The following is a 62424-nucleotide window of genomic DNA, read 5'->3' on the forward strand; positions in this document are numbered from 1 at the left end:
ATTCACAAATGTAGATATTTTAAGACCAAACCTTGTTTGATCCATTTAATAATTGGAGAAATGAGCTAAAGCTCTTAAGTCCTTGAGTCTTGTTAAAGAAAAGAAAGCCCTTAAACTGTTTTCTTTACTTGAAAGATAGGATTTTAATATGAGATGGCCCTTGTGAGTTTTATTTTTTTTTTATTTTAGTTTGTACAATAATTAAATTCTCAGTGTATATTTTGTAAAAAAAAAAGTTTAAAAACATTTCAAACACATTCAATCAACTTACAAATAAATGGTTTAAAAACATTTCAAACACATTTAACCAACTTACAAATTTAATAATTTAAAAGTTTAAAAACATTTCAAACTTTTTTCTGTTTTGTACATGGTGCAGCATCCTCTGCTGGTGGTGAAGAGCATCTCTGAATGCACAACACCGGATCCTGCACCGTGGGAGTGACAGGGGCAGGGTAACGGCCCGGGCAGGCGGGGGAGAGGTTTGTCCGTCAAGACTCCTCTCCCTGGACCCCCCTCGGCAGGAGGGTCCCCCCTTATGATCCAGGTCCTGGTCCAGGTTTCTACCCCCCTTATGATCCAGGTCCTGGTCCAGGTTTCTTCCCTCCTAAAGGGTTGTTAGGCCTGAATTACCAAAATAACCTTAACAAAAATAAATCTCCTCTTACACTTATAAGGTGAGCATGAATCAATCTTTTTTATGATGTAAAATTGTATGTATTTATTTACTTTTATTTATTTATTTATTTAATTTTAGTTTTTTAATTTCTGGAAAAGAAAAAAGTCAAATCATACATGAGAGAAACTATTCAGTTTGTGGCTAAATATTTGTACTTGTATGAAACTGAAGATGCATAATGCAAACCTGACATTTACTTTTAGTTCAGTTTGTGGAAAATGGTTGGCCTGGCTTTCTCTTTAAAACTTAAACAGTTATAAAGCATTACAAACTGGAACAATAGGACAAACGCACAGCATTGTTTTGTATTATGTGTCTTTCAAATAAAAGACAATTTTTTCCAGTCATATGTTCCTCATTCAAGGTTGTTAAAAAATACTGCTATAATATAGTATCGTTATCGTGACCTCAATATCGTGTATCGTACCGTATCGTGATATTAGTGTATCGTTACACCTCTAGCTTGTAATGAGAAGATAAATCTTGTTTAATTTCTTTTTTTTTTTTTACATTTATCGTATTTTGAATATTCTCTTTTTGGGGGGACCTGGAGGGAGGGCGGTGGCCATTAGTGCGAGGGCCCGATCAACGCTGCTTGCAGCTTTAATTCTTCATCTTCTTATTATTCTTCCGAGAAATGAATTGCCTTTTTGGAGGCCTTAACATGCTCGAAAACTCGAAAACCAAATATTGCACGCGCTTCAGGAGTCGCGAAAAATGACGTATTTTATGGGTGACAGGCATGGGTCAACCAGAATGGGCTCCATAGCGCCACCTATTCAGCAATGACATTTATGTGTCTATTGTATCAGACAAAGCTCTACAAAAAAGTCTCTTGGACCCATGCTCTAAGTTACACAGGAAGTCCAGCATTTTGAACAGAAAATGTCATTTTTCATGAATTCTTATCATTTCTAGGCCTCGTATTTTAACAAACTCCTCCTAGAGATTTTATCGGATTGGCTCACAACTTGGTTTGTACAATCTAGACACGTGGTTGACGCTAAATTGCGAAGCTTTTAAGTTTTTACCAGAGGGCGTGATCGTAGTCATCCGGCGAAGTTTGGGGTCATTTTTAAGGCTCGCCATGAAACATCAATTGGCTGTAATTCAGCAATACATGATTTGATGTGGTTGAAAACGTATGTGCATGATTGTAGGCTGAGCCTGAAGACATCTATGGTGGAATATTCAGGATCGGTTGTAGCGCCACCTGTTGGCACCAGGAATTGTCATGTCTTCTAGTATGCAACTGTGCTCCAAGCAAAATGAGCGGATGGATCTCAAACCTGGTTACATAATAGGTAAGACATTGACGATGACTGACAGTGAAAACTGTAACTTTTTATCAAAGGGCGTCGCCGTTAGAGGTAGTCAAATTTCGGTGTCTCGCCATGAACATTGAACGTTGTTCTAAATTGCACATACTTTGTCCAATTTGATCCAAAATCTGTACATTTAATCAGGCTTCCATTCTGAACAAGTGAATATGACAATCTTGGATGAACCCTATAGCGCCACCTTTTGGTCAGGTATACATTTTTCATCAAATTATGTGCTGTTATTGCTGTTTCGTTCATCCAATCACAATGAATCCACACATGTTATTATCATAAGTGTCCTTATTGACTGCGTCGCGTATCGTGGTCATAACTTGAATGAAATTGCCATTCTTGTGTCACTCTGAATTTCTGGTAAAATAATCATTAAAGGGACTTCCGCTTCCGCCGACATGGAGTGAGCAGCAGGTAAAGGCAGCTCCATTGAACCTTGATTAAAAAAACACCTTCTGGACCAGTCGAAGAATAATACCTTTGAGAAAACTACTCTATAAACCCCCGAAACACTGAAAGTCGACATGAATAAGAACACCGGCTCAAGATACACGCAGAAAACTTTACAAACTCCACCGGCCTCTTCACCGGCCGAAATGACAAGATAGCGGGCCCCAAGGAAGAAGATTTACCGATCTCCGTGAGGACTCTGCGAAACGAACTACAAACTTATCGTGACGGTATGATGAAAGACATTAAAACGCAAATTACTGACATGCACCAGGAGATACGTAAAGATATTTCTACCCTTCGGGACGAAGCCAAAGCTGACATTAATATGCTGCGCACCGAGTTATCACTGAAGATCGACACGCTGCATAAAACTCACACAGAGACCGCAAACACACAGAAAGAGATGGAAAAGTCCCTCTGTGATGCTTCTGACAGGATAATGCAGCTAGAGAAAACAGCAGAAACTCTCTCAAACGACTACAAGAAGCTGCAGGATAAGCGTATGGACCTTGAAAACAGGAGCCGCAGACAGAACCTGCGCATAATCGGGATCTCTGAAGGCATCGAAGCGGGGAATCCAAGCCGTTTCATGGCGGAATTTTTCACTGGGGTGCTCGGCGAGGAAAACTTCGACTCTCCCATCATCGTAGACCGGGCCCACAGAACCCTTGCTCCGAAGCCGCGGAAAGGAGATCGCCCGCGAGCCTTGGTGGTTCGCCTCCACTACTACTCGGACCAAGAGAAAATCTTGAAGCTATCCAGAAACAAAGGCCGTCTGACGTATGGGGGATCCCCGGTGCACATCTTCCCGGATATGAGCCCCGAGGTCGGCCGGCTGCGTGCCTCATTCAACCAGGTAAAGGTGAGGCTGCGCACCGCGGGGGTCCCTTACAGCCTATTCTACCCGGCTAGACTGGTGATAACAACGGACGGATCCAGGCACTCATTCACTGATCCACAGGAGGCTGAAAACTTCCTAAACTCCAACAACCCGACGGCGACTGAAGACTGAGGTGATTAAGCTCCCAAATATTCTGAATTGGGGGAGACATGGGTCAGGTGAAACGCATGCTTCCTCAGGGAATGTGAAGTCAAAGACTGGTTTCTTGGAACTGATAAAACTTTAACAGGTTTGTAAAAAAAAGAAAAGAAAAAAAAAGATTGTACGTCGGCTATACACATAATATGATTTGATTATTTTTATTTTTATTTTTTCCCTCTACCACCACCAAATCCTACTTTTGAATGGTCAATTAAGGTAAATATTTATTTACTCATTCATCTTATTTACTTATTTTTCTATTTATTTTACGCTACAAATAATTTTGGGAGAAGGGAGTTGAGTTTCATTTTGAACTGTTACTTTAAAATGCAAAATGCAAGGTCTAAATTTTAAGTTATCAGTTTCAAGAAGGATCAATGTGGTCCAGAAGGAATAATATAAGAAGTTAAAAGGAGTTTAGTGGTAAGTCAAATGTCCTTTTTCTTATGGAAGTTTAAGTGGACAGAACTTGTTTTTTTTTCTAGGTTATCTCTCTGTCTGTTGCTCAGGTGAAGATAGAGAGGTTCAGGTTTTGTTTCAAGGGGTTTTCGTTTTGTTTTGTCACATTTTCTTATTTTAAGTGGGGGTCATGTGGAAAACACAATACAATGGGTTTGTCTGTAATTACTCTGAAGGAAAGGTCATGGCAGGAAAACATGGTCAATCTGTAAAAACAGTATCTCAGAATTTGATCAAATTTATTTCATGGAATTGTAGGGACTTAATGGTGTCATCAAACGTAATAATATATTAGCCCACCTTAAAAGATTAGGAACACATATTGGTTTCCTACAAGAAACACATTTAAAGAATCAAGATCACAAAAGATTGAATTGCAAATGGATAGGGCAGTCATTTCATTCTAATTTCAATGTGAAAAGTAGAGGCACAGCAATATTGATTAAAAAAACTATACCATTTATAGCGACAAAAACGATTTCGGATCCCCATGGTAGATTTGTCATTGTAACAGGGACTCTTTACAATAATCCAATTACACTGGCAAATATATATGCTCCTAATGTGGATGATGAACAATTTATCAAATCTTTTTTTCGCAATATTACCAAATTTAGACTCCCACCAGCTCATAATTGGTGGAGACTTCAATTTAACGTTAGATCCTAACTTCGACAGATCATCATGTAAATCAAAAAACATCTCCAAATCAGCTAAATATATTCAGACATTCATTTAAACATACAAATTAACAGACCCATGGAGAACTTTATACCCTAACAGTCGACAATATTCATATTTCTCTCCGGTCCACCATTCTTATTCAAGAATAGAATTAGAAAGTGTGACTATGAAGCAATAGTACTGTCTGACCATAGCCCGGTTACCCTACTATTAACTTAGTAGCAAATGCCAAAATCCTGGCGATTCAATTATAATTTACTCTCTGACAAGAAGGCAATGGAGGAAATTAAAAGCCAAGTAGATCTGTACTTGTCTATAAATGATAATGCAGAAACTTCAAGATCCACGTTATGGGAAGCACTAAAGGCGTATATTCGAGGACATATAATTTCATGGTCTAGTCTGGTAATGAAAACAACAAAAACAAAAGGAAGCTAAAATAATTGAGGAAATAAAAAACATTGACAACCAATATTCAACTCGCACCTCTACAGATTTACATAAAAGAAAGCTAGCACTCCAAACAGAACTCAGTTTACTTTATACCAAAGAGACAACTGAACGTATGATTAAAACAAAACATAAATATTATGAACATGGAGAAAAAGCTGGCAGGATATTGGCACATCAAATAAAAGAACAAGCGGCATCAAGATCAATTACTGAAATACGTACCGATACGGGACAAAATACTATAAATCCGAAAGAAATTAATGATACCTTTAAAACCTTTTACACCAAACTATATACATCAGAATCTAAGGGTGATCAATTATTAATAGACAATTTTCTAGAAAACATTAGTATCCCCAAATTAGTGCAGATGATAAAGAACAATTGGATAGACTCATAACAAAAGAAGAGATAGAACAGGCAATTCATAAAATGCAAAATTCCAAAACTCCTGGCCTTGACGGCTATACCTCTGAGTTTTATAAAGCTTTTAAGGGTCAAATTTCACCAATATTATTAGCAGGTTTCAATGAAGCATTAGCTAAAGGCTGTTTGCCACCTACTTTTTATCAGGCAAGTATTTCTTTAATTCATAAACAAAATAAAGACCCTCTAGAACCAGGATGATATAGGCCCATAAGCTTGCTGAATGTAGATTATAAAATATTGGCTAAGATTCTTGCACTACGCTTAGAAACAACTTTGCCAACAGTAATCTCTCATGACCAGACAGGATTCATAAAAAAACGACAATTATTCTTTAACATTAGGAGATTGATAAATATCATTTATACACAAACTACAGATTCTAAAACCTCAGAAATATTGCTTTCTTTAGATGCAGAAAAGGCCTTTGACAGGGTCGAATGAGACTACCTCTTTTCGACCCTGTCAAGATTTGGATTCGGCCCTCAGTTTATCGCTTTGATAAAGTTACTTTATGCTCAGCCACATGCCTCAGTACGGACAAACAATGTGTGTTCTGACTTCTTTCCTCTAGGCCGCTCTACTAGGCAGGGCTGCCCCTTATCACCGTTACTGTTTGCGCTCGCCATAGAGCCTCTGGCCATTTCTTTACGAACAGCAAAGGAATATTCAGGAGTGAGAAGAGCAGGAACAGAGCACAAAGTATCTTTATATGCAGATGATTTATTACTGTACATCGAAGACCCTGAAAAATCGATACCATCTATCATTACACTCCTCGAAAAGTTTGGATTGGTGTCAGGTTATAAACTGAATTTGTCAAAGAGCATATTGTTTCCCATTAATTCAGAAGAAAAAACTGAATTTACACAATTTCAGCTCTTACCCATTTGCAACTTCTAATCATTTTAAATATCTTGGGATCAATATTAGTCAGGAATTTTCACATCTTTTTAAACATAATTTTTTGAAACTCTACGAAGAAACAGAAAATAATCTCAAAAGGTGGGCTAAGAACACAGTCTCATTAGCAGGACGCATAAATGTTATTAGAATGAATATTTTACCTAAATTTTTATTTTTATTTCAGTGTATCCCTATCCTAATAAATAAATCATTTTTTTTAAGAAACTAGAATCTTTAGTGTCCAATTACATTTGGAATGGAAAAACTCCCAGAATTAGAAAAGTGTTCTTACAAAGATCAAAAAGGCTAGGAGGAATGGGAATGCCATGCTTTCGGTTGTACTACTGGTCATGTAATTTAAGATCTATGTCTTTTTGGTGCCAACCACAGGGGGCTGATTGGTCAAGGATGGAAAATCATAGCTGTCACCCCTCGTCATTACAGGCAATGGTCTACTCACCTCTACCTATCTCTAACTTGAAAGTCGGAAATGTAGTAGTTTCACATTCATTAAAAATTTGGTCTCAGATTAGAAGACATTTTGGGTTAAAGGAAGGCTCTGTTCTGACTCCGCTGATTAATAATCATACACTCAGACCACTTCTCATTGATTCAACATTTATTCAATGGTACCACAGCGGGATACACACCTTAAAAGATTTATATATTCAAAAAATGTTTCCTTCATTTCAACAGCTGCAGGAGAAATTTAATTTACATAATAGAGACTTTTTCAAATATTTGCAAATCCGTAGCTTTGTTAAAAAAAACATTTCCATCCTTCCCCCATGAGCCCCCTGAATCCATCATGGAAACACTGCTCCATTCTGATCTCTTGAGAAAAGGATCAATATCCAAAATACACGACGCTCAGTTTCAAATAGACTGTACGGCTACACTGGATCATCTAAAGGAAGCCTGGCAGGAGGATCTAGGTGTGGAAATCTCAGACAACCAATGTAGAAAAAGCCCAAGACAATGTGCACTCCTCATCTGTATGCATAAGACATGGACTTCTGCAATTTAAAATACTACACAGACTGCATCTGTCCAAACTGAAGCTTTCTAAGATGTTTTCTTCAGTGAGTCCATCCTGCGACAGGTGTGGACAAGGTCCAGCTTCTCTAGCACATATGTTCTGGAAATGCCCACAAATTGTTGATTATTGGAATAGGATATTCCAAGCTCTATCTGAGGTCTTACAAAAACAGATTCTACCTGACCCATTGTTAGCATTGTTTGGAGTGAAAGCTATCACTGTACAACTCTCATCTAACCATAACAACATTACTCGGTTTGTAACATTATTAGCAAGACGATTGATACTGCTTAATTGGAAACAGAAAAACCCCCAACTCATGCAGCCTTGTTGAACAATGTAATGCAATACTTGGAGCTAGAAAAAATAAAATACTCATTAAGAGAGAAGGAACACATGTTTTACTCTATATGGCAACCTTTTATGGATTATTTTAACAAGAAAGACCCATGTAGGAGAAAATGAATGTAAAAACGGATGTAACATGACACCCCCTTTTTTTTTCTTTTTTTTTTTCTTTTTTTTGTTTGAATGCCTTTGTTTCTATTGTATCAAAATATTTATGTATGAAAGCATGCAGTTTTTATTTTTTTATTTTCTGTATGTTTTGAAAAATGCAAAACCCCAATAAAAAGAAGTTTAAAAAAAAAATCACTGGTTTTGTCTTAGGACAATTACATTTCAGATACAGGTACCTTTCGACAGGACTAAAAACTCATACGCTGGTACATATTGGTTTTGGAGAAGTTTGTCACTCACTCTTTTCAAAATATGAACTCATATCTACATAAATTATAGCTTTGTCATGCCATGTCCAATTAACTTCAAACTTTGTAAAGATATTGTTTACTGTGATATAAAAATATGTTGATTTGAGCAATATATGTGCAACAAGCGATTTATAATACATTTTTTGAGTTGTACATTGGATCTGAAGCTGTCCGCGGGCCGCGTGCGCGTGCCCCCGTGGGAGCTCCATGGAGGCGCGCAGCTCGCAGCGCAGCTCCCTCTCGCGTGTTATTGTTGCAGCAACGTGTGGAGTCACGAGTCACATATGTATTGTGTTTAATGTGTGTTGGACTGTATTTAATGAGTTTTTGGGGATTTAAGATCATTACATCCAAAGACGCGGTGTGATCTGGTGTAGCAAGGGGGCAGAGCCGGGTGAAATAAACCAATCCTGATTTTGAGACCACCATATTTCCCAGCCGCTTTGCAATTATTTTATTTTATTATATTATTATATTATTGAGCTTTCATCCGCGATCCGATCGGGAGCGCGCGGCCACGCACAGTGCCGAGAGCCGGCTGAGTCTCACACTGTACGACCCGATGCTCTGATGTGACCCGTCTGCTCACACTATATGTTCATAATCCTCACGTCTGCTCACACTATACGTTCATAATCCTCACGTCGAAGTTCTGTTACTGGAACTGCAACGTCAAAAAGAAGTGGAAGAGGAAGAAGTCAGAATCAGCAAAAGCAAACGCGCTGCCTTAAGCCTGAATTACGGTTCCGCGTTAAATGGACACGTACCCTACACCGTAAGCTCTGTGTTGGTGTAACGCGGAACCATAAATCAGCCTTACGCCGTAGGCTCTGCGTTGGTGTAACGCGGAACCATAAATCAGGGCTCCAGACTGCGACCAAATGCTCGCATTTTGCGACCAAAATTTGAGTATGTGCGACTGAATTTCATGTCCACTCGCACACGTGCGACCAGTAAATTTGCCAGTGTTTTTTTTTTTTTTTTTTTTTACACGTTAAATGTGGAAGGAGTGCCTCAATGAACCCCCATATTTGCACGCCAATGAGTGTGAAAGGGAATGAGTTGGGGGATCTATTTATTTATTTATTTATTTATTTTTTTCGTTTAATTTCACCAGCTCAAAGCAGGTATTACGCCCGGACCATATTTAATGCGACACAACTCGCTGCCGCCGCGGCGCGCACATAAAGTTAGAAGAAAGAGGCGGCGGGTATGTTCGGTTTTAGTAACATCATGCTCAGGCCATGAGTCTGCAATGGCCCAGACGGGAGACACATGTAGCTCAGTGCTTAACTTTTATTTTTAATCCACTCTATATTCTTCTGGTTGTTCTCCGATATGTCCCCCCTCTAAAGCCTGATTTATGGTTCCGCCTTAAATCGACGCAGAGCTCTGCGTTGTTGTAACGCGGAACCATAAATCAGCCTTCACCTGGTACATACATACAGTAGGTTTCTCTAAACATCTGTCCCCGCTACAGTTTTAACTAAAAGAAAATGTGCTCCAATACAGCAGGTCTCATCATTTTATTTTGAACACTGCTTAAAATTTGCTTGACACAAATGAAAGTTAAATTTTAACACGTGGGAAAAACACCTAACCTTTTAAGTGATGTGTGTTATCAGGTGTAATGGCATTTTTAGGTTAGAAATAAGAATATTTCTTGGTAAGATCCTTAGTTATTTGAGTGAAGGCAGTGAATTTGGTCAACTGGTGTAAGTTCAGGGTTTTAGTAAAGACACAAGTTGGGAAATGTTATTGGCCAGTACCCCCAATATTTGTACATTTGTTAAGTACTGTGTTTAACAGTTACATTCATGGCTGAAAGGTTACTAAGCACTTTGTTACCAAGCACTTTTTTATCATGTGAATGTATGTTTTTTTTATATATGATGACAGCAATGGTGCTCAGTTTACTTTATGTTGCGGCATCTTTAAAAATGCACAATAAAATGTAACACTGCATTTGAAACAGCACATTGTGGTAATTCATTAATCTATTATGAAATACGTATTACTAATACACTGAAATGTAGTAGAAATGTAAACATTTGGTTAGCGTGTCGATAAACGATGTGCGCTCCTAAAATTTCTGATTGTGCCCCTAAAAATTTTCAGTTAGGGGCTACTGTGCTCCCAGTGAAAAAAGTTAGTCTGGAGCCCTGCCATAAATCAGCCTTTAGCAATTTGTGCCATTCTGTATGGCGATAAATGAAAAAAGATTAGACAACGTCGTGATTGGACAAGGAATTGTCTGGACAGGACGTGGGAAATGCGGTCTTTTTTTTCTGCTATTAAAACATGATTTGTAATGTGAATTTGCAACACTTTAAACCAGGGTTTGTCAACTGGTGGTCCGCGGCCCTCTGGTGGTCCGTGGCGGTATTGCAGCTGGTCCGTGAAATTGTAAATGGAAAACAATAATTTAAAAAATATATATTTATTTAGACTCAATTTATTTTCCATTTACTATTCATTTTTGTGAATAATTTACCCATTCAAATGATGTCAAATGAGTGAGAGTGAACTTTGTAATATTATAAGCCCTCTTGGCTTCCTATTGTTCATTTTTCATTGACTGTTTTTTGTTGTTTTTTTTATAGCAAAGGGTGCAAATAAAAATATACACTGATGCTAGTAAATAGCCTATATAGGCCCATACTTTTATTTAAAATCAAGGTGTAAAATAAAACAAGTGGCTTCTTGGTTATAATGGTGGTCCCTGGGACAAAACCAGTTGAAAACCTCTGCTTTAAACTACAAATAATAGTTTTTGATGTGACATCAGAGATTGTGCATGCTCTCTGCGAAAGGATGAGTCCAATCGGGTCGTAGCTGCTTCAACTATGCGTTGCCTTTTCGAGGAGCGACCAGGATTTCAAAGGATTTTCTTGCGAGCAGGTATTAATCTCTCGTCGTTACCCCACGTATACTGCACGAGGCACGACCAACGGTTGGGTTGAAATCTGGCCCGATCCAAAGTCGCATGAGAGGGAAAATTGGTTCAAAACGAGCAGACAATCGCACAGTGTCTGCCCGGCTTTAAGCAGAACCGCAGCCAGTTCTCGAGTTGTAAAAAACAATCAGGGGGGATGGTGGATTTTATCATACGGGGACAGATAATTTGTGCTGATTACAAATAATATAATATATTACAAATAATAGCAGTGACCAAAACACCTGCAGAAATACTGCAGGAATGACATAGCAGCAGTTAAATGCAGCCTTCTGTAAGCTTTAAATATCCACTGGGCTTACATCAAATACATCAAAACACAACAATAAAAAACTGTTTTCTGGGGTCCGTTTCACAAAGCAGGTTCAACAAACTCTGAGTCTAATCCTGAACTCTTAGTTGATCTACTCTGAGATCGGAAACTCTTGAGTTTTCGTTTCCAGAACAGCAGATTTGAGTTAATTTACTCAACTCTAAGTAGTTTCACCTGGAGTTAAGCGCGTGCGCCACAACTATCAAAAGCCAGTATCTATAGCGGCCTGATACAACGATTCACCATGGCGACAACAAAAGATCCACATACTTCACGCCGTGTCCTTTTTCACCCGAATGGAATTAGAGATCTTAATGCGCGCATACGGCGAATTTGAACATGTTTTTCGAAAAAAGAGTAACACCGCAGCAGCACAGAATAATATAACATTAATTTAACAGATCTCCACATCATTCACCTGCTATCCTGTGGAACCCCTTGATGGCTTGGACAGGTTTATGTAGGCTTGCCACCCGTCCCTTGAAATACGGAATTGTCTGTAATTGGGAATTAAAAGTTGTGTTCCATATTGAACCAATACAGACACATATTATGCCAGGGGTCTCCAACTCCGGTCCTGGAGAGCACCTATCCAGCATGTTTTAGATCTTTCCTGCTTCAGAACACCATGATACAAGGAGCTGTGTCAGCAACAGAACTGTCCGGACCTTGATGACAAGTTAATGACGACCATTGATTAGAATCAGGTGTGTTCATGCAGGGAGACACCTAAAACATGCTGGATAGGTGGATCCAGGACCGGAGTTGGAGACCCCTGTATTATGCTCTTATTTATTCATGTAATAATATACAGGTGGAGGTCGGAACATTTGAATATATTACAAAACTTCATTCGTAGTAAATTCAACTTAAGGTGAAACAAATATTATTTCCCACTACATGCAAAGTGAGATATTTCAAGCCTTAATTTGTTATAATTTTGATGATTAGCCTATGGCTCACAGTTTATGAAAACCCCAAATAAAAAATCTCAAATTATGAAATCATTAAACAATTCAATCATCAAAATTATAACAAATAAAGGATTAACATATATTGCTTTGCCTGTAATGAGACTATGTACTGTAATGTACATGTATTACGCGGTCTGATAACCATCTCCCGACAAATACTTAATTCTCTGCACATTAATTCTGCACCTTCATCAATTGTGTCTTCATCAAAAGGACATGCCATGTTCGTGACAATGGACTTCTAATATATATACTGACTCTGTTTTTAATGACAGACGGCAGAACTTCACCAAAACTCGCCTGCTGACTGAATGAATGAGGAAATCAAATGTACGTGTGTCTCTGAAAGAGGCGGAGACGCAGAGAAACTCCAGGTTCATTCATATAAACCTGGTCCCGACCAGGTTAGGTTCAGAGAGTCTGTTACTACGGTAACTGACCAGGTTAGGTTCAGAGAGTCTGTTACTACGGTAACTGACCAGGTTAGGTTCAGAGAGTCTGTTACTATGGTAACTGACCAGGTTAGATTCAGAGCGTCTGTTACTACGGTAACTGACCAGGTTAGATTCAGAGCGTCTGTTACTACGGTAACTGACCGAGAGCTTAAGTTACCTCTCTTTGTGAAACAGGCTAGAGTTACTCCTCTTTCTCTGGTTTGAGTTACCTCCCTTTGTGAAACGGAAAACTCAGAGTTTTCCTCATTTCAGGGTTAACAGACTCAGAGTTTTCACTAAACCTGCTTTGTGAAACGGACCCCTGGTTATCCTCATAAACCTTGGGTGGTGTATACTGGTATTTATCCATACCTTCTAGCAGTTGTGCCAAATACATACACTCCTGTATGGTTGTGGCTAAAGCCATAAACTCTGCCTCACAGGTAGAAAGGGCAACAGTTGGCTGCTTTTTGGTTTTCCACGATATCAAAGGACCGTCCTCTTTTAAGCTTATACAGTAACCGGACGAGCTTCGTCTGTCAGTTATGTGAGCAGCCCAGTCTGCATCACGTATGCTTGTAGTCCTAGTTTGTAATCATCACATGTATTCCTGTAACACAATTCTTTGTCAACTGTGCCTTTCAGATATCTTAGCACCTGCTTTACAGTAGTCCACCTTTCTTCTGTTGGCTCAGAGAAATACTGTGACAGTTTGCTTACCACAAAAGTCAGATCTGGTCTTGTACATGTAGTTAAATAGATCAGGCTGCCTAAAGCTTCTCTGTATCTTCTGGCATCACTATTCTTTTCTGCATCATCAATGTAGTTCAGTTTGTGTTCGCAAGGCGTTGCTTTAGGTTTACAGTCTTGCATATTAAACCTTTCAAGTATTTTTTCGACATATTTCTTTTGTGACATCTTTACACATTTATTACTCTGTTCAAAATCGATCCCAAGAAAATGTTTCAGTTTCCGTAAGTCCTTCTTCTTGAACCTGGCTGTTAACATTTCTTTCACAACTTTCAATGCATTCTCATCACTCGCAGCAATAATTACATCATCAACCCATATTATCATGACCACTTTCTCATTTCCTGTTTGTCCTGTGTAAACACAATGATCGGCAGGGTTCTGCACAAAGTTGTTTTCACTCAGATAGTCATGTAGGGTCTTGACATTACACCAACTTCTCAGTTGTATTAGGTTCCACTTCATATCCCTCTGGCTGTTTGAGATAAATCTCACAGTCTATTGGTGCGTGTAGATACGCAGCTTTGACATCCATCTGATGGAGAATCAGGTTTTCCTGTGCTGCTTTCTGCATTAACACTCTGATACTAGTCAGATTAGCAGTAGGTGAAAATGTTTCACCATAGCCCACGGCCTCTTTTTGACTGTATCCTTTTGCGACATATCTCGCTTTGTACCTGTTAGAACCATCAACATTATTTTTAAGAGCATACACCCATCTACCCCCCACTGCTTTCTTACCCTCAGGCAAGTTGGTTAAGGTAAATGTGTTATTTTCTCTTAATGAGTGCATCTCTTCATCCATAGCATTAACCCATTATTTTGAGTCAGGTGAGGTTACAGCATCTGTAAATGTCAGCGGTGCATCACACAGTATTCTGTAACAGTAATCAATGTTGACGAGTACCTGATCATCACTCTCATTGTCTAACACTAAATCAGTCAGATAACCTGGCTTCTTTCTCACTCTGGAAGGAAACCTCTTATGCTCATGGTTAGTGTGATTGTGTTTGGTTGTAGCTGCCTGTGACCGTCCCCGACTTTGTCCTAGACTCACGTCAGTATTTTGGCTGGTGTTAACACCCCTTGGCACCTCAAAATCACAATCTTCAGGTGACATGTCTGCCTGTGTCTCCTGCTCAACATTGTCTTTGGTCACAAACTTAACTAGTCTGTGCTTCTGCACTTTTCCACTGTCAGGATAGTAAACCATGTAGGCTGGACTATTCTTGTCATACCCGACCAAGATACCCTTTTCACATCTTGAGTCAAGTTTTCTTTTGTCCTGTTTATAGGCATAACACTCCGACCCAAATGTTTGCATCCTGGAGAGGTTAGGCCTTCGTCCTGTCAGTAGGAAGTACGGTGTCTGCTTTGTGCGGTTGTTAAAACACCTGTTCCTTACTACAGCTGCTGTCTGCACTGCATAAGTCCATAACTCTTTTGACAACTCGCTCTCTATTAGCATACACCGCGCCATGTCAAAAAGTGTAGGCCAGTTTCGTTCAGCCGTACCGTTCTGGTGTGGTGAGTGTGGCGCTGAACTTTCGTGTCTGATCCAATTCTTACTCAATAGTGCCTGGTAAGTTTTTCCCATAAACTCTGCACCGTTGTCAGATCTAATGCATCTTATCTTCCCATACGGTGCTGTATCAGCAAGAAACTTCTTTGTTGCCTGCACTGTATCACTCTTTTGTTTTAGGAAATATACAAACACTGCACTGGAAAAATCATCAGTGAATGATATTGCAAACCTATAGCCGTCTCTAGACTCTGGGTCTACTGGCCCAGCTATATCTGTGTACCAGCTTTAAAGCTGCTTTAGCTCTTAAATCAGGATCCCTGTTCCTTGTCTGTGTAAACTTCTCTTGAGTGCATACGTTACAAAAGGGGGCAGGTTTGTTTGGCTTACCCTTGATAGTCATACCCTCGACAACACCTTGTAATTTCTGAACATCATCGTAGTTACAATGCCCTAGGATCTCATGCCATTGCTGTATGTCATAGCAACACTTACATTTGTCATCACATTCATCATTTTCAGTTGGCAAGTAATACAGTCCGTTATGCATGTGAATGTTGAATTTCGTACCGTCTCTGTGTATAAGGACATCTTGTTACAGCCATGGCTGTACCTCCCTCTTCCCCTGTGTTTCCCTGTGTTCTCCCCTCCCTTGTGTTTCCTTGTGTCACTCCCTGTTTTGTTTTGTGTGGTCATCTGCCACTCACACTCAGCTCCTGGATTCCTCCACACCTGTCTGCCATCAGCTCATCTGCTCCCTCAGTCTCCACACCTGCCTGCCATCAACTCATCACCACTGCAGTATATCTACACTGGCTTTTCCACCACTCCTCGCCAGATTGTTGTCAAACCTCCGTGGTGCGCACTTCAGGCCGATCCTAGTGAAACCCTTAGTTGAAATTCTTGCTGTTCTTTGAGCTTGTTTACTGACTGCTTTTTTCTGCTGTTCCCCAGGACCATTATCATCTGCCAGCTCCAACCAGCCTGTTCTCCCAGCCACCCTCCAGCTCCAAGCTACCCCTGGCTTCCACTCAGCCCTCCATCGTCCTCTCCTCCCCACGCCAGCCATTCCCCGTTCCAGCAACCACCTCTGCCCTAACCGGACCCCCTTTTTCCCCTTCCCTTAAATAAATTCATTCTTCACTCCACCACTGTCTCGCTCTTGGGTTCCCTCTTGTGAGTCTGTCACACATCTCTTCCCTTTCTGAAGATCACGGTTGCTCCACTGGCAGTAGCTGCTTTCACAGAAAACATGTCCTGATGGAATATGAATATGATGGAATGAACAAGGCTTTTCTCAGCGTGGTAGTGTGGTGCTGCCCTCTGCTGTCAATCAAGCGCACCTCTGCATCTCCTCGTCACTCTGCCACTCGTCTGCATCTCGTGCCATCAGCTAACTCCACAAAGTGTGTTTGGGGCTGGAAGTCATCATCAAAGTCTCTGAACTTTGAAATATCCGTGACGATATGCGAAGTTGCTCCAGCATCCACCATTAGGCCCTTTCCGTCAATACTGCGCCCTCGCCGGACTGCCCCACCTCCATTGCTTGCCCGGAATGTGTACTCGGTGTTGCTCACCTCCTCGGAAACCTTTTTCACGTCGGCTTTCCTCTGTCTCCGTCTGCACGTTGCATCCCGGTGTGTGGTGCTTTTACACAGGCTACACCACTGTTTGCGTCGACATTCTCTGGCTTTACTGCCCCTTTGGCCACATCTAAAACACACCGTCAGCGCTGTCCGCTCCAGGACCAGAACTTGCTGAAGCGGGTAAAACTGGCTGCACCCGCGCTTTCATGACGTTGTCGTCGGATGTTGCTGCGCGCATTTCCTCAGTGTCTTCATAGCATCGGAGCCTCGTTTTGAAATCAGCAAAAGACATCTCTGTTTCACTTTGAGTGACATGAATAGGGAACGGTTTGAATGACTCTGGCAGTCCTTTCAATATCATTGCTACTAGCAGTCCGTCACTTAATGTTTCATCAGCGTTTCTCAAAGCTGTGATGATTGTCTCTGCACGGATAACGTACTCAATCACGTTCTCACTGCTTGACTTTTGAAGTGAAGTCAGTTCTGTGTACAGGCTGATAACACGCGGCTTACCTTTGCCAGCGTAATAGTCTCTCAGAATTTTCAGTGCTTTCCGTCCTTCGTCTGCAGCATCTCGCATAACCAGCGACAAACTTTTATCATCCAGGAACTGTATTAGCTCCGCATAGGCCTCAGCATTTTTCTCTTCATCTTGAGCTTCTTCTTCGTCGTCAACGGCTGGCTCCTCTAAAATTGTGTCTTTAAGCTTTAACAACCGAAGATGGCCCAAAAATTTAGTCTCCCACAGTTCATAATTTTTCTCATATCCGTCGAAGATTAGTCGTGACCAGCGGCCACTCGGCTCAGTAACTCGTTGACTCATGGTGCTACCATTAGCATGCTAATTCTCACCAGAAATGCTGTACGTCGCAACTTTTCTCTGCGGTAACTTGCTGCACGCTTCTGGGTGAGACTGGGCCAGGACCTGTTGTCAGAGTGGGAAAGCTCAGCGGCTCTGCGTGAACACCCAGGGATAAACCGAATATAAGACTTGTTGAACAATGACGGAGGCATCAGTCTTACTCGGGGCTGGACTCTCTGGAAGCTTTATTGAGACAAACCCATTAATAAAACCTCCACATCACATGTCAACTCCCAGACATCTGATTGGCTGTCATCACGTAACATTAACATTTGTCTCTGTATTAATAAACTAAACATTATGTACAATTGAGGGCACATTTATTCATATATATTAACAGTGTAAGTTAGGTTTTTAATAGTATGTTAGGTTTTTGTTAGTTATCTTAGCGTGCTTGCTAGGTAAATAAAATTAATTTAAGTGTTATGACAACGTTATATGTCGGGAGTTCGTTGTCTTTACATGAAATAACTACTTTTCATTGCTGTGTTTGACAGAGAATTTGTCCGGGAGCTGAAATAAATAGGAGATGGAGAGAGAGCGACTCGACAGAGAGGAGAATAACTTTGTTAATAATAAAATAAAATAAAATTCAATTGACTGATACGTTAATTTTAATACATTTATTAAAAGTGACGGCTCTGATGCACAGACAGTGCAGGAGCGCTGCTTCTGGGGCTCCAGTATCAATAATCTAATAATCTATAATATATATATATATATATATATATATATATATATATATATATATAAATCGTGGCCTTCGCCGTCGATTTAATGCAGAACCATAAATCAGCCTTGACAGGTGAAGAGAGACGTTGCAGTAGCAGCGTCACGAGAGGTCAGATGATGATCCGCTTATCATTATCTGCAGGAATTTTACACGTCGTTTCCCAAAGAGTCTGACGGTAGGAAACTAATCTTTCTGTGCAAATTATGTCCACCTGCGCTGAGAAAACAAGTGAACGTCTGCCTCGTTAACTTCAAATTTGAAACGTCATGTGGAGTTGAAGCATCCGTCCAGTGGGAGAAAATATCTGCAAGTCCTTAACAATCAAAAAAGTTCCCAGAAAGACCAAGAGGTCTGATCTCCCAGTAACAGGTAGACAAATTGATAATGCACTAAAATGTTGGAGATTTACAGCCTCTGAATAAAGTTGAAACGCCACTAGGACAATACATGATTGTATAGACCAGGGGCCTCATGTACAAAGGGTGCGTACGCACCAAAACATGGCGTACGCCCTTTTCCACGCAAACGTTCAGATGAATCAAGAGTGAAATGAGCGTGGAAATGTGCGGTGCCCGACGCCAACTTCATGGCTGGCGTACGCACGTTTCCACAGCTATTGGTCCGTTGGCGACACTTAGTGGTGATGCTGGGAAACTGTTAATAATGTGAAAACAATTAGCCCTCAGAGTGATGTGCACATCAGAGACACACTGATGAACAATTAACACATTCAACTGTCTGCAATTACACGAGTGGATATAAAAGCAAAGTGGTGCAGAAATACCGTTAACAACAATGGCAGCTTTGGCAGTGTTAGAAGATATCGCAAATGACGCAGTAAGAAGAGAAAGAATATTTAGCCTAATGTAATCGGAGCTATCGACTGCACACACATTGCTATAAAAGCACCATCACTGGATGAATATGTGTACGTTAACAGGAAGCATTTTCATTCCATTAATGTACAGATTATATGATTAATTTATGATATTTGTGAAGTTATTTCTTGGAAAAAGGGGCAGATCAGATAAAATTCTTCTTCTTTCTGCTTGCTTTAAATTCACGAGTTAAGAACATTTGTATTGAATTATTTTATTTTTTTGAATGAAATAAAGAATATTAAAAAAAAATAAAAAAATATTTCCCAGGTGTCAAACTGAATCCCAGAAGGGCCGGTGTCCTGCATGTTTTAGATGTTTCACTGCTTTAACACACCTGATTCTAGTTAATGATCATCACCAGCTTGTCATCAAAGTCTGGATAGTTCTGTTGATGACACAGCTCCTTAGGAGTACCAGACTCCTCCCTGTCCACGCCTCCATTTAAATATGCAAATGTATTTAAATAGGCCCTCGAGGGCCGGTTTCCCTGTTTCATTGCACCATGATACAAGGAGCTGTGTCATCAACAGAACTATCCAGACTTTGATGACAAGCTGGTGACGATCATTAATTAGAATCAGGTGTGTTAAAGCAGTGAAACATTAAAACAGGGGTCACCAACCCTGGTCCTCGAGGGCCGGTGTCCTGCAGGTTTTAGATGTTTCCCTGCTTCATTGCACCATGATACAAGTGACTGTGTCATCAACAGAATTGTGCAGCCCTGGATGACAAGCTGATAACGATGATTAATTAGAATCAGGTGTGTTAAAGCAGGGAAACATCTAAAACATGCAGGACACCGATCCTTCTGGGATTCAGTTTGACACCTTTGACATATTTTTTTTTTTTTTTTTTTAATATTCTTTATTTCCTTAAAAAAAATAAAATAATTCAATACAAATACAAATGTTCTTAACTCTGAATGAAAAGCAAGCAGAAAGAAGAAGAATTTTATCTGATCTGCCCCTTTTTCCAAGAAATAACTTCACAAATAACATAAATTAATCATATAATCTGTACATTAATGGAATGAAAATGCTTCCTGTTAACGTACACATATTCATCCAGTGATGGTGCTTTTATAGCAATGTGTGTGCAGTCGATAGCTCCGATTACATTAGGAAAACCGGCTAAATATTCTTTCTCTTCTTACTGCGCCATTAGTGATATCTTCTAACACTGCCAAAGCTGCCATTGTTAACGGTATTTCTGCACCACTTTGCTTTTATATCCACTCGTGTAATTGCAGACAGTTGAATGTGTTAATTGTTCATCAGTGTGTCTCTGATGTGCACATCACTCTGAGGGCTAATTGTTTTCACATTATTAACAGTTTCCCAGCATCACCACTAAGTGTCGCCAACGGACCAATAGCTGTGGAAACGTGCGTACGCCAGCCATGAAGTTGGCGTCGGGCACCGCACATTTCCACGCTCATTTCACTCTTGATTCATCTGAACGTTTGCGTGGAAAAAGGCGTACGCCATGTTTTGGTGCGTACGCACCCTTTGTACATGAGGCCCCTGGTCTATACAATCATGTATTGTCCTAGTGGCGTTTCAACTTTATTCAGAGGCTGTAAATCTCCAACATTTTAGTGCATTATCAATTTGTCTACCTGTTACTGGGAGATCAGACCTCTTGGTCTTTCTGGGAACTTTTTTGATTGTTAAGGACTTGCAGATATTTTCTCCCACTGGACTGATGCTTCAACTCCACATGACGTTTCAAATTTGAAGTTAACGAGGCAGACGTTCACTTGTTTTCTCAGCGCAGGTGGACATAATTTGCACAGAAAGGTTAGTTTCCTACCGTCAGACTCTTTGGGAAACGACGTGTAAAACTCCTGCAGATAATGATAAACTGATCATCATCTGACCTCTCGCTGACGCTGCGTCTGCAATGTCTCTCTTCACCTGTCAAGGCTGATTTATGGTTCTGCATTAAATCGACGGCGAAGGCCACGATTTATATATATATATATATGTGTATATATATATATATATATATATATATATAAAAAGGGCGTACGCCATGTTTTTGTGCGTACGCACCCTTTGTACATGAGGCCCCAGGGTTGGAGACCACTAGTATACGGTGAACACTTTTTTTTTTTTTTTCATAATAATTCATGATCAGTTACCATTGTGTCTGCCGTAAAAGTGTAACTGTGTAACTAATTTCTTGTTATCATTTAAAATTTAAAATAAAAAAATATAAAAACGAACTTCCCAGATTTTTTTACACAATATTATTTGTACGCACATCTGAACTTATAAAAAATCAGGCCCACCCAAATTTTTGCAGGCCCACCCATTAGCTACATTCTGGCTCCGCCACTGCACAGGAGGTAGAATTTTAACGGCCTTCTCTGCTGTGTGTCCAGTAACAGACCAGGGGCCTCATTTATAAAGCTCGCTTGCGCACAAAACAGGGCTTGAAAGATGTGCAAGCCACCTTCTATGCAAAGGTTGGGATTTAAAAAAAACGGAAAAATGTGCGTATCTTTACGCCAACCCTGACCCTCGCGCACAAACATTTTGAAGATATGTGGAACTGGCGACGCAGGCGGTGAGGTGGTGAAATGAAGCCAGATTCATGTAGTACTGTTAATGTCATCACATATCAGACTTATAATATAATAGCGCTGATCGTTCCCTCTGTGTGTGAAGCTCAGCGTCAGTCAGGACTCTGGTGCTGGTGCTGGTGCTGGTACTGGTGCTGGTGCTGGTACTGGTACTGCTGCTGCTGCAGCCGCGGTGCAGGACACGCCGGGAACCTCCTCGTCACCCACCGGGACAACCGTAGAGTGACTGAGGACAGAACACTCTACGGAGCCCCTAAAGCAGGGGTCACCAATCCTGGTCCTCGAGGGCCGGTGTCCTGCATGTTTTAGATGTTTCTCTGCTACACCTGATTCTAATGATTCTGATTCTCTGCGTTGGTGTAACGCGGAACCATAAATCAGCCTTAAAGCTTTCACGCGCGCACGTAAAACTCATCATTTTTCTTCTTCCAGCTCTCGACGAAGGTGGACGCTTTTTCTGCTCTCTCCCTTATCTGTCTGCCCTGCTACTGCTTTGTTTGTCTCGTCTTCAGAGTCTCTTCTTTTTCACTCCTCCGAAACTCTACAATCATGGAATTGATTAACTGGTCTCTCAGCACAATTGACCAAATGTTTGCGACCAGAAGTCAGGGGGTAAGGGAGCCCTCTTGCCCCGATGGGACATTTTTTGCTGGATATACAATGGATTCCTACAAATACTGGAAGCCTTTGTGTCTCAAGATTCTGACTGTGGAGGACGTTGAAGATGCTTCATAATATTGATGAACCAGAGACTGAAGGCAGACGGAAAATTACTGGGCTGCCTGTTTTCAATATAATTGTTGATTCTATAATCTGGCCTTGACAGAGCGGTCTTGGCCGACCGCTCCGGTCACAATCTTTCTGGTGGAATGTGAACAAGGTGACTCTGCCCCCACTACTACTGGTTTTTATTTTGTTAATAAAGTTTGATATACGGTACTTTTCTTCGTTTTTTTTTTTGCATTTGCTGTAGGATTTTGTAGCATTTCCTGTAGCAGCTCCATCAGGTAGATACGTAACTCAACCCCAGCCACTATAGTACGGTATTTTACCAGATATTTAGTGCGCCATATAATGCGGTGCGTCTTTTTTTTTAGAGTCAGAGACATCAAACCATGGGTGTTTTTGTTCATTATTTATTGAACAATAATTTTTGGACAATATTCACAAAAGGTGCAGCGTTGTGGATAATTTAAGGTTGGGCAGAGGAGGCTGACGGTGCAGGTGTTGGTGGTGTGCAGCTCTTTGTGGGGGCTGGAGCTTTGGGGACCTACGGGGGGAACTACGGGGCCCTACGGGGCCTGAGTGGTGCCCAGCCCCACGGCGTTGGCGTAGGCGGCCAGCAGGCTGACGGCCTGCCGGGTCTCCAGGGTGAGCCGGGCCTCCGTCAGCCAGTCCTGCACCACCCGCCGGGCCTCCCCGCTCAGCTGGTTCACCAGCTTGGCGGCCAGCTCCAGGTCTCCGTGCTCCAGGCAGTAGCCGGCGTAGGCCAGCAGCCTGAAGGGGTCCAGGTCCTCTCCGCTGAGCTGGGCGGGGGGCGGGCGCTGGGGCTCGTCCAGCAGCAGCGCCGCCTGCACGTAGGACAGGAAGTACTGGTACAGGGAGTTGTGGGACTCGTCGATCAGGGCCACGCGGCGCACCAGCGAGCGCAGCGAGTTGAAGTGAGCGCGCAGCGTGGCCTCGGTGTACACGCCGCGCTGCAGGGACTCTTCCGGGAGAGCCGACGCCAGCGCTGCTGCAAACTCGTTGTCGTGGCAACTGTCCCGCACGGCCTGAGCGGCGCCCTGCAGGGGCAGCGTGGGGGAGTCGATGGCCGCCGTCTTCAGGGCGTAGCTCAGAGCCTCCACCGACAGCCACAGCTGGTGGGCCTTACGGGCCTCGTCCTCCGCCACCAGGTGACCTGCAGACACCAGACACACTTCAGAATTAAAAACACAAGAAACACATCCCAGCATCGTCCAGATCAGGGCTCGTTCTTACTGTCGACGGCCTCCTCCATGCCCTTCAGCCGGGCGTAGGCCGTGTTCATGTCCAGGGTGAAGTTATCCAGCTGCTCCTGGCCCAGCTGACGGTACCGGGTCTCCTGCTCCAGCATCTTACTGCTCAGCACCTGCAACAACACGCTGCTCAGCAAACTTTTTTTTTTGACCAAAAATGAGACATTTTAACTAGAAATAAGACAAATATTCCTGGTAAGATTTGGAGTTTTTGCAGTGTGCTCAGAGCTGCTGAGATCTGGCTGGTCATGAAGACCCTGGCCCTCCGTGTCCCAGTGTGTCCCAGTGTGTCCCAGTGTGTCCCAGTGTGTCCCAGTGCGTCCCAGTGTGTCCCAGTGTGTCCCAGTGTGTCCCAGTGTGTCCCAGTGCGTCCCAGTATGTCCCAGTATGTCCCAGTGTGTCCCAGTGTGTCCCAGTGCGTCCCAGTATGTCCCAGTGTGTCCCAGTGCGTCCCAGTGTGTCCCAGTATGACCCAGTGTGTCCCAGTGTGTCCCAGTGCGTCCCAGTATGTCCCAGTGTGTCCCAGTGTGTCCCAGTGTGTCCCAGTGTGTCCCAGTGTGTCCCAGTGTGTCCCAGTATGTCCCAGTGTGTCCCAGTGCGTCCCAGTATGTCCCAGTGCGTCCCAGTGTGTCCCAGTGTGTCCCAGTGTGTCCCAGTGTGTCCCAGTATGTCCCAGTGCGTCCCAGTATGTCCCAGTGCGTCCCAGTGCGTCCCAGTGTGTCCCAGTGTGTCCCAGTGTGTCCCAGTGTGTCCCAGTGTGTCCCAGTGCGTCCCAGTGCGTCCCAGTGCGTCCCAGTGCGTCCCAGTGTGTCCCAGTGTGTCCCAGTGTGTCCCAGTGCGTCCCAGTGCGTCCCAGTGCGTCCCAGTGTGTCCCAGTGCGTCCAAGTGTGTCCCAGTGCGTCCCAGTGCGTCCCAGTGTGTCCCAGTGTGTCCCAGTGTGTCCCAGTGTGTCCCAGTGTGTCCCAGTGTGTCCCAGTGTGTCCCAGTGTGTCCCAGTGTGTCCCAGTATGTCCCAGTGTGTCCCAGTGTGTCCCAGTGTGTCCCAGTGTGTCCCAGTATGTCCCAGTGTGTCCCAGTGTGTCCCAGTGTGTCCCAGTGTGTCCCAGTGTGTCCCAGTATGTCCCAGTGTGTCCCAGTGTGTCCCAGTGTGTCCCAGTGTGTCCCAGTATGTCCCAGTGTGTCCCAGTGTGTCCCAGTGTGTCCCAGTGTGTCCCAGTGTGTCCCAGTGCGTCCCAGTGTGTCCCAGTGTGTCCCAGTGTGTCCCAGTGTGTCCCAGTGTGTCCCAGTGTGTCCCAGTGTGTCCCAGTGAGGACCTCTGTGGTTACAGACCTGCTCAGACTCAGCCCGGAGCTCCCCCTCCTGGACCTTCAGGACCTCCCTGACGTGGTCGGTGTGGGCGGCGGCCTGTCGGCGGAGCTGAGTCCTCATCTCGGCCTCCATCACCTCCCTCAGCTCAGCCAGCTGCAGACGCACACACGCTAGTGTTTAGATCAGGAACAACCGACCCCTCAGAGCTGGTGGTTACTGTGAGACAGATGTCCCTAGGGCCAGTCCCAACACACCCCCTACTTTCTACCACTAGCCCTGAAAATGAGTAGGTCCTTGTAATGTTCCCTAGGGACTGGGACACCACTTGCTCCGTCACTGCATGGTTTACGTTCGGGTACGTAAGCGACTGCGTAGTTACGTTTGCACAAACGTCACACCATATCAGGAAGCCCAGAGCTAAAAGCTGTTTTAATTTCAGCTGTAGCGCTGTTAATATGCCACTTTATTAAGTTTTAATATTTTTTCAGGCCTAAAAGTAACCTTTAAGATCCCCAACCTGGGCTCAGTTTATCCAAATAACACCTGTAAAGAAATTTGCTCCGATGTTTTTGGGATGAGAAGAGCCGCCGGCTCGGGAGCTGATTTATGGTTCCTCGTTACACCAACGCAGAACCTACGCCGTAGGCTCTGCGTTGATTTAACGCGGAACCATAAATCAGCCTTTATTCTGGCGAGATCTGAAAAAACGGGCAAACGAGTGATTATGTACATTCACAGAGTGAATATTATGAAAGTAAAATATATATTTCTCACTAGAAATGTAATCAAAACACATTTTTATGCAGAAACTAACTCAAAATATTTATTTTATTCACTAAAAAATAAGAAATGTCCGCCATGTTTTTTTGTTTGATTCAGTCCGCAAATGACGACGAAAAGCATTCTGGGAAATGTTTCTGGCCCTAGATCTACTAGTCAGCATCTGAAATCCCTCACTGTGAAGGGCTAGATTCATACACCCTAACCCTCGTTTTCCCCACTAGCCCTACATGCAAAGAGGAATTGGGACACCACTACCCTCACGGGAACACACAAAATGTATGGGTAGTGCTGAAAAGTACGACTAGAGGGGGATTGGGACTGGGCCCTAGAATCCTCTGGTCCCCAGAGGCTCGGGGTCGACTCAACGCCTGACAGGTGTCCAGGTCCTGGAACTGTCCTGCTAAACCTGAGTGGCTCCAGAATCAGATCTAACCCAGAAGTGGGTGAGATGAGTACAGTGAGTGTACCTTCCTCTCCCTGTCCAGCCGGGCCTCCTCCTTCACGTGCTGCAGGGCCGTGTTGACGGCGTTGTTCAGGGTCTTCTTGTCCTCGATCTTCTGCTGCTCCAGGGCCGTGTCGATGTGGACCTGCTCCCGGACTCTCTGCTCCGCCAGCTCCCGGTTCAGCTGGTCGATGCGGCGGTGGGCGTGGGCGATCAGGGCGTTCAGGTCGTCTGGGGACAGCTTCCCAGCTCAAACACAGAACACACCCCGTTACTTTTGGTTGATGATTCACACATATCCTGGCTTCTATGGAAACACAGCGTTCCCCCCTGCAGCCAGACGTTCATGACGGCCCTCCGCCTGCAGGAGGGACCACACCCACGGGTGCTGGACAGAACGGGTGGAACGATACACTAATCTCACGATGAGAGAAAGATTCAGCACAGTTGTGTGCTGAATCTTTCTCAGTTGTATGGGGGGATACAGGACATTTGTGTGGGGGATACAGGACATTTGTGCAGATGTGTGTTATTTTAGGTATTTGGTGAGGGTGTAAACTTACTGAGACCTTTCCAGTTGGCCTGGATCTCCGGGGTCAGGCTGCTCACCTCCCTCTGGAACTGCTGCTTGGCTTCATTCACCAGCTCGCTGTACTGGGACACGATCTTCGCTTCGGACTCTGCTGACTGGACCTAGAGGACGTACAGGGTCCAGGACAAAGTCAGCTGTCAGTAATCATGCAGGCTGCTATGTGGTGATCTGATGTGTAACTTGTGTCTTCCTGTGTGTTGAACATGAGCCTCTTCAGCTGGAACTGTCAGTATCTGAGCTGTGCAAATATGAAACTGGGCCTAATTTGCCTGTGGATCTCAGAGAGCAGATTTGCTGCTCCACGGAGAAAACTGTACCGCTCAAACGTGAACAACACTAGTGAGTATCCTTTAAACTAAATGTCAGTATGACCCACACCGACTTTGCTCCAGATATTTTGTATATGGGTCAATGATGTGACAAAGTTTGACTGATGTCCATTTTATGAAATATCATGTGGCGCGACCATTAAAAAAACTATCATTTTTGTATAATACTGATCGAGATGTTAACGAAATTGATTTATTTTAATATGAATCATTTTGAACCTTTTTTTAAGGCTAGTGCCAATTCATCTTGACAAAAAACTCTGAAATCACTTAATTTAAAATTTTTATATGAATTTATGTGTACACAACATTCTTAATGTTTGAACTACTGCAATAGATTTTAAAATTGACCTGTTGAAAATCCTTATTCGTCATTGACCCATATATTTATGACAGTACCATCATAAAAACATTAAAACTGGAGACATGGGTAGAATCCTTCAGATACATGAATTGTCGGCCTTTTCTCTGCATGTGAAGCTCCTGTGAGTGTGGAATGTACTAGAAAAACACCCGCCCCCGCCACTGTTCTAAATGAAAGTTAAGCTCACACCGTCACGAGTACTAAAGTATTGAGAAACTCCTAATATTCACCAGATTTCTTCAGATTCTCCTGTTTACTTTTCAAGGCTGGCAGCTTTGGTTTTCATCAACAGAAAGTCAAGAATCAAGCAGGACCGGTGTCCTGTGAGGGGCTCTGACCTTGGCCGCGACCTTGTCCAAGTCCACCACCATCTTGTGGAGATTCTCCTCTGCTGCTAGGATGACGGGCCGAGCGGCGGCGATCTTCAGACCCTTGGAGCTGTGGATCTGGGAGCGGAGACCGTCCAAGGCCTTGCTGCAGACGAGCACAGGGAAGGACAGGGACATGAGCGGCCACATGAGCACATACGTGACAGTATCGGGACAGAGTCAGACACCCTCGGCCCTGAAAAGATCAGGAAAATGAGGCAAACCCGAGCTCAGGACAAGCACGCCTCCTTAGGAGTTACAGTAGGAGCCCTGGGCTGCCATTGGTCGCCCAAGCCCACTTGTCTATCTTATTTTATGTATTGTATTCAATGCATTCATTGGAAACACACGACATCCATACATGGTTGTGGAGGAATAGACGGTCTGCATTGACGTCACTTCCCCACTATTCCACGCCCCCTTACTCGCACTGAGTGGCAAAAATGTCTTCAACTAGTGGAAAAGACGGGATAACAGCTGATTATGGGCTTAAATTAAAAGGCAGTTGGACTTGACAGTGACCCGTACCGTTACCCCAAGAACCAGTGGTCCATGGACATTATGATTAATCTGTATTTCCTCCAAATATAAAATCCAAACTCGGAAAATCTTTACATAATATGTCACCTTAGATATTACTTGATGCAATTATATTTTTTTTTACCAGTAATGGTGTCTTTTTTATAGAAGGTAGAAACTGAAATAGCTGAGGTGTTTGGTCTGTCAGCCATCTTGGTTTCACTACTTTCTCTCTCCAAAATGACCAGCCAATGGGATTTCCTGTATGGGATGATGCAATAGCTTCCACTACAGTGGACTATGTGCAGCAGTGACCAACATTGCAGGCATGTATAGAGAAAAAACACTTAAACAGCTGTACACTGTACTGACCTCCACGCATGAGAGGGTTAATTCAACTTAATTGGTGTAGTTTAGTAGCATTTAGTATTCTTTTAGAGCCGTCAGGTGATGTTTCGCGGGTGCGGCAACTTCAAACCTACTGACCGGACCGTTACCTCTCCCAGCGATCATCAGTTCTGCTGCTAAATAACAGCCATGAAACAGAGCTCCCTGATCAATTATTTCAAAAAACCTGGACTTGATTTCCAGCAGGACACAAGTCCCACAAGTGAGGAGGATGTTTGTCCACCAACCAGCAGGAACACAGACTGGTGAGCTACACACTCCCTGGTGATGATGCAGCTGACGTTACCGTGCCAGACGACCCCAACACGGCTCCTCGGGGATCAGACCTTTCCACAGTGGACGAGCCTCATGCCAGCCCAAACTGCAAGCTTTCCCAGCCACGCAAGTTCTCAGTGGAAAGAGGAGGAATTTTTCTGATAAATGCTATGCCTGATACAGTTGGCTAGAGTACAGCATTAAACTGGATGCTGTTTTTTGCCAGTCCTGTCGCCACTTTAGCACAGACATCAAGGGGGACAGATTCAGAAAAACAGGAAGAGACTGGGGCATCTAGGTCAGTTTTGTGCCAAGCATGAAGCAAGTAATGCTCATGCTTCTGCTGTGGCCCGACACAAAGGTTACATGGAAATAAAAAGAGTTGGAAACTGTGACATCATACATCATGTTACAAAAGACAAACACGAGCGTTTCATTGACTCTATTGAAAGAAACCGGGCGCACGTGAAAGTTGTCAGATATTTTGCTGTTTTGTGCAAAACAAGGCATTGCACTGCGTGGTCACAAGGAGGACGCAGAAAGCCTGAACAGAGGACATTTTTTAGAATTGTTCAAATTGATTTGTGACTGTGACCCTGAAATAAAAAAACGCTTTGATGAGCTTCCAAATAACGCAAAAATGATGAGCCCTGACATTCAGAACGACCTCCTTGAAACTGCAGCATCACTACTCCGGCAAAAAATCAAAGCGGAGCTGCATGCACAGACACGTACTACCATTTTAGCTGACGAATATAAGGAGCTCTCAAAGAAAGAGCTGGTTGCTGCTTAAGGTACGTGTGTAACGGTAACCTGAGAGAGAGAGCTGTCGGATTTGTCGCCACAGATGACATGACTTCCTCTGGCATCACTAAAAAGATCTTGGAAGTATTAGAACCGCTGCAGCTGATCCTGAACTGTGTGTGGGTTTCAGTTTTGACGGAGCAGCAGTTATGTCCGTTGAGAAAGCCGGGGTGCAGGTGCAGCTCAAAAAAACTTTTCCTCATGCCGTGTATGTACACTGCCACTCCCAGCGCCTGAATCTGGTTCTTTCAACAGCTTCAAAAGTGTCTCCCACTGTGGCCGCTTTTTTTGATGTTGTGAATTCACTGCATCATTTCATGACCGGAGCCAACAGACACGCACGATTTCTACAAATCCAAGACGAGCTTCATCCCGACGGACCCGCCTGGAGCTCGTGCTCCACAGATATTAGAGTTCAAAATCAGAGTCTGTGAGCCGAGTTTTGACATTGTATGATGTCATATTAGAAACACTGAGTGAGTTTGCGGACGGCTCAGGTCAGAGTTTCTCCTGCAACAAGTACAGACCAAAAGATTCATATTTCTTCTTGTTGCATTTTCTAAGTGATTTTGAGACAAAAAGCCTACAGTCCCGTCTGTGTCAATGACTGACTGCATCCACATGACTGAGGGCCTCAAAGAAACTTTTGCTACTTTCAGGAATAACTCAGACAGGGAATTTGAGAAAATAATCAGACTAACTGATGACATCATGAAGAAAAATGATGTGCAGAACTGGGATGTAGCAGGCGCACGAAACAGAAAGCTGCCTGCAAAGTTTGCTGACTGGCCCGTGGCCTCTACAGTGGGCAGGTGTGCACCCATCAGTTCTGATTCCAGTCCTTGTGGATTATGATCCTTGACAGACAGCTGATGGAATTGAACAACCGTTTTCAGAGTGACTCCTATGGAATCATGAAGGCTGCTGCCTCCCTGCTGCCTCCCTGCTGCCTCCCTGCGGCCTCCCTGCGGCCTCCCTGCGGCCTCCCTGCGGCCTCCCTGCGGCCTCCCTGCGGCCTCCCTGCGGCCTCCCTGCGGCCTCCCTGCGGCCTCCCTGCGGCCTCCCTGCGGCCTCCCTGCGGCCTCCCTGCTGCCTCCCTGCTGCCTCCCTGCTGCCTCCCTGCTGCCTCCCTGCTGCCTCCCTGCTGCCTCCCTGCTGCCTCCCTGCGGCCTCCCTGCGGCCTCCCTGCTGCCTCCCTGCTGCCTCCCTGCTGCCTCCCTGCTGCCTCCCTGCTGCCTCCCTGCTGCCTCCCTGCTGCCTCCCTGCGGCCTCCCTGCGGCCTCCCTGCTGCCTCCCTGCTGCCTCCCTGCTGCCTCCCTGCTGCCTCCCTGCTGCCTGTATCACACGCGTTTTGCCAGCTGGACATATTGGATGCGCCGAGCAGGCATTAAGACTTGATTTAGAGGACCCTGAAGGGACTGTTTTCAGCCAACTAATCAAACGGAAGGTGGGTGCCGGACATGACTTCCCGTCCATTATTGAAGTCCTAGACTCCTGCGACAGAGAAGTTTTCCCCAAGATGAACCGTTTGCTTCGTATCCTGATAACATTGCCTGTTACCAGTTGCTCTGTAAAGCCTTTTTTCCGCTGTCAACAGGATCAGCTCACAGAGACTGAATAACCTCTCGTTGCTCATGTGTGAAAAAGAGCTGCAGAGAAACTGGACTCGGATTAAATTATAAATGCATTCAAGGCCAAGCCACGTCGTCTTGCCCTTTAAATTGACAGAGTGTTATATTTCTCTATGTTCGCTTCATTGGCACGCAATGTTTGTGTGGTTATGTTTTTGTAATGTTTTTTTTGGACACGCATAAAGTATGGTTATTTTATTACTTATGTAAGATTTAAAGATGAAGTTAATTTAGTCAGAAAATATATTTACAATGTTTATGTAGTTAATTAGTTATGCATTTGTTGTTTATTATTTACATGTTTACAGTTTCAGATGTTTATACCAGCACAACAGTTAAAACAGTTATTTTGACTGTGTTTATTTGTGTTTATTTGGCAGGACGTTTCCTCGGTCTAGGTCATTCCTGGCTCCTGATTGGTTGGGTTAGTCACATGGGGTCAGAAAGAAGGAAGTTGTTGGTTGTCATGGTGATTTCTGATGCCGGAGCTTCAGTAAAAATTCTGCTGGAAAACTCTTATCGAACCCTCACGTTACACTTATTATTATATTGTACTTATATTATTGATTTTATCTGAGAGCACGTTATACTGTTAGTATGTTGAATATAAATAAAACCACATTAATAACATGATGACGTGATGGAGCTCTTCCTCTCAGCAGACTACAAGGAAATGGAAATAAAGTCCCGTTAACATTCAGCATGTGTGTGTTTCTTACTTTGCTTTCAGCAGAGCCGTCCTGGCGTCGTTAGCGGCGGTGGTTCTGTCGGCCAGAGCGGCTTCAAGATCCTTCCACTGGGCCGACGTCTCCTCAGACGGACCCTGGGTCGGTACAAACCAGGATCAACAAACTGTTATGCTGCACGCTTCAGAAGCTGCTCAGGAAACTGCTGATAACAGAACCCAGAGACCATTCTGTTCATCAAAGTATTTTATAGCCATACTCCCTTCAAAAAGGGTCAAAAACACATTTGGCACATTTTGGCACAATATACAGGACTGTCTCAGAAAATTAGAATATTGTGATAAAGTTATTTATTTTCTGTAATGCAAAAATGTCATACATTCTGGATTTATTACAAATCAACTGAAATATTACAAGCCTTTTATTATTTTAATATTGCTGATCATGGCTTACAGCTTAAGAAAACTCAAATATCCTATCTCAAAAAATTAGAATATTCTGGGAATCTTAATCTTAAACTGTAAACCATAATCAGCAATATTAAAATAATAAAAGGCTTGTAATATTTCAGTTGATTTGTAATGAATCCAGAATGTATGACATTTGTTTGTTTTTTTTTTTAAATTGCATTACAGAAAAATACGGTAAGGAACTTTATCAAAATATTCCAATTGTCTGAGACAGTCCTGTAGGTATCCAAGTGCCCAAATAGAGTCTGCCTGGTTCTCTCCACAGCTACTTTAAGCTATTCTCATGTAACTTGGTACAGTCGTAGTGAAGGAGTTGCTGAATCCAGGCAGTGGTGTCTTTATAATTATGTTCATTGCTATCATGGTGTTTTCCACTGTGCAAACTAAAACTAATTAGATGAGAATAAAAGTTTCATTTTATTTTCTTTGGTTTATCACAATTTGCTCAGGGATGTGAACATTCACAATTCTTCTGACACTGGTTGATAAAAATGGAGGCTTGATCATAAGATTTTGTTGTCAAGACTCAACAGCGTGTTTGTATCAGAGGAATACCGTATTGGCCCGAATATAAGACGGTGTTTTTTGCATTGAAATAAGCGCTAGATATCTTTAAAGCAAATGCCGAACTTAACTCCCCAGGCCAAAGCGAATCCCTGTCACGAAGAATAAAAATAAAAATAGCAGTAGCATGAAGAAGAAAAAATAAAAAATAGCGGTAAGAAACAAAAGAGAAGAAAATAACAGAAGAGATAACAGAAAATGGAGAAACGTAGTTTCTCTAATCTGGAGAAAAGTGGGTGAAGATCGGCAGGGGAACCGGCAGCTGAGGAGAAGTTATGATGCAAACTTCAAGATGATGATTTGAATGAGGCAAAATAACAGGCTTTTTGTTTTGAATATATTGTTATAATCATTTGTTTCAGATGTACTGTAATTATTTTCTGTATAAAAATTTAATTTGGTGTTTAAAAAGTTTTTTCAAACTTGAGTCTTGAAAAGAGAGGGTCGTCTTATAATCAGGGTCGTCTTATATTCGGGCCAATACGGTATATAGTTTTTTTAGGGTAGAGTAGCTAGATAGCCAGAAGCATACTTATGAATACTGCAGAACATACATTTTCACATTTATAGTCACAATCTTTCCAGCATGCGTTACCTCTGCCTCCATGGCCTCCTTCAGTTTCTGGGTGTGGTGGCTGATGGCCTGCAGGGCGGCTTCCTGAGCTCCAATCGCCTCCAACGCTGCCTTAGCAGAGTCTGACAGGGAATCCTCCAGGCTGGTGGAGACCGCTGAAACACCAGAACCAGAACATCAGAGACCTGCAGAGACCTGCAGACTCAGACCAGAACCAGAGACCTGCAGACTCAGTATGGGTGCTGGAGAACAAAGAGGGTTAACTTCTTCGTACCGCTGGGAACGCCTGTGCTCCTATTTGCACAGTTTTTAAAATGTCTGTAGAATTGCAACCAAATAAGATAATCAGTGCGTCCGAAATGCCAGACTAAGGCCCAATCCCAATTCAACTTCACTCGCCCTTCTTTTCTTCCCTAACCCCTAAAAAAGAAGGGGGGGATTTTAGGGCACTTGAGATCTAGGGCACTTGGACCAGGTGCCTGTCCCATTTCTCCTACTCCCCCTCGTTTTCATCCCTACCCTGATCAGGAAGCTGAGAGTAAAAAGCTGTTTTAATTTCAGCTGTAGCGCTGTTAATATGGCACTTTATTAAGTTTTAATATTTTTTCAGGCATAAAGGTAACCTTAAGATCCGCAACCGGGGCTCAGTTTATCCAAATAACGCCTGTTAAGAAATTTGACCCGATGTTTTGCCTACGGCAAAAGCATTCTGGGAAATTTTCATACCCCCTCGCTCGCCAAGTGAGCATCTGAAATCCCTCGATCCGTAGGGGCTATTCTCAGCCCCTAGCCCTCGTTATGCCCCCTCCCCCTTGGTGAAAAGAGGAATTGGGAAACAACTACCTTCACGGAAACGCGCAAAAGTTAGGGTTAGTGAAGAAAACGAGGGCGAGGGGTTCAATTGGGACGCAGCCTAAACAGTATATACTCAAAAAGTATACTTAAGTTCGGCACACTTTTGAGTAAATATCAGTAGTATGCATTAACTCGGACGTACTACTCAGAGCCACACGGCACTTCCTGCCGTTGGGAGGGGGAGTTGTTACCATGGTAACTACTCCTGTCACAGCAGCAGTAGCAGCTGTTACCATGGTAACAGCAGCAGTAGCAGCACCGCTCCCCTCTTTCCCCTTTTATCCTGGCCTCATTCTCTTCTTCACTTCTCTCATTCGTAAACTTTGTAAATACGTCTACCCACACAATAATGTGATACATGATGAACTCACCTGGTTCATATCTTATGGAAACCAAAGGGAAATCACACCTAATTCCTCACATTTAATTGTAGCGTGATGGTGCTTCTGCTGCTGCAGCAGCTTTGCTCGGTACTGCTAACATTATCCTCCATTTTTGTTATCTGTGCGCAGCACTTAGCAGCCAAACACCGCTGCATTGCATTGTGGGAAGTTTCTGCTTAGCTAGTGTCGATCAATCCACACTAATACATTTCTCCAGAATGAGTATGGATAGTACATACTATTGTGTACGTTCTAATGTTTCGGACGCAGTAAAAAATCTCACACTGTTTTTGACAGTGCTGCTCATTAGGGTGGAAGGATGGGATTACTGACACAGCTAATGTGGCTAACTCAGGGGAGCTAGCAGAGCCTTTATGACCAGTCGTCTTCCTGCCGACTTCACTCCCGATGTTGCTCCTCTTGTGGTCACGTTCAGCTTCATACATCCTCCCGTTGAGAGCCTGAAGTGTGACGCCGTTTTCTTATGCCTGCTTCCACCTGCCTGCGGTCCCCCACTCCCCTCTGGTCATCCCGCTGCTGCTTCCACCTGCCTGCTGTGTGCTGTTGACGTCCCCGACCCCCCCAGTCTGGCCTTCGGCAGGAGGGTCCCCCCTTATGATCCAGGTCCTGGTTTCTTCCTCCTAAAGGAGAGTTTTTCTTGCCACTGTTTATGTAATAATTGCCCGGGGGTTTATGTTCATATTCTGGTTCTGGAAAGATCCTGGAGACAACTTTTGTTGTATTAGATGCTATACAAATAAAATTGAATTGGAATTGAATTTATGCGTCGCTACTAGAAATGAGCGATCGATCGACAACACAATATTGACGTCTCTCTCCCTCCCTCCCTCCCTGCCTCCCTCCCTCCCTCCCATGCTTTATTGCACTTTTTAGCCATGTTATGAGTTAGTATGGGCTTCTGACATGCAGATTATTAAAGTTAAAGTAAAGTATGGATGTGCAGCACATAAAAATGGCTCGAGAGCACATGTGAAGATATGCTTAGACTTCTGCTGTATCAGAAAGAGTCTCTCGTCACATACAGTATGTAACATATCTTGCTGAAATGGCACTGTTTTTCTTCTGCTTTCCTCAAGGAAACACTGTAGCTTCAACACCAAGTAGAAGAAGGGATAGAGACTGGCGGCTATTGCAGCCACCGTCCAAAGAGAAGCGTTACAGAGCCAGAAACCCGTCAGGAAGAGGAGCTGGTGGGTAAACGTCTCAGGCAGCAGGAGCCTGAGAGAACATGAATGTGTGTGTTGTCAAACGCGTACATGCTAGAGCTTCCTGCTCGCTCTGGTCCTGTTGGGCCAGCCGAGCAGCCACCTCTTCTCCTGGACGCTCTTTCAGCGGCGCTGCTGCTCCAGCCGCCGACTCCGTGGTAACAGGATGGTCGTGGCATTCGTGGCATTCTTCTGGGGAAGAAATACAGGCATTTACATAAAAGAAACGTTTTGGGGTTTTTCCTTGTAGGAGGGACCCCAGAAAACACCTTAACCCCGAGCACACAGACACACTTCTTCCTTTGCATTTGTGTGCAGTTTAAACATTTCTGTAAAAAAACGAAGACGTGGTTGTTTCTTTCCCAACCCTATCCTTCATCGTGGGACGGGGGCGAGCCCGGAGAACACCAACCACTGCCGGGTTCAGCAGCAACGATGCATCCAGGCACTGGTGGGGAAATCATTCAGATGCTCAGTTAGCACAAGCTAACTGAGCTAACTGAGCCTGCTCTTATCTAAATGTTGTAGCAGGAGAGACCACGTCTCTCCAGTGTTAGCGTCGCTCCATTGGCTACCCTTAAAATTCAGAATCCAATTTAAAATTGTATTACTTGCGTATAAAGCCCAAAACAGCTTAGCTCCGCATTATTTACAAGACCTGATAGTGCCTTATGTTCCTGGCAGAGCTCTCCGTTCTCGGAGTGCAGGTTTACTCGTAGTTCCTAGAGTATCCAAATGTAGATTTGGAGGGTGGGCGTTCTGCTATCAGGCACCATTACTATGGAACCAACTTCCAATCTGGGTTAAGGAGGCTGACACCACCTCCACCTTTAAAACTAAACTTAAAACCTTTCTGTTTAGTAAACCTCTAGTTAGTGTTTAGTACATTTCTAGTTAGTGTAAACTCTAGTGTGTTAGAGTCAGTAGTCATAGTTGCAGCTATAGAACAAGACTATAATAGTTAGTCTCAAATATAGCTTGGTGGTAGATATGCTGCTATAGGCTTATGCTGTAGGGGGGCCCCGACATGATCCACTGGGCAGTGCCTCTCACCCTTCTTCTCCTCTCCTCTTCCCTTTTTATTTATTATAAGTATCTCATTACAATCATTGTTGTCCATCGGTCCTTTAGTTTCTTGTGCTGGCCCCCTTTTTCCTCTTCTGTGCATGTTTGCAGGCCGGAGCTTCGGGAGCTGCCCCCCCGCCCCTTATGATCCAGGTTTCTTCCTCCTAAAGGGGAGTTTTTCTTGCAACTGTTTGGCTTAAGGTTTTTCTCCCACTAGGGGAGTTTTTACCTGCCATTGTTTATGTTTTGTTTATGTAATAATTGCTCTAGGATCATGTTCTGGTCTCTGGAAAGATCCTAGAGACAACTTCTGTTGTAATAGACGCTATATAAATAAATTGAATTGAATCGTCTTCAAGTCCTTCCAGACAAACCCACAACCAGTCACGGTGGTTTCTTAGTAAAATTAACAAGACAATAAAATATATTCTCTTTACAATATGCACGACAAATGCAAATGGATCCAAAACTTAAGGATGGCTCTACATTTGAAGAAGAGTTATGTGAGTCGGTAACTCCTCTGGTGGACCCGCTACATCACGACCAAAACAGGAGACAGTCGGGACTCTGTTTGGAAAAAACAAAAACAAAAAAGGCCTGGAACCTGGAAATGTTATTTTGGGAATGATCAGAAAAACCTCCTCAGGTATAGAGCTAGAACAGTCTCAAAAGTGACAAATGCACACGCCGATCCACAAACGCACAGAACAATTCACACGTGCGTAGGACAAGATACATAAATGTATTTTTGATGCACACACAAATATAACCTGATTTACAAACGTTTTTTTTTGTCTGTGAGCTGCGCTGGATTTGTGTGTGACTTTTGAGACTCCCCTGACGTGACTCCATCCACAAATAAGTTTTTTTTAACACAGAAGGATCTGCAACCAATCAGATGTCTTCCTTTGTTTCAGCCAATCATAAGAGCGCACCCCACATGGGGGACAATTTACTCTAAACTAATCAGATTAAAGGGGCGGATACACCTGCTGTTTGAGCCTTAGTTCGGTCCGTTCGCTTAGAAAAGTGATTCAATATTTCGAGTTGGTGGAATAAAGATAAATGAACAAGACAGCAACACGGATGGAGAGGAGATCACTGCTCTGCTTTTCTTGTGATCTCGGTAAAGAAAACAGTGCGATTGGAGATGGTTTGTCAGGCCGTTCAACCAGAGCCGTCGGGAGACTGGAGAGCTCTTAGTAATGCCTGGACCAGCACCTTGGACCTGGACCTGGACCGGCACCCCTCGCGGCCAGAGAGAGAACCTTCCGTGTTTAAAAAAAACGCATTTGTGGATTGGAGCAATCAGGGGAGTCTAAAAAGTCACACACAAATTCAGCGCAGCTCACAGACAAAAAAACTTTTGTAAATCAGGTTATATTTGTGTGTGTATCAGAAATACATTTGTGAATCTTGTCCTGTGCATTTATGAATCGATCTGTGCATTAGTCAATTTTGAGACTGTTCTAGCTCCGTACTCAGGTGATCACTTAAAGGGGACCTATTATGGAAAACATGTTTTTTCTTGCTTTAACATATATAAAGTGGTCTCCCCTCAGCCTGCCAACTCAGAGAAGGAGGAAAGCAACCAAATTCTGCAGTGTCTGTACAGCCGCCCGGATGAGCCGTCCAGTGTGATGTGGATCTACGAGCCAATAAGATTCTGCTCCTGTCGTCCCGCATAGATAATGAGGTTAGAGAATGGGAAGATAAAGACATGGCTCAGAGGCTGAATTTCTAATTTATTTAGCAAAAACAATCAAAAGCTTGTTTTTAAGACATTCAAGGCCTGTTTAAAATAGGTATCAGTTGCCATAATAGGTCCCCTTTAATGTTGGGAGTTTTAGCTAAATCTGTCTGTTTCCATCGGTAATATGTCCTATTCCAGCTAAATCTCTACATCTTATTGCCAGTGGCTCTGTCAGGTTGAGAGTTCAGAAAGTTCAGGTTTCTAAATCCCTGAGAGCTGAGAGGATGAATGAGAGCATGAATGAGAGCATGAATGAGTGATTTCAGGTTTACCTTTGACCTCCGTGTCACATGGAGCTGGGACTGACGGGACCTCGCTGATGGCTGAGATGATCTGGGTGGCCTCGGCTGAGGCTTCTGCTCAGGAAATGATTGGATGTGGACAGAAAAACTGCTATTAAAACTTTACATTTTAAATAACAACAAAATTACTGGCCAAGACTGGTCTATTGTGTAAATGTATTCATTGCTGGCCAATCATAGGTATTATCTATGCTTTCTTCTGGCTATGTATTTTGGTGTTTAAAGGGCTTATTCAAAGTAGTGAAAAAAGTATGATGTGAAGGTCAAATATAAGACGTTTAATTCAAAGCTAGCAGGATAATAACTGTTCCAATCCACAAACCTTTAATAAAAAAAAAAAAAATCCAAAACATTCCAGAAATTGTCGAAGTAGTAATGCTTTTAATACTTTGCAACGTCTTTATTTCTTCTCACAACACTTAAAAGGTGTTTTGGCATGATAGCAAGTACAGAGTTTCAGACTTTGGTATTTTGTCCCATTCTTCCTTGTACTAAGCTGCCCATTCATTCCAATACAGATTTGGAACATAAATCAAAAGTGTCATCTGCATATAAAATGATATTTGTATCAAACACCAGATCAAGTTGAGTGCCAGCATGCAGAACTAAAGGTCTTCATAAAGAGCCCTGTGGTACTAGTCAGCATAATCAGGTGTTTCCATGGTAATGGAAATCGCAGAAGCCTCTATGTCCAGAGACGTCAAGGTTAACATAAGGCTTCTCTTTTCTACTACTAAAGACTTAAGCGTCGCTAGTAAATGTATCTCTGTATTGCAGTGTTGACATGTATGACAGTTTCTATGGTAACCCTTAAACATGAAATATCTTGGGTTGACACTTGATAATTACAGTTTTCCATATACAGGACTTTTCTCAGAAAATTAGAATATTGTGATTTTCTGTAATGCAATTACAAAAACAAAAATGTAATTCATTCTGGATTCATTACAAATCAACTGAAATATTGCAAGGCTTTTATTATTTTAATATTGCTGATCATGGCTTACAGCTTAAGAAAACTCAAATATCCATCCATCCATCCATCCATCCATCCATCCATCCATCCATCTATCCATCATCTCTACCCGCTTTATCCTAGCAGGGTCACGGGGGTCTGCAGGAGCCTATCCCAGCTATTTTCAGGAGAGAGGCCGGGGTTACTCAAATATCCTATCTCAAAAAATTAGAATATTCTGGGAATCTTAATCTTAAGCTGTAAACCATAATCAGCAATATTAAAATAAAAGGCTTGCAATATTTCAGTAGATTTTTTTTAATTGCATTACAGAAAATAAAGAACTTTATCACAATATTCTAATTTTCTGACAGTCCTGTATTCTCTCTGTTTTTTCTGATGAGGGAAGTACACTGAACAAGACAAAAAAAAAGGTTCCCTTCCCTTGGTGTGGATTTGGAGCATCACAAAAGGAAAAACCCCCCTCTTGACTCAACTCTGTGCTAATTCACGTCTTTCATTTAGCCTAAAACATAGAGCTCAACCAACTGTGCGATTTGTTACCAATCAGTTTACTTTTTTCATTTCAGCCTAACAGCTGACGAGACCAAAGGGCAACAGACACAGGCGGGCCTTGACGTTACAGCCAGTCTAGACGGCATCTTTTTTAGAGAAGTTCTAACATCAGAGAAGTTGCTGTATGTGCTGAAAGGTTTAGAGCAGGGGTGTCCAAAGTGGGTCCTTGAGGGCCGGTGTCCTGCAGGTGGAGATGTTTCCCTGATAAAAGTTGCTGTGTCATCAACAGAGTTGTCCAGACCTTGATGACAAGCTACTGATAAGCATTAACTAGAAAATTTCAGGAAATTTTGATATGGGCATGCCCTACCGCCCATTCGTCCCCTCTTGCTGCTTTGGTTTGGGGCTGTAGTGGTTGATGTTTGGGGTGTTTCTATGTCAGTTTGAGGTAATTACGGTTGCATTTCATTCATTCCTGTGCTCCCCGGAGGGGGTGTGGTTTAGGGTTGTTAAAAAACCTTTGGGGATGGGGCCATTTGGCATGGATTTCGACGTAAAATTTCCTTAAATCACAGCTTCATGAAATTTGAGTATGTTGAAGTCCACAGCGTGCCGAGCAGGGGAACATTTATACGATATCTCTACGATAACCTGTTGCCTAGCAACAAGCGTCCAAAGTCAAATGGAAATTAAAAGAGAAATTAATGGTAAATATCGCAAAAACTGTAATAATTGGCATAATGAGGTTGTAGGGTCCGTTAGTGCCAATCGAGCCGAGTGTTTGAAAGTTTGAACGATGTCTCTATGATAAAGTTCGGCCGAGCAATAAGCGTCCGAATTTTCGCCTTTTTTTTGCTTTTTGGCATCTAGCGTTGCCACGGTAACACTTTTGACTGAGAAAAGTAATGCCCATCGAGGCACGATGGAGACGCATCTAATGATGTATGGCATGCATGGGTGCACGTTGGGGTTTGGGACGTATTAATGGGCGAAAAAAAGAGTGCAGAATAATAATAAGGAAGAAAAGGGAAACCTTTTCTGTATACTAATATATCGCCTTCATTTTTCAGGTTTTTCCGGCCATGTTTTATTTTTTGGGGATTATTTTTTCCACATCAGAGCGGGGTCATGCTGTACACCCGCTGGTGCACAGTGGGACTTTTGCGACTTTTGCGACTTTTGCGACTTTAGCTTGTTAGCAAAATGCTAGCAACATTGGACGATTGCAATATGGTCCATAACTAGAATCAGGTGTGTGGAAACAGGGAAACATCTGAAACAAGCAGGAGAGCGAGGACGGACTCTGGACAGCCCTGGGTTAGAGCTTTACACCTCTGGCTGTGTTGTGAGGAAGGACGACCTACTTTCACCTGTGGAGACGACAGGCTTCACAGCGGGGATGTGACAGCTACTGGGTTTCAACTAGGGATGGGAATTGAGAAGATTTTTACGTTTCAAATCCCATTTTGATTCTTGCTATGGTTCTTTATCGATTCCCTTATCGATTCTCAGTGAGGAAAAAAAAGGACAACAATGAGGCAAACGGCACTAATATGATCGGCAGTGTTCGTTAGTTAATTAGTTACGTGCAGTATTATCAGTACCGACGGTAGTCCGGGGCGGATCAGAAAACGCAACATTCACTGCAGAAATTTGGGGCAATAACTATAAAACCAGGTTACATTCATTACTCAAACTTCAAAAGAGAGCAATACGATACATTCATAAGGCTGGGTATCGAGATCACACTAACTCACTATTCTTACAGTCTAAAGCACTAAAATTATGGATTTAGTGGCATTTCAATCTGCACAAGTGATGTTTAAAGCAAAAAATGGTTCATTGGGAAATTATTATTAGAAATTATTCATTGGGAGGGAAGGGGGTTATCATTTAAACTTCAAATCTGTATTTGTGCGTACAACAAAAATACGTTTTTGTGTATCAGTTTGTGGAATCAAACTGTGGAATGATTTGAATTTGGAGTTAAAAGAATGTACAAACATAAAACAGTTTAAGAAGAAATATAAAGACAATTTATTTGAGGTATAAAAGTGAAGACTGTGTTTAAAGATCAACAGCTGTGTGTGTTCTGCTATTTATCATGTTGTCTTTGTATGTTTAAATACTTAGATATGCGTATTATATTTATATCATACTTATATTTATATCATAGTTATATTATATTTATGATAGAGCTTACATCTGGTATTAAACAGGTTATTTTTGTAAAAATGATATATATTTATTTATACAAATTAGTGTATAGTGTAAAAAGTAAATACAGGCATATAATTTATGTTTAGTTGTGGAAAGGGGTGGGATTAAATAAGTTTATATTTCCTACCACTCCTTTTCCAACAACTGAAATATGTGTTTTGATGTGATTTTTTTTTTCTTTATGTGGTGGAATGCCCACCTGGATTTGTTTCTCTTATCTTTTTTTACATACATGTTCGAAATAAATAAAAACGAACAAACGAATTCATTGATTGTTATTGCATGCAGCGTGCGCAAATGTTGTTGCATGTTGGTAGTATTCCCTCCCTTTGACGAAATATTTACCGTAGATGACCAAATAGTCGCCCGCGCGCAAATACGCACCTGTGCTCTAATAGCCGCCGGGGTCCGAGCCCATTTGGCATAATAAACGCCGGTTCAATTAAACGCCCGGGCAACTACCGGTAATAACCTGGTAATAACACTGTATTTGCATTGTATTGTGTACAGTATCGTTCATACTGCTCTGATCAGCTCCGTGTGTCGCCGTTACACAGACAAACTGTCTTTGTATACCAGAGCCTGTGAGCGGAGTGACCGGAGGGACCCGACGTCCCAGCAAAATGAGAAGAGAAAAAAGAGTTGTTCCAAACAGCAGACAGCGCACACACTTAAGGCTGATTTATGGTTCCGCGTTACACCAACGCAGAGCCTACGGCGTACGGTGCATGTCGCCGCGTACCATACGCCGTAGGCCACGCCGTACCCTACGGCGTAGGCTCTGCGTCGGTTTAACGCAGAACCATAATTCAGGCTTCAGAGTCTGTAGCGCGACTGAGAGCGACTGCACTCGTACGCGGCGACCCGCACCGTACGTGGAAATGCGCTCTTTTTTTGCTATTAAAACATGATTTGTAATGTGAATTTGCAACACTTTAAACTACAAATAATATTTTTTGACGTAACATCAGAGATTGCGCATGCTCTCTGTGAAAGGATGAGTCAAATCGGGTCGCAGCTGCTGCAACTGTGATTCCTTCACGAGGAGCGACCAGGATTTCAAACACGCTTGATTTTCTTCCGACCTCACGATTCGTGATCCGGAGCTCGTCGTGAGGTGTTGTGTTGTGTACAGTGTGTACAATTTTAGTTCCAGTGGTACTATGGTGATCTCATATGTTCTTTGTAAGTAATGGTCTGGTGCTGCTCATTGCAAAAATAAATTGTAGCCTGTTGCAAATACCCGCTTGGTTCTTATAAACGCCTGGGGTCCAAGTGGATTTAGCATATTAAACGCCCGGGCTACTAAATGGTCATCTACGGTATTAGGCAAGTATTGCAAGTTCCCCTGTTGTCTTTTTTACTGAAATGTAACCGTTTGTATCGCTTGGGGCACCATGTTTACTATTGACTGCTACACAACGTGCTCGATGTCTTCATTCGTTCCCACTGGAATCGTAAAGGGAATGGTTTGCTTCCAAGGAATTGAAACACTGGGAACGGTTCTGAAAAAGAACCGGTTCTCCATTCCCATCCTTAGTTTCAAAGTTAAAACATATGAGCTTTCTAAAACATTTATGCAAATGTGCCACTGCCTTTGCTTGTCATCCTTAAGCATTTCATGGATAAGCTACTCAAAGCTACGCAGGAACTGGACTAGGAGAGGAGACGGCTTACCCTGGTAGGTTTCTGAAGGTGCAAAAACCAAAAAAAAAAACACATCAAATCATGAATCAATTTCCCTTCTGTGATTAATAAGGTATTTTGAATTGAATAAATGAAAATTTCATGCCGCTACAGCCGCAATTTCAATCAAGAAAATTAAATCAAATCAACACATTAAGACTGGGTTCGCCACCTGAAAAGACGGCATCAAAATGTACCTTCACTTTCTAATGGCTCCATTACGGAAACAGCTGCTTCAAGCAGCCAATCATATTGATTCACTTCACGCTGGGGAAATCTGTTCCGATCAGACGTTTCCCCTGGTACAAAACGTACCAGCCAAACACCGGAGGAAGGTCTAACTCTGACAGGAATGTCCAAGAGCCACAATTCAAAATAACCAGATCTGGCTGTTGTCACATGCGTCATTCCCTGGACTGGTTGGACGTCTGACCAGTGGAATCCAGAGACAGTTTGGTACCACCCTCATTCATTCGTTCAGAGACGCGCTCTCTGCCCTGAAGAGGAACTCACCCTGTAAGCTCTGTGCAGGCTCTGCTGAGATGGGAGCGGCTTCTTTGGCTGGACTCTCTGCTGATTCCTTCACTTTATTTGGTTTACTTTTGGATGGCTTCACTTGTCTTTCCATCATGGAGGGTGGCTGGGCCTGAAAAGAACCGTTGTTCATGAACGTGTACAGAGCTTTCATTCCAACAGGTCTATCACTTTGAAGCTGTAAACTATTAGTGAGGGAAGTTTTTGAAGACGAATATTAATACTGACTCTTGTGACATTTACTCATAGCTTTGTCATTGAGGACTTTCAGGAACCAAACTAGAAAACTGCTTTTATTTTATTTAAATATCACTAGATGTCTTAATTCTTTCAAACAGAACAGTTTTGGGTTTGTGTGGAACATTGCAACTATCTCAGCAACGATGGTGGATCTGGATGATTGACAGCTCAACACAGCACAACTCGAGTTGTAAAAAAAAAAAAAAAAAAAAAAAAAAGAAATCAGGGGGGATGGTGGATTTTATCATACGGGGACAGATAATTTGTGCTGATTACAAATAATATAATACATTACAAATAATAGCAGTGACCAAAACACCTGCAGAAATACTGCAGGAATGACATAGCAGCAGTTAAATGCAGCCTTCTGTAAGCTTTAAATATCCACTGGGCTTACATCAAATACATCAAAACACAACAATAAAAAACACTTTTCTGAACTTATCAATATGACTCTGTCCTTCACAGGATAAGTAACATGGATCACTGCAAAAACTCACAATCTTAACAAGAATATTTGTCTTATTTCTAGTTAAAATGTCTCATTTAGTAAAAGAAATCTCATGCAAAACCGGTTCAAATCCAGCACCAGGCTGCATCTCCATCCAGAGGTGGAGGATCTACTGCCCCACACCCAGCTCTGAACCAGGGGGGGTTTCCTCTGTCTCCCTGACCTGTTTCCTGCCGGGGAGTCCGGTCTCTGGGGGGGGTCCCAGGGCCAGGCCCAGCAGCCAGTCCGAGTACGGGACGTTGCTCTCCACCGCCGCTCGGAACTTGTGGTCCCAGTTGGCGTAGAGTACGGTTCCTCCGAGGCCTCCGGCCACCGTCAACAGGCCGGTGACCACCACCTTACCGGCCCCGCTGGAACGGAGAACACAGGAGAGCGGTCGGTGCTCACAATATCTGAACACAGATCTGAAACGCTCCCAGGTGTGTTTGAGGTTCAGTGCCGTACCTGCCCTGGCCCGTGGTGTAGCGTCTGCAGGGGGGAAGGTTCGTCAGGGGAGCTCTCGCACAGTTTCTCTACAGAAACACAAGTATGGGAGGACAGGGGGGGGACAGAGAAAATATGTTATCATCAAAGCACATCCAAACAAATATTCAATAACCTGCTTTCAACTGCTTTTCTGGAGATGTTTCCACTCTTGGCCATCCTGGTTCTGTTGGACCCGATCGTTCCCTTCAACGCAGTAGATCACTATATCATACTCTTGTGTCTTGACTTAAATAGTACACCAAAGGTACAGCTAGCAGTTAAAGAGGATTTTCTCTAATTGTTGAGGCCTGAACTACGTCTCCAACCAGTTGTGGGGTTCCTCAGGGCTCCATACTGGGCCCAAACTATATTTTCATTATAAACCCTTCTCCTGGAAGCCATCATAAAAACAATCAAGAAACACATACAGGACTGTCTCAGAAAATTAGAATATTGTGATAAAGTCCTTTATTTTCTGTAATTCAATTAAAAAAACAAAAATGTCATACATTCTGGATTCATTACAAATCAACTGAAATATTGCAAGCCTTTTATTGTTTTAATATTGCTGATCATGGCTTAAGAAAACTCAAATATCCTATCTCAAAAAATTTGAATATTCTGGGAATCTTAATCTTAAACTGTAAGCCATAATCAGCAATATTAAAATAATAAAAGGCTTGCAATATTTCAGTTGATTTGTAATGAATCCAGAATGGATGACTTTTTTTTTTTTTTTTTTTTTTTTTTTTTTTTTTTTTTTTTTTTTTTTTTTTTTTTTTTTTTTTAAATTGCATTACAGAATATAAAGAACTTTATCACAATATTCTAATTTTCTGAGACAGTCCTGTATGTCTCCAACCAGTTGTGGGGTTCATCAGGGCTCCATACTGGGCCCAAATTATATTTTCATTATAAACACTTCTCCTGGAAGCCATCATAAAAACAAACAAAAAAACATGTATTTTAATTGTTTTGCAGACAGCTACAGATCTAACTTGTCATACACACTAACAGCCGTCCTTCTAGTCAAGCTCTCCTGAACTGTCTTTGAAACCACATGTTGTTTTTGCAGGTAAATATGCATCCTTGTTTACAGCATCCCTGCCTCCCACTGATCAATCATTCACATGTTAGAGGTCAATAGAGACTCAATACAGAACAATAACTCTGTGTTACCTTTAACATGTTGTGCTTAAATTAACATTTTTGACAAAGTAATGCAAATTCAAGAGGGCTCATACACGTTTCCATCACTGCTATGACTGAAGTGTGGAACTGATAGTCATACTGATCCACCCCATAATCCGATAACCAATCGATATTCAGACCATATCAGATCCGTCTAGAGATGGTAGCGTGCTTCATGGGTCACATCCAGCCTTTGGTGTGAGACATTTTCTTATTTTTATTTACATCTGACAGATTTTCCAACTGCAGGAGCATAAATGAGAGTAAATACCAATTTGTTAATGTTACTTCTGTTGAAAATGAATGTATCACGTGGTGGTTGATGTTAGCAGAGGTGTTAGTAACGAGTTACATTTACTCGAGTACGTTTTGTACTTTTAGGAGTAGTTTCGAATCACTATACTTTTTACTTTTACTTGAGTAGATTTGTGAAGAAGAAACTGTTCCTCTTACTCCGCTACATTAGGAACGTTGAGCTGTTACTTTTCTTTTATCCCTTTTATCCGCGTACGCGTCAATCTCATGACATCACTGGGTGATTCTTTGGGAAAAATGTTTGTTTTTGCATGTTTTGTCACATTTACACAGACTCAAACACACACAGAGTTTCTATGAGTTCATGTTTGTTCTAGTTCTGCTGGTTAAAAAAGAAAAGTACAAAGGCTGGACATTTTGTGCTACTTGTGCTAAATTTATTTTTTTATTCCGTTATTATTGTATTTACTTTATTATTTATTAAAGTACTTTAGTTTACTTTAAGATTATTTTAATTTAAGCTATTTTTTATTAATTTTGATTTATTTTATTGATTTAATTTGCCTGAAGATGATTATTTTGTACTTTTGTCTGTTTGAATGGTTGTGTTAAAAAATAAATCAGACGTTACTCAACAGTTACTCAGTACTTGAGTAGTTTTTTCACCAAGTCATTTTTTACTTTTACTCAAGTAATTATTTGGATGACTACTTTTTACTTCTACTTGAGTCATATTATTCTGAAGTAACAGTACTTTTACTTGAGTACTGCAAGTCCCTGCAGGAACTCTGATCAGTTCCTGCGGGGGAAAAGCAGCTGTAGTGACGCAGAATCCTCGGGGTGGAGGTTTGCAGGTGGATCTGGGTCTAGCTAGGGTCGCCACCCGTCCCGGAAAATACGGAATTGTCCTTTATTTGAGAAAAAAAATGTATAGGACGCGATTTGTCCCGTATTTTCATTAACGCCCCATACCCACGTCTGTCACACACACATCAACACTACATTTAACAATAATGAACAAAATAAAACACAGGAAACATCAAGGCCAGCAAAATGTTTGTGGCCCTCATCTTTTTATATATATATATATATATATATATATATATATATATATATATATGCGTGTGTGCCAGACAGCGGGGGGGACTCGGGCTTCACCTCCAGGTGGGGTTGGGAATTGGGAATTAAAAGTTGCGTTCCGTATTGAACCAATACGGACATTTATTATGCTCTTATTTATTGATGTCATAATATACAGGTGAAGGTCGGAAAATGTGTATTGTAATATATTGCAAAACGTCATTCGTAATAAATTTAACTAAAGGTGAAACAAATATATTATTTCCCCACTAAATTCAAAGTGAGATATTTCAAGCCTGTGTTATAATTTTGATGATTATGGCTCACAGTTTATGAAAACCCCAAATATAAAATAAATTAGAATTAAAATAAATTATGATTTTATGAAATCAATAAACAATTCCATCATCAAAATTATAACAAATAAAGGTTTAACATATCATGCTTTGCATGTAATAAGACTAGGTAATATATTAGTTTCACCTTTTAAGTTGAATTATTGAAATAATTTAACTTTTACACCATATTCTATTTGAAATATTTAAATAAATTAACTGTTACACCATATTCTAGTTGAATTATTGAAATAAATTAACTTTTACACCATATTCTATTTGAAATATTGAAATAAATTAACTTTTACACCATATTCTATTTGAAATATTGAAATAAATTAACTTTTACACCATATTCTAGTTGAATTATTGAAATAATTTAACTTTTACACCATATTCTAGTTGAATTATTGAAATAATTTAACTTTTACACCATATTCTAGTTGAATTATTGAAATAATTTAACTTTTACACCATATTCTAGTTGAATTATTGAAATAATTTAACTTTTACACCATATTCTAGTTGAATTATTGAAATAATTAAACTTTTACACCATAGTCTAGTTGAATTATTGAAATAATTTAACTTTTACACCATATTCTTCACCTGTATGTATATTCTACATGGCTACTTGGCTGATGTGGACATACATATATAGCATAATAATAACATAATATAATAGCATAGGAGGCTATTTCAGTTGCTATATGGTTGTCTGTCTGTACAGTCATGCAAGTTCAATGCTATTAAAGCACTTTAAACTTTAAATCAAAGCATTTTGTTTTTTCATATAAAATAAATACATTTCTATGCATTTTAGAAGTTTTGGGGATGCCCCTTTTTTTGGCTCCTGCGCTGCTGAAATCGGGGCGTCCCTTATTTCTATTTCTGAAAGGTGGCAGCCCTAGTGACAGCAGACTCCCGAACACCCGTCCTGAGCCGCCCGGTGGCCCGGTGGCCCGGTCCCCCCGGGCCTCCGCCCGGCGGGCAGCGGGCTGCGGGCTGCGGTTCACCGGGCTGCGGGCAGCTCCTTGCCGGCAGCTCCGTCCGCGGGTCCGCTCTCCCCCCGGTCCCCCCCCGGCCAGCCCCGGGACACCTTGAGCAGCGGCGGGTCACCCAGAGGACACTCACCCGGGCCGCGGCCCCGGCCCCGCGCAGACACACTCTGAACATGGTGCTGGTTCTCTGCTCCGGTACGGGTCACTGCAGCATTCACGGAGACTTTAACCCTGGTCTTCTCCTTCAGTCCTGCTAACTCACACCACACGGACACACGACGGTTCTCCTTCCACAGCTGCACCGGCTCACATCACCGGTACCGCCCCCTGCTGGCTGGAGGCGGGGTTTCTCTCCAGACCGGTACCGCCCCCTGCTGGCTGGAGGCGGCATAGACATCTCTCCTCCTCCTCCTCCTCCTCCCATGGAGCTGCTGCGATACGTCAACGTCGCCGCCATATTGGATGTGGCAAGACTGCGCTGTAAACTAAAGCGCCTTTCTGCAAAGAAATTTACGTTTTAAAAGTCTCATTTATTCATGTTATATCATATACATTTGTTGATGAGAAAATATATTTCTCTATTTTTCTTATTTTTGTGAGGGGGATATATATTGTTTTTCGGCACTACCTTGTTCTCTATAGCTGATATAACATGAATTACTCCTATGTGGGATCAATAAAGTTCTTATTTTTGCCATCTGAGAAAATTAAATATATTATATTTGGTGCCTAACTGTTTCCCAAGTATATTAGTGCGTGTGTGAATGAATAAATGAGACGTAAAACGTACATTTCTTTGTAGCTTTATGAAAATAAGTACATTTACTTGTGTCAGTTTACAGCTCAGTCTTGAACATCCAATATGGCGGCGACGTTGACGTATCGCAGCAGCGGACAAGAACCAGGCAAGAACACTCGATGCGGCATCTACGTACGTATATATATCTATGCCGCCCCCTGCTGGCCGGCTGCGGGGTTCCTCTCCAGACCGGTGACCACGCCGGTACCGCCCCCTACTGGCCGGCTGCGGGGTTTCTCTCCAAGCCATGGCTCAAACCGGCGAGTGCACCGTTAGTAACAAAACAACAATATGTAGCGTTATTCCTCTACCATTAATTCACCTAATTCAGAACTTTTTGGTGTATAATACAGCTTCAAATGCATTACCAAATCTATTAATCGAAGGATGTACTCTGATAAAAAGTGTGGTAACAAGTTTATTTGTAATGTTTTTAAATCCAGGTTGTTCCATGATTTTTTGCAGGATAATTCGACAGGATTCTTGCATGGTAAATATAGACACATTACACAAATGGCCTATTTTGTCTAAAGTTAAAGAAGTACATTTTAAAATGATGAATAAGGTCTATCCTGTGGGTCACACGGAACCAATGATTTTCCTCTGAAACCAGTTAGTTTGGGTTTGTTAAGCAGACTCTCTACCTTCCAGATGAAGCTTCAAGTTTATAGTTACTGTAGATATGGGTAGACCTAGGCTGCGTCCGATATTCCATACTTCTATCCCAATGAGTAGCAAAAACAGTATGTGAGATTTTTTAGTGCGTCCGAATTAATGCATACTACTGATATTCACTCAAAACTGTGCCGAACTGAAGTATTTTTGAGTATGTACTGTTTAGTATGGCATTTTGGACGCACCGATACTGTTTTTGCTACTCATTAGGGTGGAAGTATGGATGAGTTGAGCTGTACTGTTGAAGTGCCTTGAGCTGACATTTGTCATGATCTGATGTTATATGAATAAAGCTTAACTGAATTTAAACATGTGTATCATCATGAGTCTTTGCATCTGCTGAATTCCGGTGCTGCAGTTCATGTTTCAAGTCGCTATCGGGGAACTTTTTGCGGTTGTGAAAACCCATCTGTGTTGGTGTTTTGGTTGCACTTTTTAGGGGACTGTTTGCATTCTTTCTTTTAGCACGTAGTGCAGCAGTGAGGCTTTATATTCTTGATTACGCATGGAACAGCTTTATCTCTTAGAAACATGGGTTTCTGGAGAGGTTCTGGTTTGAGCAGGTTTTTAATTGAGTTAGGCAGGTTTCACATGGTTTGGGCTGGAAAAGGTCAGACCTGGCAACCCTGTATCTGATACAGCCAGCCGCACTAAAATGTTGATAATTTTACCGTTTCCATTTACCAGACCCATTTCTTCATGTTGGTCCAACACCATGTACAGGACTGTCTCAGAAAATTACAATATTGTGATTTTCTGTAATGCAATTAAAAAAACAAAATCATACATTCTGGAGTCATTAAAAATCAACTGAAATATTGCAAGCCTTTTATTATAATATTGCTGATCATGGCTTACAGCTTAAGAAAACTCAAATATCCTATCTCAAAAAATTAGAATATTCTGGGAATCTTAATCTTAAACCATAATCAGCAATATTAAAATAATAAAAGGCTTGCAATATTTCAGTTGATTTGTAATGAATCCAGAATGTATGACTTTTTTTTTTTTTTTTTTTTTTTTTTTAAATTGCATTACAGAAAATAAAGAACTTTATCACAATATTCTAGTTTTCTGAGACAGTCCTGTACATGGCGCTGCTGACCACGACTGCTCTGACATTCAGAAAAGGTTCAAAATTCCAGTTCTGAAGTAAATGACAGAAACTGTAATGGTGGTTTTTATTTTTATTCATGAACGCAGAACTTGTTTCCCCGAGTCTTAAAACTGTACAATAAAGAAACAGTGCCTGATGTGGCCGGGCCTCCAGGTCAGCAGCTCTGGGAGGGTTTATGGAGCAGAGACAGAGCAGAGACGGAACAGCAGGGACATTATGGGTGAACATCTTCCAACCAGATGTTCCAATTGTTTTTTATTTGAAAGTCACAACACAAACGATTATAAACAGCTGTTATTAAAACCTTACACAGTCCAACGTTAAACTGATCAGTGCTTCTGAACTCCTGGTGGAGCTGGTTTTACCTGGACTTCTCTGTGAACCAGAACCAGAACCAGAACTGGTCCGTCAGACCAGGATAAAAAGCACCGGTAAAATGTGGTCTGGAGACGAGACCCCCCTGAGTGGTGTGGACTAAGAACAGAGTAGAACGTGGACCCTGGTCCCCCACCAGGACTCTCTGGTGCCGGGTGTCCAGCGCCGGGTCCTCTACGCCATGTCCGGCTCCTCTGTGGGTTCTGTCCTCTGGACTTTGACGGGCGTCTCTGAACAGTCCTGGTCCTGGACGGAGCAGCACAAACATGGCATTATTGCAACTCACAGACAGAGTACATGCAGCTATAAATCATAACACATTTGCACTTGGTATTTTTTTAGATCTCAGTAAAGCATTTGATACAGTTAATGATATTTTGTTGGCTAAAGTGAAACATTATGGTTTCCAAGGAAATATACTAAAATGGTTTACAAATTATATGAGTGAGAGGGAACAATATGTAGTTATAAATGGTTGTGTCTCAAGTATAACTCAGATATCATGCGGTGTTCCGCAAGGATCTATTTTAGGACCCTTATTATTGCTTATTTACATAAATTATTTTTCATCAGTTTGTACATTTTCTTTTCCAATTTTGTTTGCTGATGATACCAATATGATTTTATCACATAATTAATAATACAAATGAAGAAATGATGAGAATCTCAAAATGGTTCCAACTCAACAAGCTTGCATTAAACATCAAAAAGTAAAATGTTATGATATTTGCAGGTAGGGGTAGGAAATATCTGAAAGATTATATTAGAGTAGCAGTAGATGGAAATGAAATTTCCCAAGTCTCACATACTCGTTTTTTTAGGTATTTTGGTTGATGAGAAATTGAAAAAAACATACATTTAATTCATAATTAAACTCTGAAGTCATTGGGCATCATTAGCAAACTGCTAAATCTTGTTAATATTTCTTGCTTATTAACTATTATTCTATGATTTATCCTTATTTGATTTACGGTAATATTGTTTGGGCAAATACAAACCCTTCCAGTCTTCATCAACTTTATTTAATGCAAAAACGATTTGTAAGACTGGAAACTTGTTCTAACTCTAGGAACTCTACTCCTCTGTTCAGAAAACTCTAAATGATTTCAGTACACGACATAAATATTCATCAGATATGTGTGTTTTTATACAAACATGTTTTTGCCTTTTTCTTTACCACTATCGTTTAGTCATTTTTTCACTTATAATTCTCAAATACATTCATATAATACTAGACAGGTTAATCATCTTCATCTTCCTTGTTATAAAACTAAACAGCCAGTTTCCCCTCAGATATCGTGATGTTACAGATATGGAACTCCAAATCTCACGTTATCAAAAGCTGTTTCTCTAGAGATTTTTAAAAGAAATGTATCATCTCATTTAATTCACATTTAAAAAATGTCACAAGTTTTCTTTGTTGATTTTTTTTGTTGTTGATTATTTTTGTGTTGATGATCTGTAACTACTGTATGTGTCTAACCTTCTTTGTTTTTGGTTTATAGTTTTGGTCTTGTTGTGTTTTTTGTAATTACCGTTTTACTTCCTAAATTGAGGGGAGCTTCGCTGCATAAGCCTGTTGGCTTTTGGACCTCTCCTGTCACATTTGTTTTACTATTTTGATTGTAAGTGTTACTTTTATTGTGTGCAAAATAATAAAATAAAAATAAAAAATTATGCTTGAATAAAAAAAAAAAAAAAAAAAAAACTAACATCTTCAGAATCATCCTGGTTTCCGGGGAAACGGCGGTGGATCTTCACTCACCTCAGACGGGGGGGGCTTGGCCGGTGCAGCGTCCAGGGGGTCCTGGGGGTCCACCAGAGACGGGAAGTCCAGCTCGATGTCCATGACGTCCCCGAGGTCCAGCTGGTCACTGCAGAGACGGAGAGTGAGTGGACTGGTCTGGGTCTGGGTCTGGGTCTGGGTCAGGTTCTGGGTCTGGGTCTGGCTCTGGCTCTGGGTCTGGTCCTGGGTCTGGGTCCGGGTCTGGCTCTGGTTCTGGGTCTGGTCCTGGTCCTGGTCCAGACCGGAGCGGGTCTCACCTGCCGTCCTGGGGCGGCTGCTCGGCAGCAGGGGGGTCCCAGGCGTGCAGCTTCACCTTCCACAGCTTGATCTGCTGGTCCCAGGAGCGCCGGCTGTACTTCCTGAACTTGTTGGGGGTTTTGGGGTGAACGCCGGGCTGACGCATGTGCCTGCAGACACGGAACCGGGTCACAACTGGAGCAGAACACACATCTACTCTGATATGGATGAACATGATGTATTGATGTCTTTTGAAGGACTTGGCAGGAAATATGATATTCCATCAAAGCATCTGCACCTACAGATAAGAAGTTTGATTTTAAGTTCCCAGGATAACTCAAAGCTGCCGTCTCTAGCAGTTTTAGAAAAATGACTAAACTATTGGGAAGGTCATGGTCAAGTATCTCTAGTTTATGTTTGTGGGGTTGTGTGAGGAAGATTGGCCTGGTGTAACCATCTAAATATAGAAATAAGTGCTGAAGTGCAGAGATCGAAGTACTTGGTATCTTATCCCAGAAGATATTTTTAGTTTTAGATATTTAGGTTTATTTCCTAATAACTTCAAAATAAACAGTAAAGAGAAGAGTAAACAGTAAAAAGAGAGTATGATAACAGGCGAAACATACAATAGAATTGACTGTGTTTCCATGCATCAATAACCCTTTTAAAACCCCAATATTGGCAATAACCCTAACTTGCACGGCCATGTAAACACCAATAACCCCTTTGAATAACCAGAATTTGCTCATATTGGAGTTTTTAAAAACCCCAATATGAGCCCTGGGTTACTCCTTTTAAAACCTGAATATTGGGTCATGTAAACACCAAACGGAATATCCCCATCAAACGGAACAGGAATCTGTTTTCTGCTCATGCTCTGTTCACAAGGAATCCTGGTCTTTTGAGTCCAGGAAGTTCTTATAAACACGGAGAAACCAAGACCAGGAGGAGACTAATCACTTCATAAATGTAATGAAGGATATGAACATTTCTGCATTTGTAGACGGTACAAAGTACCGGGATAGAAGATTTACAAGAAGGTGAGAGAAAAGTTGCGCGAAGCAGCATTTGTTTTGAATTTGGATACAGGAAGAAGAAGCGGAAATGACGGGAATTGCATCATGATGTTCTCCGTGCGTCACTGGTTTGATCCAGATATCCTGAATGATTAATAACCATGTAAACGGAATATTCCCAATGTTTCAGTAACTGGGATATTAGCAATAACCTGAATTTTGACTGCATGTAAACGTAGTCAGTGTTTTGGAAGAACCAGACAAAGCAGACATGAAGCAACGGTACAAAGAACTCTCAAACTGCATTAGAGAAATTGACATCCGTCATGAAAGGAGAATCTGATGACTTTTATCTGGGGACAGTTCATGCGTTTTATTTGGGACGTGTACTGGATGATTCTGTTGAATGATAATGGAGGGAGGATTGTTGTTTTTTTTTTAGTTTTGTGTGTAATGTTTTTTTATGTTGTTTTTGTCTCTGTATCTTTATGTCTGCTATGCTTGTGTGTTTTTTCTTTGTTTTTTTTTCTATTTTACATTTTATTAACAGATATAACTGTATTGTAATAATTGAAAAAAAAAAAAAGTCAATAAATACAGTGTTAAAAAGAAAAAAGAACCCACATCTGGACCGTTCTCTGCACCTGAAGTGATGGAGTTAAAGTTTCACCTACTTGGGGACTTCTCGGAGGTAGCGGTCGTACGCTAGCGTGTTCTTGCCATAGTTGATTTGTTTCTGTCGCCGTAGCAACACAGCTTCGTCCGTCTCCATGGTGTCTCCTTCTTTGGAGTCACAGCTGCAGCAGAACAACTGTGGTTAACATGACAGTCATGCCGGCCCCACCAGCCAACCCCCCCAGTCTGACAAGCTTTCTAAAACCCATACGCGCTACAGAATTAAAGTTGAAGGCAGTATTGATTAGTGAAGCTGATCAGAGTCTTGTCTAGAACCACCAGGGAGGAGGTCTCAACACACTCATGTGTTTGGAGTTAAAGAAAATACTAGTCGGAGAATTCAATTGTGTGACAAAACGTTTGAAAGTTACAATGGAGTATTAGGGTCAAACTAAGACAAAAAATTTTTGGAAATTACGAGGATAAAGTCGTAAAATTACGAGAATAAAGTCAAAACCTAATGTTGCAAGAATAAAGTCGTAATGTTACGAGAATAAAGTCAAAACTTAATGTTGCAAGAATAAAGTCGTAGAATGACGAGAATAAAGTCGTAAAATTACAACTTTATTCTCATAATCTTATGACTTTATTCTCGTAATTTACCATTTTTTTTGTCTTAGTTTGGCCCTAACGCTCCCCCGTAGAAAATGGGCACATAAGGAGAACAGCCCTTTCAGGATGTAAACAGGTTTAACAGAGAAAGGCGGCGCTACCTCCCAGAGGATCCAGACGAGGTCTTCCTCTCTCTGCGGGTCCCGTCTCCTTCCAGAATCCTCCTCCTGTAACTGGACACACCAGACCGGGTCAGTCAGGACCCAGGAGCCGCCAGAACCCTCCAGAACCCTCCGGAACCCGCCAGAACCCGCCAGAACCCTCCAGAACCCAGTAGAGACTTAAGTGTGAGTACCGCTGCATGTCTCTGTGGACGTCCCTGCGCATCTCCTCCTCGTCCTCCACGCGACTGCCCCAGTCGCCCCGTGCATCGGCCCGTGCATCGGCCCGTGCATCGGCCCGTGCATCGGCCCGGGCGTCGCCCCGTGCATCGGCCCGGGCGTCGGGCCGGGTCTCGGCCCGGGTCCCACACCGGGACACGGGGCCGCTGCTCTCCGGAGTGGTGAAGCTGGGAAGATAAACGGGGCTTGATCACCTTTGCAGCCGCTGAGGTAACAGCTGGGACCTGCGTGAGACTCACCTGGAGCTCCTGGTGTCGGGGGCCTCGTCCCCGGTCCGGAGGGTTCCGTCCAGGCCCCGCTTCCTGCAGTTGGACCAGCGGGACGGACCAGCACTCCTGCACAACCAACAGTCACAAGTCAGAGCAGAAACACCTGCTAACGGTACAAGTTAACGAGGTAAAGGTGTGACCCAGGCGGCTGCCAGGACCAGCTCAACCCCGACCCGGGCTCAACCCCGACCCGGGCTCAACCCCGACCCGGGCTCAACCCCGACCCGGGCTCAACCCCGACCCGGGCTCAACCCCGACCCGGGCTCAACCCCGACCCGGGCTCAACCCCGACCCGGGTTCACCCCCGACCCGGGCTCACCCCCGACCCGGGCTCACCCCCGACCCGGGCTCAACCCCGACCCGGGCTCACCCCCGACCCGGGCTCACCTTACCTGAGTAAGTTTTGGGAAATGTTGTACTTTTAGGAGCAGTTTTGAATCACTATACTTTTTACTTTTACTTGAGTAGATTTGTGAAGAAGAAACTGTTCCTCTTCCTCCGCTACATTAGGCTACGTTGAGCTGTTACTTTTCTTTTATCCCTTTTATCCACGTACGCGTCAATCTCATGACATCACTGGGTGATTCTTTGGGAAAAATGTTTGTTTTTGCATGTTTTGTCACATTTACACAGACTCAAACACACACAGAGTTTCTATGAGTTCATGTTTGTTCTAGTTCTGCTGGTTAAAAAAGAAAAGTACAAAGGCTGGAAATGTTGTGCTACTTGTGCTTAATTTATTTTTTTATTCTGTTATTATTTTATTATTTATTAAAGTACTTGAATTTACATTAAGATTATTTTAAGCTATTTTTATTAATTTATTTTATTGATTTAATTTGCCTGAAGATGATTATTTTGTACTTTTGTCTGTTTGAAATGGTTGTGTTAAAAAAATTAATCAGATGTTACTCAACAGTTACTCAGTACTTGAGTAGATTTTTCACCAAGTACTTTTGTACTTTTACTCAATTATTTGGATGACTACTTTTTACTTCTACTTGAGTCATATTATTCTGAAGTAACAGTACTTTTACTCTAGTACAATGTTTGGCTCCTCTACCAGCTCTGGCAGGATTACAGACCAGTTATCCAGGATTTACAGGATTCATGGAGTTCATGAATCAGTGAATCTGAACTCCCATCACAGTTGACAAACGTCCTAATTCATGTTCACTGGCAGCAGCTTTGTCATTTACAGTCAGAGTAATCATCCCTGAAAGTTTATTGACCATTATTCTAGTTAAAGTTGAACCTTTTCCACCCCCACTGGGTGAACATCTCCTGAGTATCGGAGCAGAGAGCCACCACCACAGTAATTAACTCAAATATTGATTATTTTTGGGACTAATTGGTCAGTGAATGGATGCTCCCGTCACGCACCTCATCACAGCGATGCTGGGAAGTGAGAATATTTTTCTTATTTTTGTGCAGGGGGGATATATATTGTGGTATAGCTGATATAACATGATTTACTCCTATGTGGGATCAATAAAGTTCTTATTTTTACCATCTGAGTAAATTAAATATATTATATTTGGTGCCTAACTGTTTTCCAAGTATATTAGTGCGTGTGTGAATGAATAAATGAGACGTAAAACGTACATTTCTTTGTAGAAAGGCACTTTGAAAATATGAAAATAAGTCCATTTACTTGCTTACCGGTACTTGCATTTACTACTGACGTATCGCAGCAGCGCTCGATGGAAGGATACGTATACATGTCTATGGCCATGACAACCATTGTGTTCCCACAACTGTTAGTTCTGCTCATTTCCAACATTGCAGCTCAAGGGAAAAACTATAGAGCATGGTAAGCGAGTGTTGAGTGAGTTGTGTGGGTTGCTGTGTGGATTCTGTTCTCACTGCAAACAAACCGCTCCAGGTCTGGAATGGAAGCGAGCCGAGACACCTCTCCTAGGAGATCTGAGCCAACCGATCTTTAGGGGGAAACACTCCCTGTTTTCAGGACTGCTCCAAACGGGGCAGGTGTGAAAGCTCCCTAATGGCACTTTTCCACTAGTCTCGCCTCAGCCCGGCTCGACGCGGCTCCACCCGTGTGTTTTTGCACAGCCAGGTGACAAGTGGGGGGGTTGGGGTGAATCTGCTGTGACGTACTCGATTGCACAGCACCTTTGTTTGTGTCGGCGCTGATCAGAAATCAGCTGGAGCCGCTGAGAGTAAAACAGCCCGTCTACATCCCTTTTTTAATTCTCCTCAGCCACCAGGTTTATGAACATCTGCACCTCAGAGTTGGATCACCAAACAGACGTTTTGCGCTTTATAATAAAATCACAGCGAGCCGCTCTCGCGCTGACTCCCGCTTCCTGATTCAAACGTCTGACGGCCCCGCCCCCCGACCAATCAGGGGCCTGTAGTTTGATGACGGCCCCGCCCCCGACCAATCGGTGGCGAGGAGGGTGGTGACCTGAGAAATAGTCCCGGCTCAGCCCTGATAGAACCTCGCTAGAATGGTTACAGAAAAAAGTATCGGCTTGGAGCGGCTCTGCCCGTCTCAGCCCTAATGCAAAAGGGCAAAACGGGTAGAACCGAGCTGAGGTGGTACTAGTGCAAAAGGGCCATAAAACACGCAGGGCAGCGGGCCTGGGGGGGTCGGGGCTGCAGGACACTGGCCTGGCCTGGGGGTCGGGGCTGCAGGACACTGGCCTGGCCTGGGGGTCGGGGCTGCAGGGCAGCGGGCCTGGGGGTCGGGGCTGCAGGACAGCGGGCCTGGGGGGGTCGGGGCTGCAGGACAGCGGGCCTGGGGGGGTCGGGGCTGCAGGACAGCGGGCCTGGGGGTCGGGGCTGCAGGACAGCGGGCCTGGGGGTCGGGGCTGCAGGACACTGGCCTATGCAGGCTCCTTTTACGCAGTCGTGACGCAGAAGAACGAGTATGACGTAGTGTCTCTGCTGTTGCAGAGCTGACTCCGCCCTTCAGGCTCCTCTCTGGCGCGCTTTCAAACCGCCCTCAAAACACTAAAACTACTGGATTCTGTCCTGATATATTGTCGGACTCGGTGGTGGGAGCGGGAGCTGCATCTCTGGGAGGGAAACATGTACATTTGGGGAACATCATCAGTAGTTTCACAAACAACCATGGGGTTTACACGACCTCCACTAATGATTTCATAACCCCTGGGGTTCTTACATGCTATTCAGACTTCAGTGTGTTTGCAGCTCCGCGGGAACGAGAAACGCGCGCTCTTTGTGCTGCAGACAGGGCAGCAGTTACAGACTGATTTATGGTTCTGCGTTACATCGACGCAGAGCCTGCGGCGTACGCCCTGCGTCGATGTAACGCAGAACCATAAATCAGGCTTTACGCGGGACCCAGATTATCCCTAACCCTGGGTTTAAACCGTCGCCGTCCACTCTTTCTGGATTAAAACATTTGATCAAAAAGGCCTGACAGCGGTGAGGTTTTAGGACGTGAGCAGAACCCTGTAACGCCCTCAGAAGGATTGTTCTGGTTCTGGTTCTGGTCCCGGCTCGGACACCGTACCTGCTCTCCGCGTCGCTCCGCGCGCTCCGGGACCGCACCGACATGCTCGGGTCTGGGCTGGAGAGAACCGTGTCCGGGGTGAGGATGTGCTAGGACCGAGAGCAGTTTAGAGCAGCTTTAGAGCAGCTTTAGAGCAGCTTTACACCCGCCAAACAAACACCCGCCAACTGAGAACCGCGCGGCCCCAAACAATCCGAGCAGTCACGTGACCAGGAAGGGGCGGGGCTCGCTGACGTTGGCGGGAAGTCTCATATGATGTGTATCCGTATCCGCCCCACGGGGCTGCTGCGATACGTCAACGACGCCGCCATATTGGATGTTCAAGACTGCGCTGTATACTAATACAAGTAAATTGACTTATTTTCATAAAGCGCCTTTCTACAAAGAAATGTACGTTTTACGTCTCATTTATTCATTCACACACGCACTAATATACTTGGAAACAGTTAGGCACCATCAAATATAATATATTTAATTTTCTCAGATGGTAAAAATAAGAACTTTATTGAT

At 42.8% G+C, this 62424-nt stretch overlaps 2 protein-coding genes across 8 annotated transcripts; both read right to left on the reverse strand.

The window, feature by feature from the left end:
- Positions 1-22963: 22963 nt before the first annotated feature.
- Positions 22964-50830, reverse strand: immt (inner membrane protein, mitochondrial (mitofilin)). 3 transcript variants are annotated; one of them, XM_061726002.1, is made up of 14 exons: positions 50644-50830; positions 46628-46695; positions 46347-46533; positions 45412-45544; positions 39492-39575; positions 36453-36590; positions 33959-34092; positions 32363-32466; positions 27997-28132; positions 26937-27066; positions 26399-26622; positions 25170-25301; positions 23824-23953; positions 22964-23743 (listed from the first exon to the last, which is right to left on the reverse strand). In XM_061726002.1, exons 1-14 carry the CDS (start codon positions 50683-50685, stop codon positions 23136-23138), a joined length of 2250 nt encoding a protein of 749 aa, XP_061581986.1. In that variant the 5' UTR covers positions 50686-50830; the 3' UTR covers positions 22964-23135. The 3 variants fall into 3 exon arrangements, with proteins under 3 accessions (XP_061581986.1, XP_061581984.1, XP_061581987.1); XM_061726000.1 differs by having other exon boundaries at positions 36453-36593; XM_061726003.1 differs by lacking the exon at positions 36453-36590.
- A 2335-nt stretch (positions 50831-53165) lies between these two features.
- slbp (stem-loop histone mRNA binding protein) lies at positions 53166-62125 on the reverse strand. Of its 5 annotated transcripts, none has more exons than XM_061725999.1 (9): positions 61915-62125; positions 58383-58478; positions 58201-58310; positions 58098-58164; positions 57904-57969; positions 57190-57312; positions 55520-55669; positions 55242-55350; positions 53166-53722 (listed from the first exon to the last, which is right to left on the reverse strand). In XM_061725999.1, exons 1-9 carry the CDS (start codon positions 61956-61958, stop codon positions 53651-53653), a joined length of 837 nt encoding a protein of 278 aa, XP_061581983.1. In that variant the 5' UTR covers positions 61959-62125; the 3' UTR covers positions 53166-53650. The 5 variants fall into 5 exon arrangements, with proteins under 5 accessions (XP_061581983.1, XP_061581982.1, XP_061581981.1 ...); XM_061725998.1 differs by having other exon boundaries at positions 57904-57975; XM_061725997.1 differs by having other exon boundaries at positions 53167-53722; positions 57904-57975; positions 58098-58289.
- Positions 62126-62424: the final 299 nt, after the last annotated feature.

Source organism: Cololabis saira, chromosome 7, assembly GCF_033807715.1.
Source record: "Cololabis saira isolate AMF1-May2022 chromosome 7, fColSai1.1, whole genome shotgun sequence".
Lineage (NCBI taxonomy): Eukaryota > Metazoa > Chordata > Actinopteri > Beloniformes > Belonidae > Cololabis > Cololabis saira.

Excerpts from the sequence above, each read along its gene's own strand:
- slbp (XM_061725995.1), bottom strand. The coding sequence starts at position 61,958 with ATGTCGGTGCGGTCCCGGAGCGCGCGGAGCGACGCGGAGAGCAG. Across the intron at positions 58,479-61,914 it reads CGGAGCGACGCGGAGAGCAG|GAGTGCTGGTCCGTCCCGCT; the intron begins GTACGGTGTCCG and ends TTGGTTGTGCAG. Across the intron at positions 55,670-57,189 it reads TACCTCCGAGAAGTCCCCAA|GCACATGCGTCAGCCCGGCG; the intron begins GTAGGTGAAACT and ends CCGTGTCTGCAG.
- immt (XM_061726000.1), bottom strand. The coding sequence starts at position 50,685 with ATGTTCAGAGTGTGTCTGCGCGGGGCCGGGGCCGCGGCCCGG. Across the intron at positions 39,576-45,411 it reads GCCTGCACAGAGCTTACAGG|AAGCCTCAGCCGAGGCCACC; the intron begins GTGAGTTCCTCT and ends TTTCCTGAGCAG. Across the intron at positions 23,954-25,169 it reads TCCGGGCTGAGTCTGAGCAG|GTGCTGAGCAGTAAGATGCT; the intron begins GTCTGTAACCAC and ends GTGTTGTTGCAG.